We start from the raw sequence: 51,758 nt of genomic DNA, 5'->3' as shown, positions 1-51,758 counted from the left end.
CCTAATGGTCAATTTCCATTCAGGGCAGTATGTTCCTAATTTTCTATGCCATATTAAATGGCAATTGACCAATAGGGGCGTCCTTTACCCCTTTTCTGCAAGGGCGCCTGTGAGTCTAGCATTCCCCTATTTTGAAACCTTTCTTTCTTTTAAGCTCCAACTTCTGAGATAGGCACATAGTTTTAATTAACAAAGAGACATATACCTGAACAGATTAGCCAAAGCATCCCAAAATTTAGTCCGTGCTAACAAAGGGCATGTTTTAAGTTAGGCAAACATATTACATTCGATCTTAAGCTTGCTATGCAACAAAAAGGCAGGGGACAGAATGGTGTGGGTGATTGGTTAGTAAGGGACGAACAATGACTTACAGAGAGTGTCACCGATTTTGAATGTCTTATCTGTAAGCCATGAATCCAGATCTGTGCTGATGTCCCAACCTGAGGTATCTCCAACCGTGTGTATACAGTGGCCATGCATGCTAGGACGAGGCTGCTAAGGCCAACAAGCCCGTAAAAGTACAGGCGAAGCTTCTCCATTACAGCCAAATGAAATGAAGATGAGCAGAAAGATTTCCTAATATACAGGTAGTCTATTTAAGTTCAATCCAATTTATGTGGGCTATTCATGTTTTTTAGTAGATAACCTAACTCCATAACCTAGTTTGATTTTGTTTTGGTTGGCTTGGGGAGTTTTTTTTTAATATTTCATTAAATAGGCCAAAGTTCGCTTGTAGGGACCCACTGTACATGCTAGCACAATTAGTAGTGGGCCACACCCATCCAAGTTTTTATTGGCGGGTAATATTGTAACTTTGATTATAGCTGATCATATCTCATTAGTGAGCAATTGTGTAGGAGGAGCTAGGGATGCAACTGAGGTCCAATTTTAGGAATTCAATTTGAGCTTTTACCACAAAATCGGGTGAGGCTTGGGTTGATTCGAATTCATTTTTCAGCAAAGGCTCAACCTGACCCGACCCAAGTTGGACCCCTAGTCCAAGATTATTGCCTCTGGCGTCAAGCATGACCATGTGTCTTGTTTGGATGCCACCAAAATCGATCCTTATTTGCGTATAATATTAGGTAAAAAAGAGTAGTCACTGGAGAAAAAAACAGCAGGGGGTGGCCATGTTTACGAAGATTGAGTTTATGAATATTGTTGGTCATCACAAGTTTGGAGTGGGAGATTGCTCTTGATCCCACCCACATCGGATGATTATAGACCTTAGATATATCATGATGAAAAAGAGGTGGTATTCTGATTTGGAAAATTGATTTTGGAAATCTGATTCCAATTACTTATTTCCACATCATATTTTGAAATCTGATTTTTTTACTGTCAGTCTCTGATTTGAAAATCAAAGGATTTGATCCGGATCCAAATCACAATCCACGACACAAAAAGGGCTGCAAATGTAAGAAATCCAAATATGGCATCCAAACGGGTATTGTTTTTGCATTTGTTGAGATACCCGTCTCTCTTTTGTTGCTTGGGCACATGTCACAATAATAGAACATTGTCCTTTTTTTTTCTATAACGGGATCCCGTTTTGCTTTCAACCCTCTATCAAAATCATATGACAAGTCTAACCCACCTCAGTTTTTTCTATTGAGATGATGATCAATGACTTTATTTTTTTATATTAAGAGGATGATCAATGACGATTTTGTTCTCTATTTATGCTCTTTCTGCTAAGGTTTTAAACTTCGGTTTCGGGGGTAGTTTTGGTCCTCACCAAAATTGAAATTTTAGCCGAAATTTGGTAGAAGCGCTCCAAATGTCGTTTTCTTGGTCCAAAATTTCAGCCAAAATTACTTGAATTTTTTTAAAGGAATAAAAAAATGATATTTTATTATTTTATCAAGAGTTTAGCCAAAATTTCGACCGAAATTTGGTAAATTTTGGTTTCGGAAATCGGAACGTTTCGGTTTCGGTCCCCACCTCACTGAAATCCAAAATTTCGTAAACGAAATTTAAAACCTTGCTTTTTGCAGCTGATCAACGATTTGAGGGTTTCAATCTTCGGTTCACGAGCCAGTACCTAGACTATTGAGTTTTTTTTTTTTTGGTTCTTTTCTGTCTTTCCTTTTTATTGTTTCTCTCAAAAGAACGACTTTTTTTAAATTAGATCTTATTTAATTTTTGGTTAATAGTAGATATTTTCAATGCATTATGGATTTTTGGCTGATGGTTTTCTTTTCTGTTGTAGACACTCCATTTTGACCGGGCCTATATTCCCCAAAGTCGAATAAAACTAGTGAAGTTGAATAAAATTTTGAGAAAGTGAGTCCAAATGAGTAGAGAACTTGAGCTTTTATCAATCCATTGTATTCATTAGTTGGCGCAAAGTTTCTGAAAGGTTGCCATGGTTTTAAGGTGAGTGCTAGTAAAATTTCATGCGAATCGGACAAAATTTGCCAAATAGGATGAGCCAAGTTTATGGCATAATCAAAATATGGTGGTGTGAATATTGTCCCATTGGGCAACGTAGGAGGGCAAGAAAAGACAAGCCGAAACTATCTGGGCTATTAATAAGATAAGTGCTGGTATCAAAATACAAACCGGGTTAATGCAATCATCAAAACAAAACATGGTTCTATTTATATCCTTTCCTCTTTTTTAGGGGAGAGTGGAGTGAGCTATGGCAGCAAGAGTGTGCCAGTATCAACCCCATGCGCAGTAGAAACAAGCGTCAAATGTTACCCCATTTCTTACCCAAGTCAACCCCTTTAGTATAAAAGGAGTTGTCACAATTCACTCGAGGAAGGGGCTGTCCAAGGTAATGAAAGGGGGTGGAATATATCATTTCCCTTGGAATAAACGGATCGGCTAGGGTTTTTCCATAGGGGGGCTTTTGATTTTTGGTGAAAAAGAGAACAATAGAACACAGAGAGAGAGAGGATTTGGGCTTTCTTCTCCGGCGATTTTGCCGGTGCCGTCCACCACCACCTCCATCCGTTTGCCTCCATTGCAGCCAACTTCATCCACCCTTTTCACCTATCATTACAGCCAGCCATCAGACCCTCTTCTATCATCAATCCAAGAAAATCTACAGACCCCATTTCCTTCTCTTACTACATTAAATCCACCTCCATTTCCTTGCTCCTTGGACCATCCCTATCACTGCCGATCACCACCTTCAATTGTGCCGAAACCCCATCACCATCTCCACACACCATTAGGTCTGCACATTTCATTTATCCCCATCACCAAACCCATTTCATTTCCCCCCACCTTCATCTCATCACTCCGACCACCTCCATTTTCTCTAATCAATGTCTTCTCTATTTTCCACCACCACTTATCCGGATCTAGGATTTACAGCCATCCCTGAAATTTCCTACCACTACCCCATTAATTCCGGTCACAAAACCCTCTGACCACAAACCTCTCAGCTAATTGAAAGAAGAAGATGAATGAGGCTTGACCGCCATCTCAGTGTGCCCAACACCAATCTCGGCGAAGAAAGCGATTCCCAAATCTCAGAGAAAAGAGGTAATATATTATGTTCTATTATTTTCTTTCCATTCCAGTAGCTTTCTTATTTTCACCGATTGATGGTTCCTCTTCGATGATGCTTAATCCAATGACTTGGCCGTGCTTGTCTCTGTTTGGAGCGTGAATTTACTTAGTTGAAAATGAAGTAACATGGTCGATTCTAGGACCTGATCTTGTATTTTCCTGGGTGCAAACTTCTGTATGAAAATTTGATTTCAAAATCCCAATTAGTGCAAGTGGTTTACTCCTTGCAAAGCTGAGAAAGGATAATTCCATTGCTTCTTATTTTTCTCTTCTGATGGTATTTAACCTTAGATATGGCCGGAAATTGATTTGTTTCTTCCCTTAAGCAAGCCTGCTGTGATTATTTCATGAGAATTATGGTAATTTGAGTGTTTGCTTGGGTAATGATATAAGCTGACCTTGTTGCATCATTCCTTGTAGTTGATTTGTGGCAAACTTGGTGTAAATATCGAGTTAAATTTCATGCTCAGGTTATCACATTGCTTCCCTTGTGATATCAATACTATCTGTGTTTTATTGCTTATGCAAAAGTCAGGTTGTTGTCCTTGTTGTGGGTTGTGTTTTTGTATCCTATAGTCCTACGAAGGAATTTCATTAATGGGAATTGAAATGATTTTTTGCTTGTAGGAAACTATAGGGTGGTAGCCATCAGTTTCTTTCTTCCTCACATGTCATCTTGAGAATGTGTATGTGTATTCTCATGTCTTGAGAATTATATAGACTCGCTTCTTGGACCTAGCTCTTGTAAAATTTTTTAAGGGAACAGAAGCAATCTGGTTCTATATATTTTAGCCTCCTTAAGATCCTCATTTTGATCCCCATTTAGTAGCATATGCAAGTACATGTTCTAGGCTCATTTATTTTATCCTGATTCTCTTGGGCATCCATTTGATTTTAATTCCAATGCTGATATTCAAAAGGAAAACGGAAATGGGGTGGTTTGTTGCTAATAATAATCAATTAAATACCCGAGATTAACATTCAATGTTGGTTAAGAATAGTGTCTGGTATATAAACCCAAGTTCCATCCGCATTTCAATCTTTGGAAGAGATAGAGGCTTGATTAATTTTCAAGAATAGCCCCAATTAATCTTCTCTTGAGCTTTCACATTTTATCCTGAGAGTAAAATGGTGGTAGAATTTGGTCCTTGATTGGAACTTTGATGCATTTGGGACCTACCGACTGGTGGAACAAGTCGATTGATTGACCTATCATTTCGTATGTGACCCTCTTGACTTCGTTCCTAGTGGAACAAGTCGGCCGACATAGCAGATCTTGTTATTTTGACCCAACTGATATCGTTTCCCATGGAACAAGTCGGTTGAAAGAGTCCTCCCCTTATTCTCTTCTCTGTTGCTCTACCCTCGCATTTTACTTCGATACTCAGGATGTTTATAGGGTTTCTGCGACCTTAGCCTCCGTTGCGTGATTCTTATAGGATTTTCGGGATCTTCTTCGTCTTTCGAAATATCTTTCTGTTTTAGGGATTTCCTCCAATGTGTTTTCGGGATATTCTTTGAAACTAGAGATTCCACCGATTTTGGGATCAGTTCTTTCGGTCTAGGCTTGGACGGAATGCTTCTTGAGCCAACCCCTTCCCTTCATGCCTTAGAGTTTCCGCAAGTTAAAGGATTTCTTCCTCTTTAGGGAGAGTTAGGAGTCTGTCCGTACCCCTGTAGAGTTTAGGAGTTTATGCTACCCCCAATAGAGTTTAGGAGTTTGCCCTACCCCTTTATAGAGTTTATGAGTTTATCATACGCCTATAGAGTTTAGGAGTCTGTCTCACTCTTATAGAGTCATAGGATTTTGTCCTACCCTTATAGAGTCGCAGGATTCTGTCCTACACTTATAAAGTCATAGGATTCTGTCCTATCTTCATAGGATTCCGTCCTAATCTTCATAGAGTCATAGGATTCTGTCCCATCTTCACAGAGTTATAGGATCCTGTCCTATGTTCATAGAGTTTAGGGTTCTGTCCTATCTTCATAGAGTTTAGGGTTACGTCCTACCTGCATAGTGTCATAGGATTCTGTTCATTAGTCTACGAAGCGGTCCATTATTTTAGAGTTTTAGGATTCTGTCCATTAGTCTAGTAAGTTGTTCAGGAATCTGTCCTCTTGAGTCAAAAACTAATTTTAAGCAAAAATAACAAAAAAACGTATTTCAAAAAGCTATTCCGAACTATGTTGGCTTGATCCTCTTCCACGAGGTATGTAAGCAGCTTGAGATCGTTATCTCAAGTTCAGTCAAACCTTTCAAATAAAACCTTTCAAGTAAAACCTTTGAAACCTTTTAAATAAAACCTTTTCAAACCTTTCAAAACAAAAACTAAAAAATACAAAAAACTAAAAATGGGCAAGGATGGTGATTGCCAGGTCACTCGGAGCCCTCTTTTCATTCCATTTCCGATTTTGATAGTGGTTTTCATCGGTTTTCCGACGTTTTATCGGGTTTTGGGACGGGCGATGATGTAGCGTGGCCTCTTCACAGGGGATTGTCCTCGCGAGCCCACAGGCGATGACGTAGCGTGGCCCCTTCACAGGGATTGTCCTCGCTGAGCCCAACGATAGGCTATGACGACCGCGAGACTGAGATGTGTCCCATCTTTAGGGGATCAGAATCGCTGGGCTTAATTCTTTTAGAATCGCTCTCTGAGCCTATTGTATGCTCCCTTTTGTTTTCCCTGGCATTTTTGTCCTCGCATGCCGTTGATTTCCCGCCTTCTTTCTTCCCTTGCATCTTTTGGCTTATTGCGTGTTTGTTTTTAGTTTCTTATGTGTTTACTTTCAGCTTGCTTACTTTTGAGCATGTGATTGGTTACTGTTTCTTTAGCATAGCCTTTTACTTAGTTGTGTACTTGTTTGCATGTTTACTTTCTCGCATGTGATTAGTTATCATTTTCTTCGCGTTATCTTCTGTTTAGCAGTGTCTGCTCGTGTGTTTACCTATTCAGCATGTGATTGCTTATTGTTTTCTTAGCATAGCCTCTTGCTTAGTTGTTTGTTTACTTTGCATGTACTTTATCAGCATGTGTTCGGTTACTGCTTTCTTAGTATTGCCTGCTTATTAGATAGTTCTTATCTTGTTCTCATTTTACGTCTTTTCGCTCAAAATACTTCAAAAATAATAAAAATGGCATAAGAGACCGAGTTCGCTCTGACGAGTGGGGTGCCTAACACCTTCCCCACTTGTAACTAGGCACATACCTTTTCTTCTTTGATTATCCATTGCAACAGAGTATATTATGGATTCCAGGGCCTTCATTCCCAGATGACGACTCTTCTTTATATTTAGGTACGTCTTGGTTCCGAGTTCTACTCCGAATCAAGAGGTATCGCACGCCATAGACTCACGTTGTGAAGGCACTATTTTCGAGAGAGCTTCAACGGAGCTCTCCATATTGTGGAAGATCGAGAGGCCCCTCGGGCAGCCTCGAGATCGGGGTCCACATCTGTCTCTCTGTTTTTCTATTAAGGATTAATTTATTGTTCTTGAGGGCTTTCATGATTGAGGGTTCTATTGATTTTTGGTTGCTCCTGTTTGTATTTCAGGCAACATTTGCTTTGATGGGCCATGGCTGAAATTGTTTTGCCTTTGAAAGAGAATCGAGCATGGAAATGGGTTGTTTCAGTGGTTGGAATCATGAGCACTCTAGTCATTTATGGAGTTTTACAGGCATGAAATACTGTCTCCTTACTTATAAATAATCTAAATAAATATGTTGCATCTACAACAAATTCTTTTATGAATTTACTCACTTCTGGGTGGCTTTGTTTCTATCAATGAAGACTATATACTTAATATGTTCGGTACGATCCTTTCTCTTTTCTATGATGGAAGAATGATATTACTTGTGTAGACCATGAAAGATTTACCACAAACAGGTTTTTGGTCTTGCATTTGAATGAAATTTGTTGTTTATGTGATCTCATTAGAGAAATCCACATCTCTTGAAACTTATTAAAGGATGGAAATAGTTGGGTGGCTACACTTGATGCCAGCATGAAGCTTAAGAAGGTCTTCTATGGCCAGGGCCGGAGCCAGGAATTTACACTTGGGGGGGCCAGGATAATTTACACTTGGCTGCATTGGGGCTTGGGGGGGGGGGGGGGTGCATAGCCACTAAACTACCTAAGCATGCATGGATGTAGATGCACCTTTAATAGGATTTTCCAAGTCATTGGGGGGGGGGGGGGGGGCATGGCCCCCCTCATGCTATATTTGCCTCCCCCCCTGTCTGTGGCTATATAGATCAAACGCCAAGATGGTGTTGCTAGTTTCTATTCTTGTAGTTCTTAGGATTGGACATTTTTTGCTCTATTAATTCTTTATGTGGAGGGGTGATTTATAAATTTTGTGGGGTTTCATTATGGACTACTAACATGTATGGGCTTCATAATCTTTATGAATTTCTTAATTAATGTTATATTACCAGATAACACATTTGCAAAATCATTTGTTCCAAATGGTGTTCGCCGTGTTGTTTCTAATCCCATCAGCATGATGGTCTCCAATGAAGCAAAACTTCGAGCATTGTTTGTGGCTTACGTTTCTTTAAGTCGGTGCCCTCAAGTGATTTCGATGTTTAAGGTGACTGGTTGAATGTTATTCATTGGGTGTTGATGCGGTGCAGTTGATGAAGCACGGAATCGGATCTAAGAATCGGGCTTGCAAGTTAGGTATGAAAGATGAACGAGAGAAATCAAGAAGAAAAGACAAATCTAACTTAACTCATTGAAAATCGAGCAAAAACCCTATATGATATCACCAAATCAACCATTCAAAAAAAAAAAAAAAAAAAAAAGATATCCCCAAATCAAACAAAATATTTTCCCCTAAAATCCTAGAACTTGCTTGCTTTTTTTATATCAAGACTTACACCAAATTCTACTCAACTCTGCTCAACTAAGTCTTTGTCCCAAACTAGTTGGGGTCGGCTAATGAATCCTTTAGAAAATTTTCATGACGAAGGTGAAAGAATCTACCCTGCTCAAATTGGCTAAGTCTAATCTTGACACTAGTTGGGTTCGTCTACATGGATAATTTTCTTCCATTTTCTCCTATCCAAGATAATTTTCTTCCATTCTCTCCTATCAATACTTACACCAAATGAGATTCCTAATTCAATAAAGAAACATCTAAGAAAAGAAAAAAAATACTAAGAATAAAACATCATAAAAATAACTAAAACTACTAATGTTATGGAATTTCTGTTGATCGGTTGATGGATATGTTGATCAATAGTTTGGGCTGTCTATTGTGTTGCTTGGATTCTCTGCCCTCCTATGCCGAATTCAAGTCGACATGTTTTAACACCAATTTCAGACATGGATTCTCGCGGGGACATAGTTAGATTCTTTTCGTAGCCATGTCCTGCATGAATCCTGTTTTTTAGGCGAATCCGACAAATCGTTGTCTCTTTTAGAATGCGAATCTTGTATATTTTCTCTTTAAACTTGTTTTCTTCTTAACTAGTCTTTTTTTAATAAAAGCATAACCCACCATCTCTTAATAAAAACCATGACACCTCGATCCTCCACCCTCGAATATTGACCCCCTTTCACCTTCTTCAACTCTCTTAATAAAAACCCTAATGCCTTGACCCTTTACCCTTAAAAATTTCACAAACACACACACAACTCAACTCAACTAAGCCTTTGTCCCAAACTAGTTGGGGTCGGCAAAAAGGGCGGCCTAGTGCATGAGGCTCCCATCATTGCGGGGTTTGGGGATGGCTAGATGTATGCAGCCTTACCCCTGCTTTGCAGAGACGCTATTTCCGTGACTAGTATATTTTAAATATAAAATATAAAATTTTCAATTCTTATTTTATTTAATAAAAGATAGTGAATCCATGAATCATACTTTTTGGTGATTGCCGAATCAGACACCTTGAATCCGTGTTAGATCTCGACACGCGAATCCGAATCCATGCAACACAACTATTGGCCAATCACATCCCCATGTATATTAAATTGTGGTCTCCTCTTGATGGATTTTTTCTTGTGAAAATCCAATTCTTCTAAGGTCTCTTGATGAGCCTGACCTTCATCATTCTTCTTGGGTTGGAGAGAACTCATCCTTGAGTTTTAAATTGTCCTCGTCGTAAGTTAATCGCTTGTCAGTGGAAACATTCAGGCGATAACCATAGTCAATCATTGAGAATGATATACCCAAACTGATCCACAAATGGATGTACAACTTCCTTCAACGGGTCATGGCTCTCACTACCGAACACTCAATCGATGGTGGACTATAGCTTATCACCTAGATTAGCTTGTAGATACAGAAAAAGATGCTCACACTACAAGTGCTTCGCTCGTCTCCATACAACTCTTCTTCATTTTCAAATTCATCTTTTTCTTTTTCTTTATTGCCATCATCTTATCTTCGATATCCATGTACGTCAAAAATCCATGCATTTTTGTCATAAGACTCATCCTTCTTCTCAATGTAATCATCCTCATCATAATTAGGTGGAGTCTCATATGATACTTCCATCTTTTTGTAAAAATCATTATCACATATATTGAGAAATGGTGAAAATTCATGGGAAAAATTTTCCATACATGAAAATCTCTTTCCTCATCGAACAATGCACCACCCTCTTTCAAATCGCTGTTGGCATTCTAATCATGGTGGATCTCCGTCGGGTCAGCATGATCGACCCAGGCTCTGATACCAATATGATTCAATGCTTTGGATGAAGCATAAAATTGGATCTAAGAATCCAGCTTGCCAGTCGCCCTTAAAAGGAGAAGAAGAGAAATCTAGATCCTCTTGGCAAACATCAGGTGTCAATGGTGTCAATTTAGAAAACTTCATACCCTGCCATTTTTGTCCAATTGAACGGCAATAAATTTCCTCATGTTATCACCTTTGTAAAAGAGAACAGAAGAAATTCTATCATCCAAAAGAAAAAAATGTTATCATCTTTGTGGAACATTTTGGGGCTTTCTTTGCACATCATTGCTTTCATTTATGGACACTATTAACTTTGCTTTGTTATTTTTTATTATTTTAACTCCACTATAAAATTGCACTAGGTATTTTTCTCCCTTCTTGTGGATGAAAGACCCCTTCAATTGCTAATTACACTCTTATTTTAGGCACTTTTCTTGAATAATTTTTGTAATTAAGATATGAATTCTGCAACACTCATGGGAAGTATATTCGTTGCTGAAAATAGTCCAGAGGTTCTTTTCAGCTTTGAACTGCAAAAACTCATAACTTGCTTAATATTTGTTGAGATTGGTCATACTGATGAGTATTTTATTTACTTTCAGGAGAAGATCATGAGAGTCCCATATGGGGAAGACAAAGAATTTTTTAAATATTCATTATTTCTTGTTTTTTGCAACCGAATTACAACATCTGCTGTATCTGGTGGCACTTTACTGGTAAATTAGCTAATTGTTTTCCAATGGAATTGGATAGGCCTAGACATTGCCACTAAATAGCAAATCTTGTCCTTTCCATAGGCAAGCAAAAAGACTTTGGATCCTGTCGCCCCGATTTACAAATACTGTGCCGTATCGATATCTAACATACTTACGACAACATGCCAGTATGAGGTAAGTAGCCTCCATTTTATTATGTGTAACAATTTTTTCCCCTATAAATGAGACCAAAGATGTGACTCTCTTCATTGACTACAACTTTTGGTCGACAATTGACTTAAATTGAGACATGAACTCCCTTATATAGTGGCTGAAAGTGATTATTTCAGGCACTTAAGTATGTCAGTTTCCCAGTTCAGACACTTGCAAAATGTGGCAAAATGATACCTGTGATGGTAAGCTACTTGTTTTTTGCTAGTATAGCTAGTCAGCTGCTCTTTTCACGCATTCCCTTCTATTTCTATGATATTGTGAGACAATCAGTACCTGCAAAAGCTTAAGCTGTTGGAGAAGGTGTTATTTAATCTTTTATACTTTAACACTCCCCCTCATGTGTGGCCCCTCTTTTTAGGGTTGGCCTACACGTGGCACATGTGGCCCCTCTCTTGGAGTTGGCCATTGCATGTGAATCTTTGCTATCAAGAAGGTTTGAACTCAGGACCTTTGCTCTGATACCATGTGAAAGGAGCTTTGAACTCAAGACCTTTGCTCTGATACCATGAGAAACTACCAGTCACTCCAAAAGCTTAAGCTGTTGGAGAAGGCGTTATTTAATCTTTTATACTTTGACAGACATGAATAATGACCACTTTGGTGAACTCATTACTGGCAATTGATAGTTCCTCTGCACTTATTTTTGTTAATCACTTCTGGTTTTCATTAGTTAACTCTTTGACTATGGAAAGGTGTAAGTTGGTTTTGCATGAGTGAATTTGAGTAATTACCATCGGCATCGATTACTCAGCGTAGGAGTTAGAAGCCTATTTTAAACAATGTTTTTGACACCAATGTTTGTGGAAAGATACCATGGATAACAATGACAAGGGATTCAAGTTAGAGATGGTGGTAAGGTAGGAAGGTGTTAGGAACGGCACCTACCTTGTGTATTACGCGATATTCCCTACGAATTCGAGTTAGAGATGGTGGCAAGGTAGGAAGGTGTTAGGCACAGCACCTACCTTGTGTATTATACTATATTCTGTACTTATTTGAAAGATTTCAACCATTGGTTTTGGCATGGACTTTGGTCCCCATGAAAGTGGAAGTGCTTTGTAGAGTTTATGGAAGTACATGCCCTGTAAAAATTATGGAACTTTATTGAAGTCCATGCAAATGATTGAAATTTAAGATGAAACTTTAGGAAATGCTAGAATAAGCACAAATACACACCTATAAACCATCACATAAGCAATATTAGTGTTTCAAAATGTTGATGCAGGCCAAAATAAGGCCATACCAAATCCTAGTCGAAGTAGCACGACCGAGTACTCGGTTAACGTTGTCACAACCATGGCTTTAAATTTCGACCGAAATCTAAAATTTCGGATTTCGGTCAATACCGAAATTTTGGATTTCGGTCAGTACCGAAATCGAAATCGGTAATACCCGAAACTTTACTTTATTTTGACTGAAATTTCGAAATTTCAGTCAAAATTTCATTTTCCCGAAATTTCGGTTCGAGATTTAAGGAATTTCACGCAAAAATCTTGATTTTATACATTATTTAATATTTTCCTTAAATTTTGGCCGAAATTGAAATTGCAGCCGAAATTACCGAAATTTTGTACGAGATAAAATATTGGTTTATTTGATTTCGTTGGATTTCGGCCGAAATTTCGGTTTCGGTGTGGACCGAAATGCATTCCGAAACCGAAATTTGAAACCGTGGTCACAATTTAGAAGAGATAAATGAGTTCCGATTGACTCAGTAGGGATAAATGTGGACTTGGATCAGGTTTCAACCAAGGTAAAAAAGAGTCAACTCGGGTGAGTTGATGATTGATGTTGGGGTTATTATGAAACCGTGGGTAAGACAATCATCTATAATGGTTTGAAAAGATCAAACACCTAACGGCATGCATTATCTGGAACAATACGATTCATTCTAAACACAGAATGTTATCTAATCATATAACTATATGCTTCGCATAAACAAAATGTATGGAAAAAGGCACTCTATATTCATTAATTTCATAAATAAAATGTTGCATCCTTATACACCCAATATAATAGGTACAACTCAGTTGGTTAAGGCTTTGTTTCACAACCTAGAGGTCAGAGGTTCACTCCCAGTTTACCTACCAAAAAAAAAAAAAAGTACTACTCAATCACCATTTAGTACAACTGAATGCAGTGAAAAAATGTGGGATACAATTGTAAGAGTCAACAACATAAACTACCAAATGTGGAGTACAATATAATGCCCATTCATCCCCTACGACACCAACTGTATGTCAACGCCACATTGCGATTCACACAAAAAAAAAAAAAAAAAAAAAAAAAACTCAATGCAGTGAAAAATGTGGGATACAATTATATGAGTCAACAACATTAGGAAGTACAATATAGGACCACTCATTCCTAAGGACCCCAATTTCTCAAAAAATATGTCGACTCAAATCCATCTTCCCCATCTCGATGGTCACAATGAATCTGCTGGCAAATTCGGTCTTCGATGTACAAACATTAATCTTGCTACAATATTCTAACTAAGTACCACTGCTGGTACTGTTGGACATACTGGTCATAGACATACAGCTCAACATGCTTGAGCAATCCCAAATGAATTCCCACCCACTTTGAGTAGATGTATTAGAAGATGTAAGATAAGGCCCATTACTATAGGGGCCATAAGCAGTGGAACTCCTAACACTAACACCATTCGAATTCCCACCTCCAATGCTCATACTCTCAAAAGTGTTAGACAAACTGTTATTGCAGTAACTCCTATGAGTATGTGAATTTAGGGAGTCATCTTCTTCATTCCAATCTTTTGTCGTTGATGTTGGAATACTTGTCCATGGCTATGCATCTTGTGGCCGTGAACCATATTTTTGTCTTGTGTTGTGTAATCAAGACCACTCTGTGTGGTGTAATCAATACCACTCCACTGTGAATGGCTAAGGGCCCTAGAAGTCCACCCCACACACTGCCCCCACTATCGTCTCTCACATTGCCTCCATCACCAGCGCCCCTTCATTTCCCCCACCAACATGTGCGGCACCAGCATTCCCACCCCCATGATGGACCTTGGCACTTTCAGTCATTCTATCATTTTTGAAGGCATTGTGATTGCTTATTTGTCTTATGGTTATATTCCCTTCATTTCCCCCACCAACAAGTCCGGCACCAGCATTCCCACCCCCATGATGGGACCTTGGCACTTTCAGTCTTTCTATCATTTTTGAAGGCACTGTGATTGCTTATTTGTCTTATGGTTATATTCTGACCCAGTTCCAGCATTTATATGCATAGATATCATCACACTTGCTCATCTCACTAACCTCAAGGTAGTGTATTCTCTAGTTGGTTTGTGCTTAAGTATTATAGTTACGATGGCAAACTGCTTTTTTTAGTAGGGAATCTCACTAGTCTATATCTGGGCATATGTGATGGATCACATTGATGTTCTCAGATTTTGATTGTGTTGGTTCATATAATGATAGACGGCCCATGCCTAGATTTCTTTTTTTCTTAGACTTCTTTCATCTCATTGATGAGAAATAAACAAATATAGAACTACTAAGTCAAATTTCTAAGGAGGAGACTGATTATCACATTTTTAAAAACTTTATCTCTTCTCTGTCTGTCTTAGGAGGAGACTACTAACTCACCCTTGAATTCAAGTGTAGGAAAGTTAGAGAGGTATCTATTGTAGAGAAAGGGAGTTTGATAAAGTGCCTCTACAAGGGAAGCAATGGAGAGGAACGATGAAATCGACGAATGAGCAATAAGAAGGGAGATTGGCAATTGTTGCATTGTCACTACAATGCAGAAGATGCCCGCTATCTAGATCGGATATGTTCTCTCCAAACAGATCCTTGAGAGGAGGAGGGGGGGGTGGTACCCCCTTTGGGGGGAGGAGATCCAATGGGAATCTCGGGCATGACTCAGATAACAGACATCAAAACTGGTTCTGCTCTCCCTGTCAATACCTTAATCTTAGGTGGCGGAAGAAATGCCGCTGGTGCCATCAGGCCAGAACCTTCCTACAGTGGGTTCCTCATTCTTGTTCCTCTTTGGAGGCTTCCAATAGTGATGAGAATGACCCTTGGCCTGATTCGGGTAAAATATCCCGTCACAACAATTCAAGGTTTTCATCTTTATCTATCTCGGGGAAGGAAGTGGAGAATCGTATGGGCTCCCAAGAGCTTGCTTGTTAGGGAAAAAGAGGAACCTTAATGAAGCCTTGCAGGAGTTCTAGAATTGGGCTCAAGTGTCCTGGGATGTCCCAACTTTACATTGCCCCTCTATATTGGCGTCAAATGATGTTCTCTTTATGTTTGAATCTGAATCTCAAGCTTTACAGATCCTTGCTAAGGGATCTGAGGCCCTGAATAATCATTTGCTCTCCCTTTCCCCATGGAAAAAGGAATACATTCAGGGAGAGGAGGTTTTTTGGGTTCATTTCTTTGGCATCCCCTGCACGCCTACGCTGTCTCAACGGTGGAGGTGCTAGGGGGTCTCTATGGTAAGGTTCTAGAAACCAAAATGGAAGGTAACCATAAGAATTGTATGAGTTATGTTTTGGCCAAAATAGTAGCTCCCTGTTGGCATTTTTTTCGATCCTGTGTTAAGCTCAAAATTTCAGATCAGATCTACACCGTTGGGATTGAGCTTTCAAAGGCGACCCCTGATTCACTCTTCCCTGGTTTAGACTCTTGTAAGCCAGAGGAACATTTTCTGGTGATTGGGGGTCCTCTGTCCGGCGAGCAGTTGAACCCTGTAAAGATTTCAAATTTCAAAACTTCAAATCTTCAGGGCGACGCACCCAAGAAAGGCCTTTTTGTTCGCCCCGAAAAACCGTTGGTATGTCCAGTGATACCTACGCGGAAAGTAGACTGCTTGGACATGATTACCAAGCCAGCTGGCCTGTACCCAAAAGTCAGGAAAACGTCTCACTATCGACCCACTGCTGGTGTTTATAAGGGTTTAAAGTCGGCGGCCAAGTGGCCTCAATCTCATCACAGTATAATGATGAAAATACTGGAGAACACCTTGGCCTCGTCTCCAGGAACAAAGAAGAATAGATTACTCAAGATCCTAAAATCCTTCACCAAATCGGGAAGGACTGATTAATTCCGTATTCCCAATTTGGATCCAACCCCTGGAGCAGGATAGGGGTTTTGGACCTAGATGTGGATATATTTCTTCTCTTCTTATTTTGATTAGAGGCGGGGAGGATAGGGGAACATCATATCTCCTCTCGATGTATCTGCCTTAAAATCCCACCTTGGGAAGGTGCGCAGGTTTTCCTGGATGGGACGGCTCGCTTAAAAAGTAATACTTAGCCGTATCTACCAAAATCCTTTGGGACATTTGGTTTAAGGACAGAATCCTCGTGGCGATGACATAATTTATTTCATAATTTTTTTAAGGCTTTAGGGGTTTTTTCTCCCAGAAAGTAAAGATGGACGATCAAGAACCTTTGCACCAGGAATCATCTTCTTGTCCAGGAGGCCGAAAGAGGAATATCTTCATGGAAATCATGGTGCTGAAATCAATTCCTCACAAGATAAGAAGTATGGCTTATGTTGAAGAGATAGCCCTCAACAACGCCTTTCATGATATTTCTGGAGATTTGCCAGATGATAGGAGGAGGCGGAGCAGATTATGGGAAGTCTCGAGGGAGGTGGCCATCTCTTACCTAGAGGGAGAAATTGAGACTCGATCATCCCTTAGCTTCTTGGAAAGAAATTCGGAAGTAGTTGGCGTGGGTTTGCTGATTTCCCTCCTCCAAAGTTTCTTGGATGAACTCCGGAAATGTTCCTATTAATGGTTCCTGTGGGTGTGGATGAATTCATGATTTTTGGGAATGTTTATGGAGGAAGACGATGAATTCAAGATTGCATGACATGGTATTTTGGTATAGTTGGGGTAAAACCTTTTTGTGAGGCCTGAAAGCAGTCTCTTTCACCTTCCTAGCCCAGGGCATGCCCTGGCATGTTCTATTTGGTGCTAGGTATTGCTTGGGGGACCCCTGGTCCCCATTGTAATTTTTATAATATCAATGAAATATGTCATTGTTCAAAAAAAAAAAAGGTCAAATTTCTAAGCCAATTGAAGTTGATTTGGTTTTTACATTCAATGGCGACATCAAATTTATCTCTCTTCCTTCTTCACATTTACGATTGATTTTTTGTTATTGAACCAAGCTATGAGCCTATGACTGCCAATTTGAATGAAAATGACTTGACGGGCAATGTGAGTTTGAGGCGCGTACCTACTCACTATGTACTTGTTGTATATCTAGTGTAGAGTCTCAGTCATGTCATTCCTGTATATGATAGCCTGGCCTTGTCAGTGAACTCTGTGTTAGGTGTCGATATTGACTCCACATCCATTATATGAACTTACTAATGGATTCAACTATTTAATCAAGTTTCATTGGCTACATCTTCAACTATCACTTCAGGATCATGCACATTTTCTCTTTATAGGCTTATTCATATAACTCTTCAATCTATCTCAATTTGTATAGCATATTTGGTTCATATTTTCATTGTTTCTGCAGGTCTGGGGCACACTTATAATGCAAAAGAGATATGGCGGGAGAGACTACTTGTTAGCTGTGCTAGTGATGTTGGGCGGTGCATTATTCATTTTGTATCCGGTAAATAGGATTAGATCTTCGTCTTATTTCTCTACTATTTACTTTAACTATAGTTGTTTCGTTTTTCTTGAGGTGATGTTCATTCATGCCCTTTCTCTTACGATATCGCTTTACTTGTGATTTCTCTTAATCTATTTACTTCAAATTCCACAAGCAAAAAGATATTTATGTACCTTTTTATTTAGTACTTGGTTACATCATTAATCATGAGTCAAGAACATTTGGATTGACTAAAAGTGGTTCAGCTATTTTAAGATCTGACATAATTAAGCTATTTTTAAGATCAGAAGTAAATAGAATCATTAGATTCTGCACAAGTTACTACCCTAAGTAGAAGAATCTGATTAGATTGGTCATAAAAAGTAACACTTAACTTTTTCAATTTTCTGTATTAAGAATGCCATGGAAGGTGCGTTCAATCAACAAATGCAACATTTTTCTATTCATTATTTCTTGTTTTTTGTAAGCTCTGTTTTCCTTCAGATTCTTTTAGCTTTTGTTTCCAAGCTTTATTTTGAAGAAATGGACACATTGTCGACATTTGAGTGCATATTCTCAACATTTTAGTCCATATTCTCTCATATTCACCGTGAGGTAATGACCAGGCTGATTCTTTAGCCAAATGTGGTGTATCTTGCTCAAATATGGTGGTGTGGCATGAGATGCCTAAATTAGAGTTGTTTTCTGTAGTTTTCTTTTGTTTTTTGTAAGCTCTGCTTTCCTAAGGATGCTTTAGCTTTTTTTTTGTTTGTTTGCTGCATTTATTTCTTTGTTATAAAATTTACTCGTTCAAAACGAATACAATACTCTACGGTTCATATAATGGCTGGATAAACCAAACGCTAATTGATTAGTTACTCCTAAGGAAGGTCTAAAAACTAGAGACTTAATTGTGGCCTACATCTAAGTTGACTTGAAATAGGATCAATACTTAAATGCGCTAATTATATTTTTATGGATTCTTCTTGATCAAATGTTAAGAAAGTTCTTATCAATAAAACATAGGGTAATCAAGCACCAATAAAATTGGAGGAACCTTAGACATTTTGTGATAGAAGCACTTCGAGAAGCCCATTAGGCATGGAGTTAGCTGTTTTATAATTTTTTTAGGGGGCCTTACTGCAAGGCTACCAATCATGATGTTGAATTGCGTTTGACTTTTTGTCATATGGTCAAGCCAGACATTTACTCGAGCTATTAATTCACTGATTAGACCCAGAATTCTTTTGGGTGAGTTCAGGTTTTAGTTCTAGTTTTTTAACATTGATTTGAAGTTTAATCTGTGCTAATGCTTCATGAATACTGTGCTTTTTTTCTCTCTTCCTCGTTTTAGATGTTGCGTATTAGTTTGTATACTTTGACATGTATTGCATGGTCAACTTTCTGTTTTCAAAAAAGAAATGAACCAGTGTAAAGTTAGCCATCCTACGATCAGTATCCTCTATTGGAGTGTTTGATGGTTAATATTTTTTTTACATGAGCCATGAGCTTTTGAGATATACTTAGATTGAAGTACTTATAGAATCAAATGAACTAATTCAGTTTCTTTTGTACATGTAGGCCTCATCTGACATGAGTCCCTACAATAGTGGAAGGGAAAGCACAGTTTGGGGCGTTTCCCTAATGATTGGTTACCTTGGGTAAAAATTGAGTGCTTAGTTCTTATTTTTTCTGATCTAGCAATTAGGTCGTTATTACGATCCTATGACATAAATCCTTTATAGTCTTTGTACATTTCTGGTACTCTTTATCACTAGATTTCTTATAATCATCATTGTTTCATTAAATATTTCCTATGAACTTTATGCCCTTAACTATGTTTTTAAGAGTTTTAGAATCTTATAGTTCTCTTTCTTTTCTGATATATATGTAGCCCAAGGGCACTTTTCCTTTTTGCAATGAAATGAATAAAGTTTTGAATTTTTTTCTTCTTATTTGAATATGATGCATTTTTTGAAGTTTGATGCTTCATATCTGGTCATTTCTACCTCTAAACTCGTATCTTTCTTTCCTTTTTTTTTAATCTTCTCTCCTCTCCCCCTCCTCTCCTCACGGTTGAGATTATAAGCTGACACCATGTCCTTCTCACTTCTTATCTAGCTTTCTTTCTACAAGGCTTGCAATCTAACAAATTCTAGTTGTTCCATTTTTATCTAGCTTGATTTGTGAAATCTCATTGGTTATTGCTTTTGGCTATGGTTCAGTTCAAGCAATTTATTTATTGTGAGTGGATTCTAGATAGTTTCACTTGTACATCTCTCATCCTCATTAGTACTTAATAAATCAATTCAGATTGTTATTTTTTATCCTCTTCAGCCTGATCCTTATTTATTTTTCGGTGTATAGGCCAATAGAAACTTTTTTTTGTTGCACACTTCAGATTATGTAAGTTTCTAACTCTTGATAAGATCTTGATAATGTATTTGCTTGACTGACTGGATATCCAAATACTACCTCCTCATTTTCCTTGTGTTCCGTCTCCATCAATTCAGACACTCACTTGTGTTTCACAGGTTTGATGGCTTCACAAGTACATTCCAAGACAAACTGTTTAAGGCATATGATATGGATATACATAATCAGATATTCTATACAACATTTTGTTCTTGTGTTCTCAGTTTATTTGGTAAGTTATTCCATTTAATCCTTTTCTGTTCAACTTGTGATTATACGGTGGTATTAGATGTTTTCTTTTTGTCTGAGATATTCCGATTTTCCTATGTGAGATGAGATGGGAGGCTGGTGTTATTTATCACTGGTTTTATATTTGTGATCTTGGGCTAGATGAAAATGGTAATATTATTCAGCTTGTGATATTGTTCTGAGGCATAATTTTCAAATGAAATTTGTCAATGCATAGGTCACCATGTTGGAAAAGTTGGAACTAAAGTAGAAATTCATTCATAAAGGTGTTCTTGTAGTACACATCAGTTCAGGCCACCTGAACAATGCAATACTCTTCACGAGCATGCTACCGTCGAAAGAAGGTTTTGCAAGGAAATCACAATTTTTCTTGTACGTATATGCACTCTTAGGTGAAGAACTTGTTCAGAAGAAGGATTGCTTTCCATGAGACCATAGGCATACGTTGAGTAGATAATTTAGTTAGAGACCACATCAATATTCTAATATTTGGATCACCGACTCTCCATACTTGTCTTGTAACATTGGGTGAAAAGTTTGACTTTCTGAATTCCTGGGTTGTTGAATCTTTTGGGTTAAATACTTGCTTTCAATTAATAATATGGGTACCCTTTCCTTCTCATCACTTGATAGAATCTCTTAGGATCATTTGCATCACATCGTTTTTGCATGTAGCCAACATTGGATAAAATACAATGTCGTATTGGATAAAGCAACTTCTATGAGAGAAACTCTAGTTTTTACGCGATATAATACTTCCTTTTCAAGTAGATTGTACCTACCATAAGCAAAAAAAAAAAAAAAAAAAGGTTTTGTGGCTTTTGATGTTGCTCCAGTTGAGTCATTATTTCCAGTTATAATTTAAAATTTCAGTGATATGTTTAATGCATTTTACTAGCTTATTCGTCTCACATAATATGTGCGCTACATCTTTGTTGGAATCATGATTTTAAATTTCCACCGAAACCGACACGAAACTACAAAATGTTCATGTTTCCATACCCACCGAAACGAAATCTCAATGGATTTGTTCTGCTTCATTATTTCTTGAAATTTCTAAATTTCAACCGAAATTCGACCGAATGTTTCTGTTTCTGTGCCGACCGAAACCGAAATCTAAAACCTTGCTTGGAGTTTACTGCATAGTTGGACTCAGATTGGGATGGATACAATGATGGCTGGCATCCCACTGCCAAATTTTGCATCGTTCTTGCCTGCCTTGATATCTTGGAAGAGCCAGAACGAAGACACAGTATTTTCTTGTATGAGTGGAATATAATGCTATATCTCTTACTTGTAGGTCATCTAGATTGAAGCCCTCTATAAATACAGGATTCATTTATTGTCTCATACACCAATACTTATTGCAACACATGCTACATCTTGTTTTTCATGAGTTATCAGAGCATGTAATAGCGTGCTTCTATTTCGTGGTTTTCTTAGTAATAAATAGCTTTGTCATCTTAAAAAAAATGTTATCATCCTTGCCACTTACTGTTTTTTTGTAATTGTATATAACCAATTGGGTTTAGTGCAATAGTACATGGAATTATTTTTTCCATTTTCAAGTTTTTATCACATCAAATATGGAAAAAGTTGCTTAAGCATGCTAATGTACTACTTGGCAGTGGCTTATAAGTTTCTAATTACATATTCCATTGATTTTGTTGCTTGTGACTTTAGGACTTGTACTACAGGGGCATCTTCTCTTGGCAATAGATTTCGTGTATCGCCATCAGGATTGTTTCTTTGATGTTGCATTGCTCTCCACAGTAAGTTTTACCCTTTTCATTTCTATATTTTTTAATTAATTTATTTGAAACATGATATTATTGAAAAAGTAAAATGGAAAACAGGGGACAGGAGGGGTAGAGATTGCCTCCCTATACTTCTCTCCACATGCTGCTTAAAAAAAAAAAAAACTCCATAGAGTTTTCTTTTCCTACCCAAGTTGCCAAAGCTTATTCAAGGGGGCTGTATTCTTCTCTTGTGTATACTAAATGATCTGGCTGTGTCTAAATTATGAACTCTTGAGCAACCATCCATATCGAATCCCTCCTTTGTTTTTCTTCTATTATTTTCCCCATCACCTATGAGCACGATCAAAACAAACCGACAAAACTGTGTCCCATCCAAATGTCTCTGCAGGTGGCAACTGCCAGTCAGTTCTTCATTTCTTACACAATCCGCAATTTTGGGGCCCTTACATTTGCTACCATAATGACCACAAGACAGGTAAGACACTCCTCCAAATACTTCACCTGCATTTATTTTAGGAGAATTTTTATAGTGTGCGGCAGAATAGTCCAGTATTTTTCAAAAAGTACTGTATGGCCCACTTCATAGGATGATCCAAACCGTCCATTTGTCGGGCCACAACATAAATAGGTTGTGCCTTGAAAATCATTTCCATAGGATGATCCTAACCCTCCAATCTATATAGATTTCCATAATGCAGTCTCTCTATAGATCAGAGGGTTAAGATCATCCAACAGAAAAGATTTCCAGGGCACTACCGATTTACGTTGTGGTCCAACAAATGAACGGTTTGGATCACCCTACGAAGTGGGCCGTACAGTACTTACTGAAAAATACTGAACTATACGGGCCACACATAAAATCCCTTATTTTAGATCCAGCAATTGAGCTGTTTGTTTATCCTAACTCTTTTTAACATTCTCTTCATTGGTGAAGTTGGTGAGCATCATGCTGTCATGTGTGTGGTTTGCACATCCTCTAAGTTGGAAACAATGGATTGGAGCTGTAAGCAACTCGTTTCTCTTTCATTTATCTTTTAAGCTGTGGGCTTGTAGAGCCCCTGTTTGTTTTAGATTATGACAACCGATTGTGGAGCCCCCAACCGATTATTGGACCGAAATTTGCAATAAACTTGAGTCCAATAATTGGTTTGGGTACTCCACAATGGGTTGTCATAATCTAAAACAAACAGTTCTGGAATGTCTGACTAACACAAATGTGCAACTCTATCAGGCTATTGTCTTCGGCACTCTTTACACAAGAAGTTTTCTGAGCAGTAAACCCCCAAAGCCGGTGCCATCAAACCATACACACGGCGGGGATGCAAATACTTTGAATACAAATGATTGAGATGGATTGGAGTTCTTAGTTTCTACTGGATGGAGACAACAGGTCGGGTTTTGCTCGCTTTACCGATAGCTCACTAACTCCCACAAAGTGGTTCAGTTGTTGGATATATGGTTTCTAAAGGACTAATGAGAGCAGATTTTTTTTTTTTTTTTTTGACATTAAATTGGTGCACCTAAATTGGAATTGGATACAATTTACCCCTTTTTTTGGATTGCAGATCACATAAAACTGGAAAATGAAGAGGGCTAACTTGCAACCAAATTACAATTTTTGTGTACATATAAACGCACGCTTAATCATTTTCCGAAAAAAAAACCCTATAAACGCATGTTTAATTAGGCAGCTAATTGACGCTCAAATATGCACATTTTAAAGTCACATGACACTCTTTTTGCCTCGTATTATGTAAGAATCAATGAAATTTTGTTTTCTTATTGATCTTTAGAGCTTATCTATTTATTTATCTGTTATGTCTGCGTGTATTTATTCATTCAGATAAAAGCAGTGTTGATAAATTCGCCCCTACAAGTCTCCAAGCTACATAAGCCTTGCTCCAAAAATCGCCTAACTCTTCCACAGGTAGAGATTTACCTATCGTGGTGTCCATATACAGATAAGAGGGTTAGGACCATGGAGACAAATGGGCCTATTTATGTTTCGGTCCAGCAAATGAATGGTTTGGATCTTCGAACAAAGTGGCCCCCCATTGAATACTCAAATGGATTAAACACACAACTTAAGCTTTCAAATGGACCCCAGGGTCCTAACTTAATTGGACTTGAGCACAACAGAGCATGCATATGGATCCGTTAACATTCTATAGCCGTACTAGGTCAGGTCAATCTTGATGGCACCGACTAATGCATGCAACACAGAATCAAAATTATCCAAACCATCGTTCATTCCTAGCCATCTGATATATTTCTAAAAAAGTGGGTCACACCAGTTCATCAAGAAACGTAGCGAACAGATCCTATCCATTGATCTGAACCATTGCCAATGATCTTAGCCCTTCCTAACGGTAAGTATTCTTTACGTTCCAGAGAAAAGGGCCATGATAAATTCGCACCCCTTGTATGATGATGATTCGCACCCACTATAACGTCAATTGTATTTGAGGCAGACTTTTAACGTTTTTTGATGTCAAATCACGTTATCAGGGGTGCGAATAATCCTACGGGCCAACGAAAAATGTAAAAGATGAAAAAAAGACCTAAAGTAAACGCCGTTGCCGGGGATCGAACCCGGGTCACCCGCGTGACAGGCGGGAATACTCACCACTATACTACAACGACTTCTATTGTTATTGTTTTGTGTAAAAGTTATTTGGCTTGTGTTGAGTAATGAGATGTCTCTAATTAAAGAATAAGTTCGAAAATTATCTATGGGCTGTTTGGATACATCGATCTTATGATCAAGGGTTGTAAAATTAGGAAAATCAGCTTATAACATTCAAGTTTATAGCTTATAAAATTCATGTATCCAAACGGCCTCTATAGGATGATGAACAACTCGAAGATATTGATCCAACCAGAGTTATAGAAAGAGACCAAATGATCGATTACATAGGCTTCATCAAATCTCCTAATCAAAGGTTGTTATTATCGACAATGTAAGCCCCAATCTAAGCCCCGAATGTTCGTATAGCTGACCCAATTGGTTTCCCATGGACTCCCCACTCATGATTTCAATACCGTCACATTCACTGATGTCTGATGAAGATTGAACGGCTCTCTACCCAATGACAAAAACTTGATCTAAATCCTTGTTGCCTAAGGGGCACCGAACGAACAAAATGTTTCATTGAATGGTACGTTCCTTTTCTTCTTCTTTTTTCAGAAATTCAGAAGAATTCAATTCTTCTATCTCATAAGGAAAGATATAAAGAATTCTCTATGAGATACCTAGGATACAATCGAATGAGCTGATAATGCAAGCCTTAGTTGGATGTTGGTAAAATTTCTCTTATTTGTTAAATGTTAATAGCTTGTTAGCAGGGGTGCAACTTGGGTCGATTTTTTGGGAATTCGGGTTCAGCTTTTACCATAAAATTCGGTGGGGGTTGGGGTTGATTTCAATGAATTTTTAAGCAGAAGCTCAACTCAACCCACCCAAGATTGAATGGGAAACGATGATCAAAAGAGGGGGATAGGAACCTTGAATTCCCTAATAGTTGTTTATTTTAAGTAGGAAGAATGATCACATGCATCCAAAATACACTGTATTAGCTACCATGCTTCTATCCTCTCTTCATTTTGACATTTGTTCTCGATAAAATATTATCACTCTATTGGAAGCTAGGGGCATGTTTTGTAACCGTTCTGCTAATTCCATTTTTTTGACCCTGAAATATCGAAATCATTCCAATGGATCAGAATTGCCTAAGCAACCCCTTTACACTCGAAAAATATCCACCTAAAATACCCCATTCTTCTTTTTCATTCTCTAGAGTGACAAATCAGAAAATCAATCGAGAGAATGGCTACCAAACATACCCTAAAGTTTCTACATTTTAGAAAACTCCAACCAAAGAAATTAAAGTTTAAGCAGATTTTCCACTGCCAAGAATGGAAAACAAAAAAAATCAGAGAACGAAGTTCCGAAACTGAATTCGACTCAGCATGCAGAAAAATGAGATATTCCGAAGTGATTCGGAGAAGATTCTCATTATTCCAAGGGTATATACTGATGTGGAAGCTCTCTCAATTGAGCTTTGTAACCTGCTCTAAGAATATCTACTGATGAGTAGATATAAAACAAGTTTTGTCTTTTCAAGTGAGTGTCTAGGCAATTTGGCAAAAACCAATTTTGCAGCCCCACTTCAAATATTTAAGCAGTTTTAACTCGCTCAACTCAGTCGAGTCAATCATTGACTTGCCCAATCCAACTGGGTATGCATCACTTAGAGAGACTTTTATAACGCTATGTTTCAGTAGATCTTCAGTCTCCGTACTTAAAATCCACAATTTTTTTTGTCCACTTTGAATATCATTTCGAAACATTCAAATGATGCTAGAATACCAATATCAAAATCCAAATCCATCACAAGCATTAGCATGAGTTTGTGCAATCAGTAAAGTACCTGTAAGTTCATTTTCTGAGATTCAGTTTCCATCCATTAAGGATCGAGACACCCGTCATGGCATCATTCGGATTGCCTGCTTTCTTCTTATGTGCATTTCAAAGGGAAGGAATGTAGTTGGGTCTTGGTGACAAGGAGCTTCAATATTCAGTTCTCTGCAACTGGCAAAGATCTTGTTCCATGAGCAACAAAACACATGAGCAACGAAGGGAGCTTTCATGGCTAATCTGAATACAAAAAGGCTCTTCCAGCCTATTATATAGGTAAAAACCAGTACCATAATAAGGTAGAATACATGGTTCTCAAGTTATTTCCACGAATGCATGTACCCTGTCTTCTGTACATAAATATGTGAAACATCATTACAAGTAGTAAGTCCTCTTAACTTTCATAACCATTACCCCTTCCTAAGTTGTACTTGACACCAGACTTGTAGAAGCTCATGAATTTTGCAGTAAATTCTGTCAAGGAAAAGATAGAATAGTTTGTGACTATCAAGAAAAAATGCCAAAAAAGGAAGATAATTCCATGGTTTGAAATTTCGGGCCGAAACTTCGGATTTCGGCCAGGGCCAACACCAAAAGTACATGGACCCGAAATTTCGACCGAAATTCAAGATTTCCACCAAAATTGCCACAATTACCGGAATTACCGAAATTTCCACCAAAATCTTGTAAAATACCAAAATTGTTTTCCTAAATTTTACATGATTTCGGCCAAAATTTCAGCTGAAACTGAAAATTTTCGGTTTCGGTTGTGGCTGAAACCGACACCGAAACCAACATTTAAAACCTAAAATAATCCCCATGAGAAATTTCGATAACTTACCTTCGATCCTCATGAAATGATGAACATTCCTTCGCACTGGGTCATTATTTCTTTTGTCGGATTCTTCCTGTCTGCGTACAAGAACTACAGATTTCTCACCATCCAAGAGAAATCCATTATCACGCTGGGTAACAGCGAAAGCAAGAATGAGTTGCAGTGTCATTATACATAAACTAGTAAAGGAGAAATGAGATCTTAAACCTTACGTTGTACTCCAGGTATAAGGCATCAATTTTGGGCCGGAAATGGTCCTCCAAACGCTTCTTTAGTTCTCCCACCAGAGTCTGGTTAACAGAATGCTAGCTGAAATTGCAGAATTTATGAAATAACGCCAATTGTACTAAGTTCAGGAAGCTTACACTGAATATGAACTCTGGAGACACGTTATGCTCTATAAGCTTCTGAAGCTTCCCGCGAATGAAATATAGCCTGTGAAATAGATATAAATTACATGCTGTTTTTATTTTATTCATAGTACATAAAACTGGAGATTATAACTCACATTCAAGGTATGGTTTTACTATGCCACTAACGCATTCAAGGTATGGTTTTACTTTTGTAAAGAGGAATCCCTTCTACTAACTCATATAAACACGGAAGCAAGGTTTCAGGTTAATTTTTGGTATGGAAAAATGTTGGTTTTCGATGAAAATTTCGGTGGAAATCCTGTAAAATTATGGAAACATATGCAAATGATGGACATTTGAAATAAAACTTTAGGAAGTGCTAGAATAAGCACAAATATACACTCAAAAATCATCGCATGAGCAAAAATAATCACCTATAATGGTTCGACAAAATTAAACACTTGAGTCACATAAATATTCAGTAACTACCACATTTCACATGTAGGTCAAATAAATATTTGGGGATTTGCTAGCGTCCATCGCAGAAGGCATTTCATGGATGGCCTGTTGCATGCGAGAGCAGCCACACAGGCTCACTTTTCAGCAGATTTTGTCTTCATTCATGAGGTGGCTGCTCTCACATGAAAAGTGAGCCTGTGTGGCTGCTCTCACATGCAACAGGCTATCCGCGAAATGCCTTCTGCGATGGCAACTCCCTTATACATAATATATTAACCACATTTCACATGCAATTCATATAAATATAATTATGTAACATATACTAGTATATACACTTAAAGCTTTGCTACGCACACAGATAATACTTATAACACACACAGATAATACTTTTAGTGGTGCGCGCGTGCGTGCGTGTGCGTGTGTGAAACCTAACCTACTAAAGAAGCTACTTACTGCTGTGGGCTCTGCTCATCAATAATACTTTCAGCTATGTTGGCAATGTCTTCTTCCCATCCGGTTATAACAACCTGATCTTCGGTAAATGGATACCTGTGATTCAAGTTATGAAAATGAAATCAGTTTTTTTTTTCTTTTTTCTTTTTCCTTTTTCTATTTTTTTTACAAATCTCAACAACAAAACGATTGAATACAGCACATAATATAACAGAAAAGAATCATTGACAAGGTCTATTAGTAGCAAGTAAACAGACTTACATTTATCATTCAGAAAAGATACCTATAAACTAATCCTTCAGAAAAAAAAGATACCCATAAACTAATAGTGAAGTGTATGCAGCATATATTTGTTTACATACATGTTTAACATGTGACATCTTAACTGAATTTGGATGAACTTAAAAGCTTTTGGCACTAATGTAAGTGAATTCACATTGATACTAGAGCACGTAATAGATAGTAGGATTCTATCCTACAGGGCTGTAATTCAAAACAGATCAGGTAATGGCAGAAAATTCAAAGAGTCTAGCTCATAGTAAATGCCTCACTTCAAACGCCTTTTTTGTTTTTCACCCACTAATCATTTAGTTGGAACTCTCGAATGGCCTGGTTATGTAGCCTTTACTAACAGTCATTCTAGGGCCCCCCAGTGGATATTAAAGTAGCATTTAGCAACTATAGTGTACATAAAATGTGCTAGTATGATCAAATTAACATAAGCTGCACAACAAGAAGAGTTATGAGACTAAAACTGTTTGGCCCGCTGGAAAATCCACAGGAAGTGGTCTTCTCGAAGGGAAATGTTGGAAAATGATGTTCCTCTTCTAGCGAATGATGGCCAGGTTCAATCTACATTGAAGATCAAGAGATATAAACCGTGGTTGGTGCTCTAATATTCAGGAATGATTTCACGCATACAAAAGTTAGGGGACAACAGAGAAACAATGGATAAAGAAATCCAGGCTCCAAAGTATACTGACAATATTTCTGTTTACATACGCCTTTTAATGTGGAAAAGCAAAAAGGCATTTAAAAAGAAAAGGAATGGAGGTCCATGTAAAGCCTCGGGAAGGGAAGGGACCCCTTTGATGCATCCCCTTTAAACCCTATAGTTCCATCAATAATAGGCAAATAGAAATGAGCCGAAATGAATAGATTCTCGGGTCCAAGTTTAGTAAGGGGGACTGAGTTGACTCGGTGATATGTAATTAGTGCTTTAGAAGGCCAATGGTGGTTTACGATGACAACAGGCTGGTAGAGACGTCAATGAAAGTCTTCAAGTGGCTAGAAAACAAACCAAGGTCGAGATTGTTGAGTTTTGGTGTCTTCTTTTCCACATAAGTGGAGTGGGCCTATCCTAGTTTGACTAGGAGTGGATCTCTCCCTTGTGGCTCTCTTTTGTAGTATCTTAGGTGGACCAGAGAGAGAGAGAGTGAGGGGGGTGGTGGGGGGTTAGGTTTCTTAGTCAGATTAAGGCTAGGTCTCTGTCTTTAAGAAGAGAAAACCAACTATTCTTAGTTAGATTAGGGCTAGGTTTTTGTCTTTAAGAAGAGGAAACCAACGATTCTTAGTTAGATTAGGGCTAGGTTTCAATCTTTGAGAGGAGAAAACCAACGAACAAGAGGAAGAAGTGACAGAGAGAAGAAAATAGAGCAGTTTTTGTCCTTGGCGAGAAAAGAATAAGAGTGGATGCCTCTTGTGGTGATATATAGAAGATACTTTTCTCTTGTTTTGTGTACGGTCTTGGTTGAGAAGAGGGAAAGGATTACGATTATGGGTTTTGGGTTAATCCTGTTGTAGTCCTATTCATTGTTTCTTTCTCGTAGTGGAAAATTGTATCTCACCGGTGGATGTTGGCAACCATGCCGGACCATGTAAAAAACCATTGTGTGCTTTGCATATGGTTTGAAATTCAACAGGAACCAACTCCCAATAGGATGGCAAAAAAAGAAATAGTATGAAGTGGTCTTGGTGTTTTCTCAATAATCTTTTAAACACCTTACAAAGATCCCAAGCTACAAATACTCCAAGGGAGAACTATTATAATAAAAGAAATGCACTGTAGAAACAAATACAGATGTTTGTCCAAATAGTATATAATTATTGGACTATGAGTTTGAATTTAAGAGATTCATCCCTTTTAAAGTGATCATTTGAAAGAAAAAGATTTAAGATAATGAATAATCTAGAAACTGCATTCCCAGGGAGATATATCATTACTTTAACTGCCAAGAGGCTTCAAATGACCGGATTGCCTGCCGAAGGTTCTGTTGAGAGTTCTCTGCAATTCTAATAGCTAGTTGGTGAGGTAATTCAATGCCTTCTTGCTTTGCAATATACTCCAGGACTTCGACAATCTAGAAAATGAAACAACCCTATGTTAAACATGATAAGAAATCCATGAGCTAAATGACTTAAAGTAGTAAAATAAACAAGCAATGGCAAGGCCAACGATTTGTGGAGGATATAATACAGCCCATATATATATATACATATGAGAAAACGGTTCCTACACATATGTGTAGAGAGTTCTCTACACACTAGCTTAAAATACAGTGGGGGCCCACATTGTTTGGGTGATCCAAGCCATCCATTTTAAAGGCCCTCACATAGATAGGGTGTCTACAAAAAATCAGATCCATAGGATCATCCCAACCCTACGATTTGTGGAGGTAAAATGGATGTCTTTAAACCTTCACAAATTAGTCCATTTTTTGCCTCCATAGTTCGAATGGTTAGGATGATCCTATGGATCTGATTTTTTGTGGACACCCTATCTATGTGAGGGCCTTAAAAATGAATGGTTTGGATCACCCAAATAATGTGGCCCCCACTGTATTTTAAGCTAGTGTGTAGATAACTTATCTACACATATGTGTAGGGACTGTTCTCTCTCTCTCTCTCTCTCTCTCTCTCTGTATATATATATACAGAGAGAGAGAGAGAGAGAGAGAGAGAGAGAGAGAGAGAGAGAGAGAGAGAGAGAGAGAGAGAGAGAGAGAGAGAGAGAACGGTTTCTAGTGTGTAGATAAGTTATCTACACACTAGCTTAAAATACAGTGGAGGGCATATTGTTTGGGTGATCCAAACCATTCATTTGATTGGCCCTCACATAGATAGGGTGTCCACAAAAAAATCAGCTCCATTGGATCATCCCAACCCTACGATTTGTGGAGGTAAAATGGACGTGTATATATGAGAAAACGGTTACTACACACTAGTGTAGATAAAGTTATCTACACACTAGCTTAAAATACAGTGGGGGCCCACATTGTTTGGGTGATCTAGAGCATTCATTTGATGGGCCCTCACATAGATAGGGTGTGCCCAAAAAATCAGCTTCATAGGATCATCCTAACCCTTCGAACCGTGGAGGCAAAAAATGGATAGATTTGTGAAGGTTTATTCACGTCCATTTTGCATCCACAAATCATAGGGTTGGGATGATCCTATGGAGATGATTTTTTGTGGACAACCTATCTATGTGAGGGCCAATCAAATGAATGGTTTGGATCACCGAAACAATATGCCCTCCACTGTATTTTAAGCTAGTGTGTAGATAGTTATCTACACACTAGCTTAAAATACAGTGGAGGCCCACATTGTTTGGGTGATCCAAAGCATTCATTTGATGGGCCTCACATAGATAGGGTGTGCCCAAAAAATCAACTTCATAGGATCATCCTAACTCTTCGAACCGTGGAGGCAAGAAATGGATAGATTTGTGAAGGTTTATACACGTCCATCTTACCTCCACAAATCGTAGGGTTAGGATGATCCTATGGAGCTGATTTTTTGTGGACACCCTATTTATTGGAGGGCCAATCAAATGAATGGTTTGGATCACCCAAACAATATGCCCTCCACTGTATTTTAAGCTAATGTGTAGATAACTTATCTACACTTGTGTGTAGAAACCGTTCTCTCTCTCTCTCTCTCTCTTTATATATATATATATATATATATATATATATATATATATATATATATATATATATATATATATATATATATATATATATATATATATATATATATATATATGGGCTGTATTTATCTGGTCTGATGGCCAGAAACATAGTGGGCCCATATTGTTTGGGTGGTCCCAAACCATTCATTTGATGGGCGCTGACATAGATAGGGTGTGCCCAAAAAATCAGCTCCACAGGATCATCCTAACCCTTCGATTTGTGGAGGTTAAAAATGCACAGTTTTTTGGAGGTTTATACCTGTCCATTTTAACCTCCACAAATCAAAGGGTCAGGATTATCCTATGGAGCTGATTTTTTGGGCACACCCTATCTATGTCAGGGCCCATCAAATGAATGGTTTGCATTGCATCACCCAAACAACGTGGGCCCCACTCTGTTTCTTGTTGACGGACTAGATAAGTTATCTGGTCGATCGATGCCTTGATTGCAAGAGATTACCTCATTATTTGAAGGTGGTAGAAGCTGAATGAGCGTGCAAATATTTCTCATGGGTTGAAGCTTAGATGCATCGGTGCAGCAAAAGATGATCTTATTACAGCTCTTATACCGCTCCATAACCCAATGGAGGTAATGTTGGGCATCTGTAGAAAGCTTGTCTGCTCCGTAGAGAATAATAACTGAAAAGAATCAAGAGGAAAACTTACAAAGTTTATCATCAGTCCACCTTAGATATATAAAATCACATGAGGAAGCCATATACCTCGACAATTAGTATGATCACAATGCAGGTTAGGGGGATGGGTTTCCTTTATCAGTTGTACTATGATGTGTCTCTCATACCCATGCATTTCACTTAGATTGGCCTCCAAGTGTTTGGAAGATACTCTCACATTTACATTGATATTAGGCACAAGTTCTCCCTGGAGTATAATTCATGCACGAATTTCAAAATTTTAATAGAATTTCAACTATAGAAATGACTATGGAGACCAAATCACCGAAAAATACCCTTAATTGAAATTGCTTCAACTCCTCTCTGGTCTGCGCAAGAGAATTATGAAAAAAAAAAAAACATTAGCAACACATATAATGACCTTCGAATGGTTTTTCCAGTCAATTGATTTTTACCTTCAAGTTTTCAGGCCCAAAAGCTTCCTTCAACAAAGCCCAGACCATGGTTCTCTTCCCCACTCCGGGAAGACCTTCAAATATAAAATGAGTGCAATGTTTCTGGGCTACCTGAAAGCCTCATGAGAACCAATAGCATTAGATGCATTTAATTTGATTCCAACCTTGGGAATAATAATACTAATATCACTACAATGACAATATGATTCCATGAGAAAGGAAAAAAAATAAACAGAAAAATACTTAATGTGCCCAAAACATCATCTAACATACCAATTTATCCAGAACGATATAATTTACCCCATAAAGTTACCAAAATTTGTTAGATTGTTGCATTTCCCTTCTTTTTTTTTCATACTGGTGAATACCTAGTTGTTTTACACAGAAAAACAGCCATATATTGGAAAGAAAATTGTTCTAATAACACACCAAAGATACATGCATAAAACCATCTCTACCCATGTTTGGAATTGGTGATAAGAAGGGGTGCAACAAGGGTCATTTTTTGGTAATTTGAATGAAGCTTTTACCTTGATATCAATCCGTTTAAATTGAATTCATTTTTCAGCAAAAGCTCAATCCAATCCGATCCAAGTACAACCAACTCTTGGATCAGCCACGGCCTGAAAATCACATTGACAGATGTTCCTAACTATGTTGACCAAAAGTCCATTGGATGCTTTGGAAGGACAGCAGAATTTAGAGTTAACAATTCAATTGTTCAGAAAAATGCTGATTGATCGGATGATCACAACACTTGAATCTTAAACTTGCGGAGTAATTGGTTGTTTCACATGGTATCGGAGCTATTGCCTCAGGGCCCGTACAACCACAGTTGAGGGAGAGTGTTGAAGTATAATGATTACATAACGCGTACTCTAACAGCTTAAGCTTTTGGAGTAATTGGTTGTTTCACACCAAGAGAACTCCATGTTTGTGTTGTTTGTGTGTTTATGTGTATGCAAGCATGAACAAAGAGAGTAAACATGGCCTATAATTTCAATTTTCAGAAAAGAAGATAACGAAAAATGGCGAACCCGTTTTCCTCAACATATGTTACCAAAGCAATACTCTGAAAAAGTTTGGAAGGCCTTGCTTGGATTGCAAGAATTTTCTGGAAAAGTTTGGAAAAGAAAAATATTTATAAATTTCCTAAGTTTTGTACACACAAAAAAAAAAAGATTACTTGAACCAACTTTATTCAATTTTTTACTCGTAGGGATCTTCAGTTAATGATAATGTCCTTCTAAACTAACCACAATCATATCATTTTCCAGTAAATTGTAGAAACAAAAATTTATCTAAGAAAAAAATTTCCATCAGGAAATATTTTTCTTGCAATCCAAACAGGGCAGGGAAAATATTTCTAAAAATTTCTACTTTTTTAACACACCAAAAAAGATTACTTGAACCAGCCCAATTCAATTTATGATGATATCCCTTTAAATTAACCATAATTATTGAAAAAAAAGATTACCCAGAAAAAATTTCAAATAGAAATGTTTTTTTCTTTCTTTCTTTTGATTACCATGTTTTGTAGCAACTGGGCTTTATCTCTGTTGCAAATGAAATCCTTAAGAGCGTTAGGTCGATACAAATCACCCCAAATGAACTTCTTCTCCTTCTCCCTATTCACCTTCGTCAGAGCCTGTAAATCATTACATAAATCACTCCCTTTTGTCTGAACAATCTCAATTCTCTCCCTCAATGGCTTCCCTTCACTCATCTGAACAATCTCACTCTCCTTCACAGACCTAATTTCAATCTCCCCCTCAATCTTCATTGAATTAAAAGAAGGATCCAACGGCTTCGGAGGATTAGGAACAACTGAAATTAGGGTTTCCCTTCTTACATTACCATTCATAGAATTAGGTTTTCCCTTAAAACAAGAAGCTCCCCATGACTGAATCCGAATCAAAACAGTCGAGAACGAACCAGTCGTACCAACACTAACCCGGCTTTCCCGACCCGGACTCGAACCGGCCTTGATCCGGTTTAAATGGAGGGCTGAATCAGTAAGGCCTCTGTAGTAAGGGCTAGACTCGTGATTTTTTTTAGCTTCGGCATTGTTTCTTCTATTGAATTCTTCGAGAGATTTTTCGGTTAGGTCTGAGTTTTTGGAGTTGGGTTTTCGGGATTCGGGTTTTTTCTTTTTGGAGGGACGGATGGAGGTGGGGCGGGGGAGAGTGGGGGCGGATGAGGAGGATTTGGGGGTGAGAATTTTGGGGCGGGAGATTGGGGGGCGGAGATGGATGAGGTTCGGCATTTGGGGTGGTGCTGCAGACAGAGTCTGCGAGAGAGGGATGATTTTGAGAGGGGGGTGGACGTAGAGAGAGTCATTTTTTGGGGTCGTTATCGGGCGGTTTTTTTTTGGGTAGGGTGGAAGAAACGAGGGGAGGAGCGGAAGATTCAAGAGGGAGGTGGAGACAGCAAAAATTTCTCTTTTAAAATTGAGAAAACCAATAGGGTTCCGTCTGGTTTTCCTAGGAGGATAGTGAAGGGAGAGTGAAATGGAGGGAGGTTGATGGAGATGAAATGGGGTGGAAAGGAAAGTTGGGTGAGGGTTGGGTTGGTGCACTTGAGAATATTTCGTCGCACGGTAGCCGAGATGGCTCGAGGGTTTTGCTTCCCACTTGGGTGAAACTCCTTGTTTGGTTGTCAATATAGCATTGAAATCTTAGTTGTTACATGTATGCTGATGTGTCACCCTCGTCTCCTCCAAAAAAATAAAAATAAAATACTAGTCAAAACCCAAAAGGGTAGAATTTAGCTTGGATTTCTTTGGAGTGATGTTTTTGTCTCTCTTTCCCTCTATATATACGAGGTAAGTTTCAGGTAAATCCAAGGCTTGTATCCTCCATATTGACTACTTATACCACTACTCTATGAGGTAAATACCAGCAACCCAAGGGAGTAATTGTAGAGTGAAACCTTAGATGGCAATATTAAGGAAATGACAACAATTCAAATTACAAAAATCACAAACAATGGGTGTCAATATTAATTTAAGTGAGCAAAAATTTGGTGCATCAAGCAAGCCAAGACGAAGGCACCACCTCATGGACGAGGCTCTACATTTTATGTCTCCCTCTAAAACTTCGCATGCGGGAACTTTCTCCTCTTGCCATCAGCCATTGCGTTAGAAGGAACTCTCGTAGAGGATTTGTACGCTGGCATGAGTCCCTTGTTGATCTTGTGAACGGGGATTCTGAAAAAATAACAGCGGAAAACAAAGCAAGAAGAGTTTCCTTCTCACACAATTGTTGGTGATTGTATCTACCTTCAAGCTTCTGCACAAGTTTGTAAAACAACCAATTACTTGAAAAGCTTAAGCTATTAGAATTGGTGTTATTTAATAATTTATACTACAACACTCCCCCTCATATGCAGCCCCTCTTATTTTGGATTGGTCATACACATGGATTTTTAATATCAAGGAGTTGTTGGGTTTAGAACTTAGACCTGCCTAGGGCAATAGCTCTCATACCATGTGAAACAACCAATTACTCCTAAAGCCTAAGCCGTTAGAGTTGGTGTTATTAAATCATTTATACTTCAATAAAGTTTATGGTGTTATTTAATTCTCTCTTTCTATTCCTGATTCTTCTTTTCCCTTCTTCTTTCTCTTTTCTTCTCGTTTATATTTCAATAAAGTTTACAGTGTTATTTAATCCATTTTTCCGGCAACAATTCTTCTTTTTCCATCTTCTTCTTTGTCCTTTCTTCCTCTTCCTCTTCTTTTTTCTTTCAGAGATGAAAAAACTAGAAAAAACAAACGAAGGAGAAGAAGATGATGTTCTTCTGTACTTTATTTGCACTTGAGGGAAAAAATGCCTTTTGGATTGAACGGTGCGGCAATCCAATCACTTTGATATTCGATTCTACATCGATGCAATTTGTGAATTCGAGCTCTCTGAGAAGCGCGCTTTGGGTTTCTTTTAGGGTCCATAGAATGGGCCCGGTCCAATCCTTAAAAGTCCACTAAAATATGAGTGTGGGCTTTTCAAAAAGCCCAATGCTAGCATATTGGTTGTAGCCCACTATAATAGGGACTGTGTAGGCGATTTTCCCACCAAAATATACCTGCTTAAAAAACTTTATAACGAAGAAATAGATCAAGTGGTTAAAACTGAGAGATTAATACCTGTAAAGAAATCTACAATTATGAGGTAATTAATAGCTATATAGAAATTTACAAGCCTAAGATTTTTAATAACTATAGGAAAAATGTAAATTTATAACCTATTTAATACTTTATAATAAGGGAGCAATTATAGATACAAGGGAGCCCTTGCATAAAGAGCCTCAGAAGGGCTATTCATTGGATCCACGTCATTTTCAGTTACATTTTAAAATTAGTTGAAAAAGCAAAATCAGTTACATTTGATGACGTGGATCCAATCTAGAGCCCTTTTTTGGCTCTTTATGCAAGGGCTCCCTTGTATCTATCATTCCTCTACTTAAGGAGCTTTACATTTATAAGATTTAAAAAAAACTGTGGGCTGTGCCCCCAACATAACTTAAAATTTATAAGCATTTACAATTATCAGACTTAATCCTTCAACACTCCCTCAGGGAAGATCTCGTAGTTCCCACATTAATTCTGCGTGGAGGGGGAGATTGTTGGGGTTTCCACACAAAAGCAAAGATCCAACAACAGAAAAGTGAATGGATGTGGGAGGGCTTATAAGGACTTGGGCACCCTCCCCTTAACGGCTAGCTTTTAAGGATAATTTCTAACCGCCCCTAAACATAACTCATTGATTCAGATTATTGCAACCCTCTCATTGGTGGACTTTCGTTATAAACGTGGATAGTTGCCAACTTAAAGGGAACAGATCAAATGACTAGGATAATTTGATGTGGAGAATTGTTGGCCGCATCTCTCCGAGTGAGTCGGGTCAATAAGTGAATGGTTTGGATGAACCAAGAAGTGGCCCCACTTCTACTTTTATCCAATAAGGTATTTCCCAAGGAAAGGAATTCATATTTACCAGATTTGTAATGTTTCACATCAACGGCTAAAAGTTCATAGGTCAAATCAAATGGTTAGGATTACTCATTCACTCAATGGCAACTAGGTTGATGGTCCATCTTGATCGAGGTGGGGCACAGATGCATGGTTTGACAGGTACTGCATCGGATTCAATACGTATGACTTGTGTATCATTCCTCACGCATCCCCCCAACATACGACGAAGCCTATACTTATACTTGAAGGGCGAACATAGACCCTCTTTGGATACCCTTAGAAGGGAAATGATATATTCGCCCAAATTTCTTCCTCAGGCCACCCCCTTTAAGGTAAAAAGGGTAACCATAAATACACTGGAGGGGGTGGGCCAGGGAAGAAAAGGTAGTGAATATATCATTTACCCTATTAAAATTGGTCCTTACTTGCAGATAAGGTTATTTTAAATAGGGGTTGAGCCTAAGCTTAATTGATCAAGGCTTAGTCCTAAGGAGGTTCAATCTCAACTTACCTATCATTTGAAAAAAAGAGAGGTTATTTCAAGTTTTTTTTAATACAAATGGAAAAGAAAAACTCCAGTCTTGACATAAAATTTATCAAAAAGGAAAAAAAACATACATAGGACAACCAAAAACAAATAAAAAGGCTAAAGAAATACTAGAGAAAGCCTTGCAAGAATAACCCTAAGCTGTTGATTTCGATTTATCTGTTAGCTGGTCAACTCTGGAGTGAATTACTTGTTCAATGATCAACTATTATCGGGAAATGATATTTACGCCCCTTTTATCACCAGGGACACCCATTTGCCAGTGTACTGTGCAATCAAAGCCTTTGGATTTTCTGACATAAAGTACATGAGCCCCCTTTTTGCCATTGATACACTGACGCTGGGTGTCCCTGGTGATGAAAAGGGGCGTAAATATCACTTCCCCTATTATCGGGTATGCCTCGCTAGATTAGACAGCTAGATTAAATTAGTAACTAGGTTAGATAGAATATTCCACTCTTATCTCTTTCTACATTTATCAACTAGGTGCTCTATATAAGCACCGATTAAATCTCTTGTAAAAGCATCCAAGTTTAGTGAAATTCTCAATTTTATCACGGTTGGTACGCATCAAAATCCACTCCCATCAGATGATTATTGTTAGGCCCAAAATCGGTTAACAGATATGGCAGTGACGTAAGAGCCGAGCTGGAGGGATGTAGAGTCCAGATGAGCTGTGTGCTGCACAGAAGCAAACGAGGTCAGAATGACCGACCCGGAGTGTACTCCGGACAGGCCCTTCGACACTCAAGTCAGTATGAGCCGGAGTGAAGAGGGTGTTTGTAAGAGTGGTGGGTGAGATTTTCAATACCCTGATTTATGAGCTTTGAAGGCCCTTTTATAGGGAGAAATTGGGGTAGTTGGGGAGTTAATGCTCCCAGACAGGTGTCGACCAGCTATAGGCTCAAGCTCGCCTACTCTGTGTAATTACCAAACTACCCCCGCTGGTGAGGGTCCTGCGGTGGGCCCTCCTCTAGCCACGTGTTGGAAGCTAACAGGCTGCTGCGCTGTTGCACCCCATCAGTTGCCCCCCAGTTCTCCAAGTTATTATGGTGACTTGGGGAAATATGGTGGGGTACGCTTCCGATCGAGAGTGGTCGAGGCTTGTCCTGAATCTGGAGGCAGTCCGGAATCTGAAGCAGTCCGGAAAATGGGGCAGTCCGGGAATTGGAGGCAGTCCGGAAAATGGAGCAGTCCGGAAATCGGAGGCAGTCCGGAATCTGGAAGCAGTCCGGAAAATGGAGCAGTCCGGAAATCGGAGGCAGTCCGGAATCTGGAAGCAGTCCGGAAAATGGAGCAGTCCGGAAATCGGAGGCAGTCCGGATTTTAGAGGCAGTCCGGAATCTGAAGCAGTCCGGAATTTGGAGGCAGTCCGGAAAATGGAGCAGTCCGGAAATCGGAGGCAGTCCGGAATCTGGAAGCAGTCCGGAAAATAGAGCAGTCCGGAAATCGGAGGCAGTCCGGATTTTAGAGGCAGTCCGGAATCTGAAGCAGTCCGGAATTTGGAGGCAGTCCGGAAAATGGAGCAGTCCGGAAATCGGAGGCAGTCCGGAATCTGGAAGCAGTCCGGAAAATGGAGCAGTCCGGAAATCGGAGGCAGTCCGGATTTTAGAGGCAGTCCGGAATCTGAAGCAGTCCGGTAAATGGGGCAGTCCGGAATCTGGAGCAGTCCGGAAATCGGAGGCAGTCCGGAATCTGGAAGCAGTCCGGAAAATGGAGCAGTCCGGAAATCGGAGGCAGTCCGGGCTAATCTTTGTCGTTTAGCGACCCAGTCCGGCTTGGGCCGGACTGATTTTTGTCGTTTAGCGAAACGCGTCATATCCAGTCCGGCTTGGGCCGGACTGCCTTTTGTCGTTTAGCGACCCAGTCCGGCTTGGGCCGGACTGATTTTTGTCGTTTTGTGAAACGCGTCATATCCAGTCCGGCTTGGGCCGGACTGATTTTTGTCGTTTAGCGAAACGCGTCATATCCAGTCCGGCTTGGGCCGGGCTGCCTTTTGTCGTTTAGCGACCCAGTCCGGCTTGGGCCGGACTGATTTTTGTCGTTTTGTGAAACGCGTCATATCCAGTCCGGCTTGGGCCGGACTGATTTTTGTCGTTTTGTGAAACGCGTCATATCCAGTCCGGCTTGGGCCGGACTGCCTTTTGTCGTTTAGCGACCCAGTCCGGCTTGGGCCGGACTGATTTTTGTCGTTTTGTGAAACGCGTCATATCCAGTCCGGCTTGGGCCGGACTGATTTTTGTCGTTTTGTGAAACGCGTCATATCCAGTCCGGCTTGGGCCGGACTGCCTTTTGTCGTTTAGCGACCCAGTCCGGCTTGGGCCGGACTGATTTTTGTCGTTTTGTGAAACGCGTCATATCCAGTACGGCTTGGGGCGGGCTGCTTTTTGTCGTTTAGCGACCCAGTCCGGCTTGGGCCGGACTGATTTTTGTCGTTTTGTGAAACGCGTCATATCCAGTCCGGCTTGGGCCGGACTGATTTTTGTCGTTTTGTGAAACGCGTCATATCCAGTCCGGCTTGGGCCGGACTGCCTTTTGTCGTTTAGCGACCCAGTCCGGCTTGGGCCGGACTGATTTTTGTCGTTTTGTGAAACGCGTCATATCCAGTACGGCTTGGGGCGGGCTGCTTGGTTCTTATCTCGAAAGTTGTGCCCGCCGTTAATACGAGACACGTGGCACCCCTCGGGCGTCCTCGAGACGTGCGCCCTTCATTTAATGCAAACCGCCTCAGAGAAATCTATATAAGAGTGGGTTTTGCCTTCTCACTTTCACTTTTTACTTTTCCTCCTTCTCCCTTCTTTTTCCTCTGTCGGTTCGGCGGAGTCCAGTTCGGCGAGGGTCAGTTCGGGCCGTGTAGTTTTTGTGAACGGCGGTGGATTCGGGAGCATTCAGTGTGATCCGGTAATTTTTCTTGAGCGCGTCTCATTCATTTCTTTTCCTGCTTTCATGTCTAGTAGCTCTAGTCCTGAGTCCGGTTCGGGGGAATCGTCTTCTAGTAGTTCAGGGTCTAGATCGTTGATTAGGATCGAGGATAGGCCTACTTGGTCACCGGCCCCGAAAATGGCGAGTGTGACTGTTATAGGTAGTGATGAGGAGGGGGAGGACGAGGCGATATTAGACCTGAACACCGCTCCGCTTCTAACGGATAGTTACGTTCCACAAGGGGGGAGTGTTGGTAGTGACGCCGGCGAGGCGTCCACAACGTTTCAACCAGGCCGGGCCGTTGAGGTCGTAGCACGGGCCCGTATGGATGCCAACCCTACCTACAACATACAGGCTCTCAATGAGGAGAACTACCTGGATGAGTCCGCCATGGCAGTGATTAGGGATAAGTACTGCATCCCACCCAGGTTTGGACTGAGGGAGGCGATGGAGGGAGATAGAGCCTGTAATGAGAGCTCTGACATTTGTATATATGACGAGTCACTGAGGGCCGGACTCCGATTTCCTCTACACCCCTTCTTCGCTTCGGTGCTTCAGCATTACGGGCTAGCTCCGGCCCAAGTGGCGCCGAACTCGTGGAGGCTGCTTACGGGGTTTGTATACCTCATTCGGGGCCGGCTTCGGAGGGACTTGTCAGTACCGTTGTTCCGCGCGTGTGCGCAATTGAAGAAGCACAAGGGTGGGGGTTGGATTTACATTAGCCAGCGTCCGGAGATAAAAATGATCACTGGCATTCCCACCTCCATACACCTGTGGAGGAACAGGTTCTTTTATGTTGAGGACACGGAGTCCAGCGAGCCTTGGCCGGTCCCTTTGAAATGGGGAACCCCGGATACAGTCGCGATGAGTCGCAAACCGTTTCTCGAGGGTGAGGATGCGAGAACCCTCGCTCTACTTCGGGATGTGCTGGACCGTGAGGGGCCTGTTGATTGTTCAGACTTCCAAGGGGAAGAGGTTTTGGTTGGGTTGGGCCTTAGTACTGCGACCCGGGCACGTACGTAGATAGCCTCCTTTAAAATTCGTCTCTCCGCCCCTTTGTTTTTTTTTTTTTTTGTTTTTGTCTCTGACTGGTTTCGTTTTTTTTTGGCTATCTTTCAGAGATGCAGCAGCAGTCGCTAGTGGATAAGATGAGGAAGGGGGCCTTCGGGACTGTCCGTCAGGGCCAGAAAAGGAAGGCTCCAGAGACGGCGAGTCCGGCTCCGACCCAGGACGCACCGCCCCAGCCCAAGCCCAAGAGTTCGGTGAAACTGGTGAGTTCATCCGGCCGGGGCGCAGGATCCTCGAAGACCGTGGCAACGTCTGCTGGCACCCTTCCGCCCCCGTCGAGGCACGGTGATAACGTTTTTCGGCCGAACTGGGCCGTCCAAAAGACTGATTCCGGCCTTGGAGAGAGCCGGGTGGCTGTAGAGATTCAGACTAAATGCATCCTTGACAAAGACAAGCAGCAGGTTCTCCACGAGCCGCCGGCTACGGCCGAAGAGGCCGTATTCTCTTCTCTTTATCAGGTAAGATGGCTGACGAGTACGCTTACTCTTTGCTTCCCTTCTGCTTTGTTTGCTTGGGTTAACACTTGCTCCTCTGCATTTTTACAGATCGGAGTGTACTTCAATGATCTGCGGGGGAAGAGTAAGAAATTCTCCGATGCTATAACCAAGTCTGAGGAGGAGAATGGGAAGTTGAAGAAGGAGGCGAAGGAGCTGAAGAGGTCCGTGGAAAAATCTGCCGAAGAGATCAAGCGGCTGGGAGAAGAATTTGCCGCTAAGCTGGCCGCGCAGAAGGAGGAGGCGACGGAAGCCCTCAACGATCAGAGGGAGAGAGCCCTGTCGAGGCAGGCGACTGCCGTTCAGGAGAAGGAGGACGAACTCCTTCTTCTATCCAGTGAGGCCTACAAGATAGGGTTCTTTGACTGCCTTGGGCAGGTCAAGGATTCCAATCCGGGCGTTGACCTGTCGAGGATGGTTATACCTGATCCACCGACGCTCACTGGCGAGGAGCCGACCGCAGCTGACGCCCTCTTGCCCCCGGGGGCAGATCCAGCGCGGGATGGGGGCGATGAGGCGCCCTGAGTTCTTCTCCTCCCTTTTTCTTTTTTTGGCGATTGTGTGATTTCTTTTTGTAATGGCCCCTTGGAGGCCCAACTCCCTTTTGTAATGGTCCTCTGAGGCCCCAACATATGAATGGAAAGAGTTTCGTTTGTTTAACTCTTCAATGCTTGTCCGTCTCTAGTTTATACTGTTTTCTTTTTGTATGATGCGTAACTATCACTCCAGGTAGGAGTCATGGACTTAGGAGTGGACTCCTAATTCTTTGCCAAGACGAACCATGGCGAAACCAACGTCGAGTACCCTAGTTTTCGTGAACTGGGTTTCGAAGGAGCTTTGGTTTTTGCATCCGGGCTGGTTCCGGACCAGGAGTGGGCTCCCGGTCTTTGCGGAGACGAGCCGTGGCGAACCAAACGTTGAGTACCCTAGTTTTAGTGAACTGGGTTTCGAAGGAGCTTTGGTTTTTGCATCCGGGCTGGTTCCGGACCAGGAGTGGGCTCCCGGTCTTTGCGGAGACGAGCCGTGGCGAACCAAACGTTGAGTACCCTAGTTTTAGTGAACTGGGTTTCGAAGGAGCTTTGGTTTTTGCATCCGGGCTGGTTCCGGACCAGGAGTGGGCTCCCGGTCTTTGCGGAGACGAGCCGTGGCGAACCAAACGTTGAGTACCCTAGTTTTAGTGAACTGGGTTTCGAAGGAGCTTTGGTTTTTGCATCCGGGCTGGTTCCGGACCAGGAGTGGGCTCCCGGTCTTTGCGGAGACGAGCCGTGGCGAACCAAACGTTGAGTACCCTAGTTTTAGTGAACTGGGTTTCGAAGGAGCTTTGGTTTTTGCATCCGGGCTGGTTCCGGACCAGGAGTGGGCTCCCGGTCTTTGCGGAGACGAGCCGTGGCGAACCAAACGTTGAGTACCCTAGTTTTAGTGAACTGGGTTTCGAAGGAGCTTTGGTTTTTGCATCCGGGCTGGTTCCGGACCAGGAGTGGGCTCCCGGTCTTTGCGGAGACGAGCCGTGGCGAACCAAACGTTGAGTACCCTAGTTTTAGTGAACTGGGTTTCGAAGGAGCTTTGGTTTTTGCATCCGGGCTGGTTCCGGACCAGGAGTGGGCTCCCGGTCTTTGCGGAGACGAGCCGTGGCGAACCAAACGTTGAGTACCCTAGTTTTAGTGAACTGGGTTTCGAAGGAGCTTTGGTTTTTGCATCCGGGCTGGTTCCGGACCAGGAGTGGGCTCCCGGTCTTTGCGGAGACGAGCCGTGGCGAACCAAACGTTGAGTACCCTAGTTTTAGTGAACTGGGTTTCGAAGGAGCTTTGGTTTTTGCATCCGGGCTGGTTCCGGACCAGGAGTGGGCTCCCGGTCTTTGCGGAGACGAGCCGTGGCGAACCAAACGTTGAGTACCCTAGCTTTAGTGAACTGGGTTTAGAAATCTGACAGACACGAAGGCATTTGCAAAAAGAGAAGGCTCTTTCATTCACATTCAGGAGACATTTACAAAGTTTTTTTTTTTGTGTCGGGTACTTTGCTACTGATGATATTTGCGAAGGTTCTTCGAGTTCCAGGCATGTGGTAACAGTTGTTCCTCGAGTGTTTCCAGTCTATAACTGCCCGGGCGAATCACCTCTTTTACTCGGTAAGGCCCTTCCCAGGTTGGGGAAAGCTTTCCAGCCTTCTTGGGTTGGGAGATAGCAGCTTTCCTTAAGACAAGATCTCCAAGTCGAAACTCTCTAGGACGTATCTTCGAGTCATGGTAGCGAGATACTTTCTGCTTGTAGGCGGCGACTCTTATTCGGGATTCTTCTCTGACCTCCTCTAATAAGTCAAGATTCGCGCGGAGCCCGTCACCGTTGAGCTGTTCGTTGAAGTTGGAAATTCTAGCGGACGGGGTGCCTACATCGACAGGTATTACCGCCTCTGTTCCGAAGGACAGGTTGAATGGGGACTCGCCCGTTGGTGTGCGCGGGGTGGTGCGATAGGCCCATAGGACGTGATACAGCTCATCTGCCCATCGACCAACTTTCTCGTCTAGTCTTTTCTTGATCCCTTGTAGCAGGATTCGGTTTGTGACTTCTGTCTGCCCGTTGGTCTGTGGGTGTGCTACAGAGGTGAACCGCTGCTCAATTTTCAGGTCGGAGCAAAACTTCCGAAAGTTTCGGCAGTCGAACTGTTTGCCGTTGTCTGTTATCAGGACGCGAGGAATCCCGAATCTACAGACTACTGATTTCCAGAAGAAGTTCTGCACATTCTGTTCGGTGATCTGGGCTAGAGGTTCAGCCTCCACCCATTTGGTAAAGTAATCAATCGCCACCACTACGAAGGTGCGCCTTCCGGAGGCCGGTGGGAAGGGGCCCAAGATATCCATTCCCCAAATAGCGAAGGGTAGCGGGCTGACAATTGGGGCCATAGACACGGCGGGCTGATGAATGGTGGGGGAGAACTTTTGGCATTTCTCGCATCTCTTTACCAGGGTCAGCGCGTCTTGTCTCAACGTTGGCCAGTACAGACCTCTAAGGAGGACTTTGATTGCCAGGGCTTTGCCCCCCAAGTGCTCCCCGCAAATACCTTCGTGTGTCTCCTGCAGGGCATACGTGGCGTCGCTGGGCCGGAGACACTTTAAGTAGGGGAGAGTATAGGATCTTTTGAACAAGTTTTCGCCATCAAGTGAAAAACGGGCTGCTCTTTGGATCACCTTGCGCGCTTCTCTTTTGGCCTCAGGCAGTTTCCCACTACGCAGGTAGTCGACGATCTCATCCATCCAGCAGGGCTCGTGTTCCACCTGCATTATCTCAGCAGCCTTTCTTTCGATACTGGAGGCCTGTAGGAACTCCATGCATATATTCCCGAGAGTCGTGTATCCGGATGCGGCCAGCTTGGACAGTACATCGGCCTTTGTGTTGTCCGTTCTGGGGATTCTGACAACCTCGAAACTTCTGAACTTGGAGGATAGTTGCCGGACCTGGGAGAGGTATTTAATCATTCGCTCATCGCGGGCTTCGTATATACCTTGGATTTGGTTGGCGACCAACTGGGAGTCACAATAAGCTTTCAATCTCTGGGCTCCGGTCTGGACTGCAAGATTCATTCCAGCGAGGAGTGCTTCATACTCAGCCTCATTGTTGGAAGCGCGAAAGCCGAACCTCAAGGCGTAGTCTAGTGTGAAACCGTCGGGCCCGGTTAAAACCAGACCGGCTCCGCAACCACCCTTGTTTGAAGATCCGTCCACGTGCACTTCCCATAGTGCTTCGGCGATTGAAAAATCATGCTCAACTGGCAGCATGGGGATGGTTCCTGCTCTGGCTTCATCTTCTGCCGGTTCTCCGGCTGTGGTAGTACCTTTCGCTGCTGGGGCCTGGGCGATTTCAGGTTCGGCGATCTGCTGGGGGATGGAGCACTCAGCTACGAAATCTGCCAATACTTGAGCCTTGATCGCGGGCCTGGGCATGTACCGGATGTCAAATTCACTTAATTCCACGGCCCATTTAACCAATCGTCCCGAAGTATCTGGCTTGTGGAGGACTTGTCTAAGCGGCTGGTCAGTCAGGACCTTTATCGTGTGAGCTTGGAAATACGGTCTCAACTTCCTGGCTGCCATTACCAGCGCGTAAGCCAATTTCTCGACCCGCTGGTACCTTATTTCGGCGTCGTGCAAGGCTTTGCTAACGTAGTAGACCGGTTTCTGTTGGCTGCGCTCTTCACGAACTAGGACCGCAGCCAGAGCCAGGGTACTTATAGATAGATACAAGATTAGCTCCTCGCCGGGCTCCGGCTTTGTCAACAGCGGTGGAGAGGACAAATACTGCTTCAGCTCCTCGAAGGAGGTTTGGCATTCCTCTGTCCAGGGCGAGGTTTTGAGGCCTTTGACTGCGTTGAAAAAAGGGAGACATCTCTCTGCAGATTTTGAGACGAAGCGCCCCAGCGCGGCTATCATCCCTGTCAGTCGTTGCACTTCTCGGATGGTTTTCGGGGGAGAGAGCTCCACCACGGCCTTGATTTTTTCCGGATTGGCCTCTATCCCTCTCTGGCTGACCACAAACCCCAGAAACTTCCCCGAGCTGACCCCAAAAGTGCACTTGGTGGGATTGAGTTTCATCTTATTGTCTCTCAGGACTTGAAACGTTTCTTCTAGATCGGCGACATGGTCTTGCGAGCTTAGGCTTTTCACCAGCATGTCGTCGACGTACACTTCCATGTTGCGGCCAATCTGATTCCGGAAGAGTTTGTTTACAAGCCTCTGATACGTGGCCCCAGCATTCTTCAGGCCGAAGGGCATGACACGGTAGCAGTAAGTCCCCTGATCCGTTACGAAGGAGGTCTTCGGGATATCTGACTCATACATTCTGATCTGGTTATATCCGGAGAAAGCGTCCATGAAACTGAGCACTTCGTGACCCGCTGTGGCATCGATGAGCTGATCGATTTTTGGGAGCGGGTAGCTGTCCTTTGGACAGGCTTTATTCAAATCCGTGAAGTCGACGCAGGTCCTCCATTTCCCATTGGCCTTTTTCACCAGAACTACGTTTGCCAGCCAGTCCGGGTACTGGATTTCTCGGATGAAGTCAGCTCTTAGGAGTCTCTCCACCTCTTCTCTGATCGCCCTCTGCCTTTCGAGGGCGAAGTGTCTCTTCTTCTGCTTCACCGGCCTGCAGGTCGGGTCGACACCTAGTCTGTGCGAGCTGACCTCCGGGTTGATGCCGGGCATGTCCGTGGGGGCCCATGCGAAGACATCCGCATTGTTCTGGAGGAACTGGGTGAGGTTGTGCCGGACGTCGTCGTCAAGAGAGGAGCCGATCTGGACTACCTTTTCGTCATCTTCCTCGCACAGGGGGACGGGGACAAGGTCTTCGGCGGGCTGAGTTCCCTGAGCTTCGTCCCTCAAGTCCAGTAGTTCGATTGGCAACGACTCCGTCGCATTTATGCCTTTAAGCGCCATTGCATAACATTCCCGAGATTGCGGCTGGTCTCCTTGAACTTCTCCCACGCCACTGGGCGTTATGAACTTCATCTTCTGGTGGTAGGCGGACGCGACGGCGCGGATCAGGTTCTGGCCAGGCCGTCCTAAAATAGCGTTATAGACCGAGGTGGCCCTCACTACTAGGAAGTTGACCATGGCGAAGGCCTGGCAGGGCGGTTCTCCGACGAGGACAGGGAGCTCGATTTGTCCCTCAACCTTGACCACTTCTCCTGAAAAGCCGAAAAGATCTGAGTTTGCAGGCTTTAAGCGGTCGTCACCTATCATCATTCTTTCGAAGGCGTGATAGTACAGAATGTCGGCTGAGCTCCCGTTGTCTACCAGGATTTTCCTCAGCTCCCAGTTCGCGACGAGCATAGTCAGGACTAGGGCGTCGTCATGTGGTAATATCAGGCCGTCCAGGTCCGCGTCCGAGAAGGAGATCTCATTCTCCGTCTTCGCTTTCTTGCTGCATGTATGCACGGCGTTGACCCGGCGCGCATATGCTTTCCGAGCAGCAGAGGAGGTGCCTCCAGCCGCCGGGCCTCCCATGATTGTGCCAATGACTCCTCTTGGTTGGGAGCCGTGTGCTTCTGGTGGTGGACTGGGCGGCGATGGAGACTGTCTTCGGACTGGGGGCGGTTGAGACCGCCGAGGGCTTCGGCCCTGGGGACCCTTCTCCTTGGGGTCACTCCCGCGGGTGTCACTCCGGACATATTTTTTCAAGTAGCCTCTGCTGATTAGCTGCTCGATCTCCTCCTTCAGCTGTCGGCAATCGTCCGTATCGTGTCCGTGGTCCCTATGGAACCGGCAGTACTTCGATTTGTCTCTCCTGTTTCCCTTGGAGATCATTGGAGTTGGCCATTTTATGAACTCTTCTCCGCTGATGGCCGCCAGTATATGCCTCCGCGAGGTGTTGAGAGGGGTGAAGTTTTCTTCCCTCCTGTGAGGGGATTTGTCCCTTCTGACGGCCTGGTCGTCCCTGCGCTGCTTAGTATGGGGCTTGTCTTGGTTCCTGTCGTCAGAGGTTCTCCTCCGACTCGAGTCCAGAGCTGCCAGTGTCTCTTCTACTGATATGTACTCCTCTGCCCCGGACATTAGGTCTGCCAGGGAATGAGGATTCCGGCGGGCCACTGCTCGGCGGAAATCATTCGATTTAGCGCCCGTGAGAAGCGCGTTCGTAGCGGCCGAGGGGTCCAAATCTGGCACTTGGAGCGCCTCCCTGTTGAAGCGGCTGACGAAGGCTTTGAGAGGTTCATTATCCTCCTGCCGCAAGGTCATCAGGGATGCTGCTGTTTTCCTTGGCCTGCGGCTGCTCATGAAGTGACGAACTAGGTCTTCTCCGAAGTCCTCAAAGTTATTGATGGAGTTCGGTCGGATCCTTGAGTACCAATCCCTAGCTGCACCTGTGAGGGTTGTCGGGAATGCTCTACAGAGGAAACCGTCTGACGCACCGTGGAGGAGCATCAACGTCCGGAACGTCTCCAAATGGTCGACGGGGTCAGTGGTCCCATCATACTGCGGGATAGCTGGCATTTTAAACCCCATTGGTGCTGGAGCACTCATCACATCGTCGGTGAACGGCGTTCTGCTCGAGAACGCCCTGGACACAGGCCGGCCTTGATCCTTAGCCAGCTCTTCGATTCTGTGACCCATCTCTTCTATCCTTCGCATCACCGGGTCGTCTTTATGTTCTGGCGACCCGTTTCTCCCCACGGATTGGCCTGCGGCAGAGCCGGAGTGGCTCTCCGGGCTTCGACGACGGGACCCTGATTTCGCCCGTGGCGCGCGCTCCTCATGAGCTCGGCGCCTTTGCGCAGAGCGAGACCTAGACCTCCTACGGCGGTGCGGCTCTGTCTGAGCATGCCTGGCTATGGGGTGACGGACTTGTCCGGGGGAATGGCGAGTCCGGTCTTCACTACGACGCGACGACCCTCCCCTGTGAATTTCTGACCTTTCGAGGACAGGTTGTGGAGCTTCCGGAGGAGGTTGGGGAGGTGCCTGGAGCAGCTGCTGATACTGGCCAACGAGAGCGGTCATCTGGTGGAAGAGAGCTTGGACTTGCTCTGGAGTCGGCATGGAGTTAAGATTTACGGAGCGAGGCTGGTTTTGTTCAGCCGTGGCGGAGGCTGCCACTACCAGCGAGGCGAGTCGCTCGCTCCGAGTCCTGCCGGGTAGCACGGCTCGGGTGGTACGTGCGGTTGGCACCCGCGCACTCTTGCGTCCTGCCATTTTTGTGAAGTGGTTGGAACAGCCTTTAGTTCTGGGGTCCCACGGATGGCGCCAATCTGTTAGGCCCAAAATCGGTTAACAGATATGGCAGTGACGTAAGAGCCGAGCTGGAGGGATGTAGAGTCCAGATGAGCTGTGTGCTGCACAGAAGCAAACGAGGTCAGAATGACCGACCCGGAGTGTACTCCGGACAGGCCCTTCGACACTCAAGTCAGTATGAGCCGGAGTGAAGAGGGTGTTTGTAAGAGTGGTGGGTGAGATTTTCAATACCCTGATTTATGAGCTTTGAAGGCCCTTTTATAGGGAGAAATTGGGGTAGTTGGGGAGTTAATGCTCCCAGAC

General features: G+C 41.9%; 3 protein-coding genes and 1 non-coding gene across 4 annotated transcripts; 1 reads left to right on the top strand and 3 right to left on the bottom strand.

Moving 5' to 3' along the window:
• The first annotated feature begins 2,662 nt into the window (after nt 1-2,662).
• LOC143884882 (UDP-galactose/UDP-glucose transporter 5B-like) lies at nt 2,663-23,945 on the top strand. Its single transcript, XM_077388724.1, has 12 exons — nt 2,663-3,498; nt 7,078-7,201; nt 10,813-10,926; nt 11,008-11,100; nt 11,256-11,321; nt 17,660-17,758; nt 19,319-19,398; nt 20,272-20,384; nt 22,085-22,173; nt 22,550-22,636; nt 23,096-23,164; nt 23,393-23,945. The coding sequence occupies exons 2-12, from the start codon at nt 7,100-7,102 to the stop codon at nt 23,507-23,509; spliced, it is 1,029 nt and encodes a 342-aa protein (XP_077244839.1). The 5' UTR covers nt 2,663-3,498; nt 7,078-7,099; the 3' UTR covers nt 23,510-23,945.
• Nucleotides 23,946-24,732: 787 nt separating this feature from the next.
• On the bottom strand, nt 24,733-24,804 carry TRNAD-GUC (transfer RNA aspartic acid (anticodon GUC)). The gene has a single exon. It is a non-coding gene; the product is annotated as a tRNA-Asp (tRNA).
• A 2,019-nt stretch (nt 24,805-26,823) lies between these two features.
• On the bottom strand, nt 26,824-35,987 carry LOC143884881 (replication factor C subunit 3-like). The gene is made up of 11 exons (XM_077388723.1): nt 35,270-35,987; nt 33,742-33,852; nt 33,622-33,654; nt 33,374-33,533; nt 33,112-33,290; nt 30,902-31,038; nt 28,679-28,774; nt 27,779-27,848; nt 27,626-27,703; nt 27,420-27,543; nt 26,824-27,052 (listed from the first exon to the last, which is right to left on the bottom strand). Exons 1-11 carry the CDS (start codon nt 35,603-35,605, stop codon nt 26,973-26,975), a joined length of 1,404 nt encoding a protein of 467 aa, XP_077244838.1. The 5' UTR covers nt 35,606-35,987; the 3' UTR covers nt 26,824-26,972.
• Nucleotides 35,988-45,761: 9,774 nt separating this feature from the next.
• Nucleotides 45,762-47,828, bottom strand: LOC143882822 (uncharacterized). The gene is made up of 2 exons (XM_077386227.1): nt 46,926-47,828; nt 45,762-46,349 (listed from the first exon to the last, which is right to left on the bottom strand). Exons 1-2 carry the CDS (start codon nt 47,826-47,828, stop codon nt 45,762-45,764), a joined length of 1,491 nt encoding a protein of 496 aa, XP_077242342.1.
• Between the last annotated feature and the right edge of the window lie 3,930 nt (nt 47,829-51,758).

Source organism: Tasmannia lanceolata, unplaced genomic scaffold, assembly GCF_043159265.1.
Source record: "Tasmannia lanceolata isolate RefF3 unplaced genomic scaffold, GAP_Taslan_0.1 ptg000008l, whole genome shotgun sequence".
Classification (NCBI taxonomy): domain Eukaryota; kingdom Viridiplantae; phylum Streptophyta; class Magnoliopsida; order Canellales; family Winteraceae; genus Tasmannia; species Tasmannia lanceolata.
The sequence above is the reverse complement of the archived record's forward strand: the minus strand, read 5'-3'. Positions and strand labels throughout refer to the sequence as shown.

What these genes read in the sequence shown, in the direction of transcription:
- LOC143884882 (XM_077388724.1), top strand. Translation starts at nt 7,100, where the DNA reads ATGGCTGAAATTGTTTTGCCTTTGAAAGAGAATCGAGCATGGAAATGG. An exon ending in TCATTTATGGAGTTTTACAG is followed by an intron (nt 7,202 to 10,812) that starts GCATGAAATACT and finishes ATTTACTTTCAG; the next exon opens with GAGAAGATCATGAGAGTCCC. An exon ending in ATGTTGCATTGCTCTCCACA is followed by an intron (nt 22,174 to 22,549) that starts GTAAGTTTTACC and finishes ATGTCTCTGCAG; the next exon opens with GTGGCAACTGCCAGTCAGTT.
- LOC143884881 (XM_077388723.1), bottom strand. Translation starts at nt 35,605, where the DNA reads ATGAATGGTAATGTAAGAAGGGAAACCCTAATTTCAGTTGTTCCTAAT. An exon ending in TGATCATACTAATTGTCGAG is followed by an intron (nt 33,291 to 33,373) that starts GTATATGGCTTC and finishes GATTCTTTTCAG; the next exon opens with TTATTATTCTCTACGGAGCA. An exon ending in GATGAGCAGAGCCCACAGCA is followed by an intron (nt 27,849 to 28,678) that starts GTAAGTAGCTTC and finishes TCTATTTCACAG; the next exon opens with GCTATATTTCATTCGCGGGA.
- LOC143882822 (XM_077386227.1), bottom strand. Translation starts at nt 47,828, where the DNA reads ATGGCAGCCAGGAAGTTGAGACCGTATTTCCAAGCTCACACGATAAAG. An exon ending in CCAAAAGAGAAGCGCGCAAG is followed by an intron (nt 46,350 to 46,925) that starts GTGATCCAAAGA and finishes AAAATTGAGCAG; the next exon opens with CGGTTCACCTCTGTAGCACA.